The 66,399-nt window shown below is 43.7% G+C and overlaps 2 protein-coding genes across 2 annotated transcripts; both read left to right on the top strand.

Annotated features, from left to right (window-relative positions):
• The first annotated feature begins 18,896 nt into the window (after positions 1-18,896).
• Positions 18,897-23,769, top strand: LOC136512903 (uncharacterized). The gene is made up of 4 exons (XM_066506914.1): positions 18,897-19,071; positions 19,232-19,296; positions 19,974-20,087; positions 23,308-23,769. The coding sequence occupies exons 2-4, from the start codon at positions 19,252-19,254 to the stop codon at positions 23,425-23,427; spliced, it is 279 nt and encodes a 92-aa protein (XP_066363011.1). The 5' UTR covers positions 18,897-19,071; positions 19,232-19,251; the 3' UTR covers positions 23,428-23,769.
• A 2,406-nt stretch (positions 23,770-26,175) lies between these two features.
• Positions 26,176-26,982, top strand: LOC136510722 (uncharacterized). Its single transcript, XM_066505079.1, has one exon. It carries the CDS (start codon positions 26,176-26,178, stop codon positions 26,980-26,982), a length of 807 nt encoding a protein of 268 aa, XP_066361176.1.
• Positions 26,983-66,399: the final 39,417 nt, after the last annotated feature.

Genomic DNA, 66,399 nt, shown 5'->3' with positions numbered 1-66,399 from the left:
TGTCGGGCGAGGCAGAACCGAACTCCTATCACTCGAACAAGGGATGACATGGAGCCCTTACCCGTCCAGAAGTTTTTCACATTCGGTGGTTATCGGTTCCACCTTCTAGGGTACCCTGGTATTAGGTCCCCGACAGTAGTCCACCTGGGACTATCATGATGGTAGGACGACGTCTTCCCATTGTGGATCCTCAGCCTCAGGGGGAGTCACAACAAGAGCCACAGCAGCAGCCCCCGCTAGCAGAGCCGACAGAGTAGACTTAGGAGGGCCAGCAGGCTGGGGAGACAGAGCAGGCACCCCAGCCACAGCCTCACCGCTCTAGTCGTACCCGTGCCCCAGTCACGCCAAGGGCTAACACATAGCGAAGGGGTTCTCATCCACCGCCTAGACCACAGGTGTAACACCCCAAGTGTTTATCACCAGTTAAGCAATGGGTTTGAGTTCAAACATGACATGTCAGGTGGTAATCAAGGTGTCAAGATCAAATCTACATAATGGAGCTCCAACTTAAACTTGGTCCACGCACAATTGCTTGCATATGGACCCTTGTTAAGTTTATGCATGAGTAATGCTAAACATGCTTATTCCATGTACATTACATCCACATGCATCCATCTAGAACCGTGGAAAAGTTTCATGAAGTTTGGAATCAAGAAGTCACATGAAATGACAAGTTATGTCCTTGCTTGAATTGTTTTATAAAGTGAAAGTTTGGCTTATGTACCAGTTATGAGGTTTGACCTTTAACAAAAGTTGTAGTTCATCTTGTGTAGAACAAACTTTGTTTAATGGTCAAGAGTTAGTTTGGCCTCTAACCTAGTCAAATGGAACTCACAAGATTCAATACCGTGTTGTTTTGGAGCCCAGGAATTTGGCTAAGTCCTAACTGAGGTTGAACTGCGGGTACCCTACTTTGGAGCTTTATATCTTGCAAACCGAGCTGATCTAGACCTTGATCTTTTAATAAAAGTTGTTCTTTGTTTTGAGTACAACATAGTTTGTTTTTGGAGTATGCCCTAGTTCAGTTTGTAGATGATGCAAACAGAGGTTACAAGATCGAAACTGCTGCTGTTTGTAGACCTAAGTCTGAAATCTTGGGCATCGACGATGACATTCCGCGTTCTCCAAAATTTTGTAAGAAACATGTTTGGGTTGCAAAATAAAATATGGAGATATGTATTTGGAGAAGAGGATACCCAAAGATGGGATCAATTGGACCAAGTTTGACTTCCCAAAATGAACAAAAACCGAGCTTTACTTTGATCGACATTAATTCATTGACAGTGTCAAATTAGGGCCTAATTATCTCTTAATCCTTTGCTCTAATGGCTTTGAACCTTTAACGAAATTTGTAGAGCATCGGATGGAGATCAAACTTCGTTAAAGGCCCACCATCAAATTCCCAACCAAACCAGCCCAAAAACGGCTTCCAAGACGCACTGGATCGCGCTCGCCACCTGCTCGTCAAAATGCCGATGTGTGGCCAGGGCGTGGCAGCCATACGAGCCGAGCGCCCCCACCTCCTGCTGCGTGCCTTGCCTCCTCCTCGTGTTTTGTGGACGCTGAGCCGCTCCCAGACGCTCCGCGCCCCCACTGCTCGCTCTCCTTGCCTCTCTCCTCGCCCTCGCTCGCGTCCGCCATTGATGGCCGAGCAGAGCTCGCCGCCGCAGCCGTTCTCGCCGCTCCCAGCTTTCTCACTCCCCACGAGCACCACCCTCAGCTTCGCCGCCATCTCCTTCACGCCATGCTCATGCTCGCCGTTGCAACCCGCCACCCTAGCCATGGAAGCTCTGGCCGCTGCCGCCGTAGCCAGCGCCCGCGCGTGGCCAAGCCGCCGTGGGCCACCTTGGGCTAAGCCAAGCAGCCCCGCGGGTGCGCAAGGGCCCCCTGGTGCTCCCCTGCCCCTCAGCCGCCGATGGCATGGCCTTCTCCGGCCGGAGCAGCGAGACCCCGGCGACCTCCCTGTGCAAATCTATGTCGAGGACCTCGCACGACAATTCGACGAAAGTCAAGGGCCTAGCTGCAATGTCATTGACTCAAGTGAATAGTGCCTCAAGGGACCTATTTGTTTTAAATCGGCTGAAAGTTTGGAAAATCATAGTAAATCATAGGAAATTCGTAAAATAGTAAATGTGGACTTTTTGGAATCCTTGTGAAATTCTCTATGCATTAGATCTATAATATGGCATGTTTTAGTTTCAATATTTTGCGGTAAAAATAGATTTGTGCAGTAAGGTTGTAATGCTAGTAGAATTTGTTATTTTCCATAACTGCAGATCTAGGGCTCCAAATGAAGTGAAATTTTTGTGGCATGCTAATCATGTGATAGTTGATGTGTGGTAAAAATTTCAGGAGTATTGGATGAAGTATGGGTGAGTTATTGGTTTATCTTGCTCTCACATGATTTCTTGCTTTAGCAACTTGTCTTTTTCATAGAGGTTGCTATACATATTCAAATGGAGTGAAATTTGTACAGTACACTATTGAGAGGATATGTGAGCTGCTGTAATTTTTGTAGAATTTATGGTATACTTTTGGTATAGGTTCATTAAGTCACCTTGTTATCTAAAATAAATTAAGAAAGGCATTAAAAGAATTTATTTGGTCATGGGCACTAGGTTTTCTGGTGTTCTTTAGTCATGTGTGACATGTTGGTAAAGTTGGTTTTTCCTAATTATGTGTTTGCAACATAAGTTAATATTTATTTTCTTGCCGATGTGGTTTATGGACAGATCTGGGAACTTAGCAAAGTTCTTCATGGCAATGTGCTTTGTTGTGAAACTTGTTTATACAAAAGTTGTAGATAATTTATGTATCTAGCTGCTGTTAAAATTTGGTATCATTTGGCCGAGTAGTGTTTGAGTTACAACTGTTTAAAGTTAGAATACAGGAATTGTTGCTCTCTGTTTTGTATGAACCAGTTTCTGTAAAGGTATAATTTTGACCTACTTAACTTGGGAATCATGCTATGATGGTTATAGATGAAATGTAGATAATTTCATAAGATTTCCAAAATGTCTTCTTGCAAGTCATTTGGATTTGTGTAACTCCAGTTATAGCTAAATCTTGTAGCTGTTGTTTGCATGTCCGGAAATTGGCAGATTCCAATTATAGTGTTTGCCTGTATATTGTTAAGTGTGACTTATGCCTTGAATGATGACTGAGTTAGAGCACCTGAGATCTTGGGAAACTTGTGTCATGCGTGGTGTTGTTGTCTTCTTTGCCATCTTAGCATGATAGATTGTGTGATGTTTAAGTTAAGCATCACAAAGTACTTAAGTGTGTTAGTGTAAACTATGCTTGTCTTGCTTGCTATTTTGTGATGCGTCTCATGGTACTATTCTTCATATTTATGCACTTGTATATTGCATCTCATCTAGGTACGCTAGATGCACCATGTGAAGGATGCGATGTTGGAGCCAAACCCGAAGTTTTGGTTTGATGGATCTATCCCAAAGATGGAAGGACTAAGCAAGTGCTAGGACCTGAGATGTCACCAGGATGGTGCAACCTAACTGAACTGACTTGTGTCGGATCCCAGGCAAGCCCCAGAGCATTCTAAGCCTCCAATGTTTTTACAAATATCTTGAGTCTCTTTTATTGTTGATGATGCATTAAGTATAGGAACTGGTTGGAACCAATTGTTGCATTATATCCTTACCTTGTCCAGATAAAATCCTATGAACCCTAATTAAGTGTAGGATCGAATGATGCTTAGCTATGCTTAGACCGGTAGAAGTCGGGTGATTTCCTGTCACCTACGAGATGTAGGATGAGCTCCGGTCACGGTTGGCTATAATTGCTATCATGGAAAAGAACCATGTGTTAATAATGAAAAGAGACCGGATGGGATGATGGTAGTGCAGCAACAAGGCATGGAGGTCTTGGGTGTGAATCTATCCCCATCTATGTCATTTAAGGATCGATTCGCTGTACGTCCTCATGTCATGTTGAACGCATGCCTATCACTTAGTTGGCCGGATAACTCGTTTTGACCGCGAAGTTGAGTAGCTCAACTCAGGTCGGAAGACTGAGAAGTGAAAGTGCGCACCCTGGCGGTAGTAAGGATGTGTGGGGAGCTATTGGTGTAAGTCCAAGGTGAGATTGACCACCTGGCAGAGTGGACTCCCTGAGGGTGCGGCGCTGCTCGGAGCCGCGATTCCTGAGATGTACCAAAGGTGACCCAAGGAAACCCTTGATCAGGTGGATTGTGTGAGTGTTAGGAATACCCCTCTAGCTAGATAGGAATCGATTCGAATCGCCGTCTCTCCCGGATAGTGAGAACTTGACTGAGCAGCGGCAACGTAGACTCACTAAATTTAATGATATGGTTAAATGATGATGATGATGACTATGATAATGAGCCATGAATTACCTGATATGGTTATTATTGTTTGTAACTTAATTAAGTGATTGATTAGTATAGGTGCTAATATAGATGGTAGGTAATGGCTAAAAGTCGCTGCTAGTATAAGCGGATAAGGCTAATGATTACTCAAGCTTTTATGCAAAAAGGTTGTCAGCTCAGCTCCATCAAATAAAGCCTTGCATAATCCTTGGTGTCACTTTATTTCTGGTTTACGACGGGTAAGTCTGGTTGAGTACCTTCTCGTACTCAGGGTTTATCCCACCTTGTTGCAGGTGAAGTTCTCGGCCTGTTGAAGTTGGTGGATAACCGCCGGTGGGCTCAGTGATTCTATACTTACTTCTCATCTCCATGCTTTTGTCGGATGATGTCACTTATGCTAGCAATATATTTGGAACTTATATTAATGTAATCATTTGAAAGCTATGTTGTTTTCACTAAACGGTTTTGAAACCCAAACTTGTACTATTATTTGTGAATCCATTTATAATATTATTTTCCGCTGCAACCCTGTGTATGTGATGTGTATTTGCTTAATCACGCGATCTTGGTTGTGATGTTGATTTACCGAGGTCTTTCGGGACACTCGGCGAACTACCGGGTTTATATGAGTGAAAGTATGTGTGTGTCAACGTGTTAGCGGGGATAGCCGTACTTGATCTTGTATAAATTGGGGTGGTTCTATTACAACAGGGTCCGCCTCTAGTGACCCATCTTGACTTGAGGGCTGCCATGGCCAAGCAGGTTCAACAGCTGAGATTTGTTGATTTTGAGATATGGTTTCCGCCGAGGAGGGATGAGAGAGCTTCAGAGAGCTTCTACACTCCACTGCAGGAGGATTTCTACAATGCCTATCTCAATAGTGGGGCAGTTTTCAGATCTCAAAGGGTGTGCCACATTGACTCTATAGTTGCAGTAGCAGGAGAGCACATTCATCCCTATCTCACATTTTTGCCGAGACTATCAGGTTTGATTGGACGGTTTGGACTATATGTTCCATCTTGGGTTCGACAGTTCTATGCTTTCCTCTGGATTGACCCGTAGCATAGATATATTCACTTTGCATTCGAAGGAAGAGACTACCGCCTGATGAGTCAGAGGGTCAAGGAGATATTGAGACTTCAGGAGCAGCCAGTCAGACTTCACAAGGTGTGCTATGGCCAGACAGCACCCCCTAGATGTCCTCATGGTGGCAATGTGCCCCCTACTGACTTGGTTCACCACTGCTTCACTGAGCCCTTTGGAGAGGGATCACGCAGGAACCCTAGTGACCTAAATCCCACTGCTCACATAATTGAGGCTATTATGAGGAGGACACTACTTCCCAGGATGGGATACAGAGAGGGCTTGACACGTATACAGTTGTGGCTGATCAACTCTCTAATGCAGCAGACAGTTTTTGACATATGGGATCTTCTTCTATCTAAGATGGAGGATACTATTGCTGAGGGCTTCAGAGGTCATAGGCAGTTGCCCTATGCTCACTGGATCACCTGGCTTATCCACAGAGCAGTCACAGTGAGGCCACCAGAGATGCTTGCAGAGTACAGTGGTGCCACCATAGAGTTTCCTGCCTATAACATGACACAGATGATCAGGCACAGTACACCTACAGCACCGAGTCAGCCACGTCGATGTCTTGAGGTGCCAGAGTCTACAGCCCAGCAGGATGATATCATCAGAGACATTGCAGCTACAGAGGAGGAGGAGCTTGCTCTATAGAAGGGGATGGTCGTGAGTGACCCTAGTGACAGTCCTGATGATGACTATCAGCCCATCCCTTAGATGGCTCCTTAGCAACATGACCATGAGGCCGGTAGCTCCAGCTCAGCACCACCTGCCCCGCAGACCGATCCCGCTCTCCTTGCTATACTTGAGCGGATGCGGCAGGACCAAGCACGATAGGCTTAGGAGATAGCTGCTACATTTGCTTAGTTCAAGACTTGGCAGGATGAGTTCCAGTGCCAGCAGCAGCAGATCCAGCAGTAGACGTAGGCTCTACAACAGCAGCAGGCCATGCATCAGTTGCAGATCCTCATGCAGCAGCAGCTCCTTAGATTTATGCAACATGTTGTGACTGCCATTGGGGCTCCACCGCCACAGCCTTCGCCCCAGCTTGGTTAGGTAGCCACTACTTCGATGACTCCAGCATTACAGCCCAATGGGCTTCAGAGTCAGGGATAGCCGCCAGCACAGTATGCTTCTCCTACAGAGCAGGTGTCTCAGTGGTTCGCTTCGCCAGTGGTAGCCCCACAGTTCACTCCATTACAGACGGGCTTCACACTGGCACAGACATCATCACTGTTTGAGCTAGATACTTCAGTCTCTAGGAGTCTTGGAGCCTCCTTAAGTGAGTTGACAGGGTAGCCCACACCGCCACATTTGTATGCCCTAGGTCCTTCTACAGCAGCTCCCGTCACCGTGACTACACAGAGGCTTCCTTCCTCAGTTGCATCTTCAGATCCTACTACAGGCATACCAGCAGAGTCACAGGCAGCACCTATCTCAGCTCAGACCCAGATGCTTCAGCGACACTGCCAGCTATAGAGGGTCAGATAGCCTAGAGTTTTGGATCAGCCGATGATGGCACCTAGTTCCACCTTGCCCCTCGTACCTCAGTGCCCGGCTCATCCGCTGTAGCCCCACCGACCGACCCATAGGTTTTGGTGTTTGATGCCAAAGGGGGAGAGGGTTCAAGTATGTTAGGCTTAGGGGGAGCTACTTATCTATGGGGAGCTTAGTTATCTTATTAGCTTATATATTACATTTGGAGTTTTTATGTGTGATACACTATTATGCATTCATCATGTGTTTACTTTCATGCATTGAACTATATATATATGTGATAGTGATATCTACATGATCGTGGTATATGACATGTGTGCTCTCTACTTTGAATTATTTATATGTCATATCACTTGTGTTATGCTCATTTGCCTTTGCTTCCGCGCTTCACTCTGATGCAAATGAGCTTTATTACTTGTATTCATGCTTAATTCATATCTTTTGAGTACATCATGTTGGCTTGGTTCATATAAGCTTGACTAACTCCTTTGTTCTTATTGACAAAAGCTTATATGATCCAAGCATGTTAAAAACCTCAACTCTTTCACATACTCGAGGTGGTATTGTCATCAATCACCAAAAAGGGGGAGATTGAAAGCATCTAGGCCCCTAGTTGGGTTTCGGTGATTAATGACAATACAAGATTACTATGACTAACATGTGTTTTGTAGAGGCAATTGAGTTAGGTCATGGTAATAGAGATCAATTGGACAATCGAGGTGGTCATGCCCCTATGATAGAAATCGTTTCGGTTTCTAAGGATGGACGACAAGGTTAAGGATGACTAGTTCTAAGTGTCGATTGGAGTTGAAGAGACACTTAGAGTAGTTTAGGACTTTGTTTTTTCCTTTGGCCATACTATTAAGGGGGGTATGGATGGGTAGCTTGACCTTGGTGAGTCTAGTGAGTTAGGTGTGGTGCACACTTGTTAAAACTAGCGCTAGGTAGCTCCTACATATGCCTAAGATCAAATGAAGCAAACTTCATTCATGTATGATCGAGAGTTGGAAGTGAATGGAGGGTCAAATACTGACCGGATGCTGGCGCAGAGTCCGGTCAATTCATTTGACTGAGGTGAAATTGTTCGGTGTGACCGGATGCTAGAAGGTCAAGTGACCGGACGCTGAGAGCCAGCATCCGGTCGTTTCTAGTAAGGTTCTAGAGAGGATAAATCGTGACTGGACACGTCCGGTCACACTGTAAACCCTAGAGTTCGGGGTATACTGATCGGAGCGTCCAGTCAACATGACCGGAGCGTCCGGTCACTCCATAGAGGCACATAACGGTTCGTTTTCAGCCGCTGTTATAAATACCACCTCCACTCGTGTGTGGGGGTACTTTTGCTCATTCCAACAGCCGAGAAACACCTTAGAGAGTGCCAAGAAGAGCAAGGTCCTAATGAGGTGATTGAGATTTGAGAATCCAAAGAGAGACCTCATTAGTGAAGATCAAGAGTAGCAAAGTGTGCATCCACCTTCTCATTAGGCTTGTCGTGGTCAAGTGAGAGTTTGTGCTTGTTACTCTTGGTGATCGCCATCACCTAGACGGCTTGGTGGTGATTGGGAGTTTAGTGATCACCCGGCAGAGCTTGTGGGTGACCCAACTCACGTTGTGAGCTATTGTGGGTGATTCACCATGACGGAGTGTCGAAGAATCAACCCGTAGAGAGTACTTGATCCTTGCACAGATCAAGGGGGAGCTACACCCTTGCGCGGGTGCTCCAACAAGAACTAGTGGGGAGTGGCGACTCTCCAATACCTCGACAAAACATCGCCGTGTTCCTTCCTCTCTATTTACTTTGAGCATTTACTTTAAGCATTTACTTTGAGCAATTCAATTCATGTCATTACATTCTTAGAATTGCCATGCTAGAGTAGGATTGGAACTTAGGTTGCAAGTCTTTTGTGTGGTAGAACAATTAGGAACACTTTCTAGGCACAAGGGATTAATTGGGCTATCCATAGGATTTATTTATTGCAAAGAAATTTAGAATTAGCCCAATTCACCCCCCTCTTGGGCATCTTGATCCTTTCAAAAAGGACATAGATCAAAAGGTATATCGCTCTATGATTGGATCCCTCCTTTACCATTATGCATCTAGGCCCAATATTATGCTTAGTGTGTGCATGTGTGTAAGATTTCAAGCTAATCCGAAAGAATGTCATTTGATGGCCGTTAAGAGAATTTTTCGATATTTAGTGCACACTCATAATCTTGGCTTGTGGTATCCTAAATGTTCCACTTTTGAGTTACTTGGCTATTCCAATTCGGATTATACCAGTTGTAAAGTAAACCAAAAGAGCACCACCAGGACTTGTCAATTTATTGGTAGGTCTTTGGTGTCTTGGAGCTTTAAGAAGCAAAACTCCGTTGCATTGTCCACCATTGAAGTTGAGTATGTGGCGGTCGGTGCATGCTGTGCCCAACTACTTTGGATGAAGCAAACTCTCAAAGACTTCAGTTGTGAGCTAACCAAGATTCCCCTTTTGTGTGACAACGAGAGTGCCATTAAGTTGGCAAACAATCCCATAAACCACTCTCGAACAAAGCACATAGACATCCGGCATCACTTTTTGAGGGACCGCGAAGCCAACAGAGATATCGCAATTCATCATGTGAGCATCGAAAAGCAACTAGCCAATATCTTCACAAAGCCCCTAGATGAGTCAAGATTTTGTGCTTTGAGGAGTGAGCTAAATATCATTGATTCTCATAACGTGGCTTGATGTCTTCCACATGCTTTGTTTGAACTAGCTAGGAGAAAAGAATTGTGAAAATATTGTGTGACACTTTCAAAATCTAATTTATAGTTTTCATATGTGACTATTGCTTTGTGGAATGTTTGAAACCTAGTCACATGTGAAAATGATGTGTCCATCATAGTTTTGCCCCATATGGCATGGTGAGCTTGAGGTAGGACGTTTCTAAAGTTTCTTGCATTGGAAGTCCAAGCTTCTACTCTTACATAAAGCTCTTGCTTTGATAATTCAAAATTGGGCGAAGTTTTTTTACCAAGAAATCGATATTCAAAATCATTCCATTCAGGATTCTTTGCTTTCTTAAAGCGTCGGGCTTCTAAATTCTAATAAGGTCCTCCAGGAATTTTCTCTACAGCCTCCGAAAGTCTTGACCCCTAGGTTGGAACTTTCGACGGCCGGAAGTTCTGGCTCAGGCTAGAACTCTCGATGCAGATCTGAGTGGATAGCTCTTTAACCACGCCCGTTTGACCTAGGGTTCATTATTTAACCACACTCTATCCCCCACCCCATGCCGCTCTTGTCATGCAGCTGGTGGTCGTGGGGCTTGTGCTCATGCTGCTCGTGCTCAAGCCTAGGCTCCAGCTCTACCCGCTGGTGCTGCTGCCGGGAGTTAGTTCCCGGCATTGGCGATGTGCCCGTTGTTGATCCTGCTGAGGAAGCCCTTGATCAAGAAGGAAGGACCATTGCTAAAGATGTCTGCACCATGACTCCCTCTGCTCCAGACTATTTTAGGGTAAGTCGGTTGGTTCCATTCGCCGGTCCTACAACTACCATCCAGGAACCGCAGCGCACTCCAAATCTAGCTAGAGATTACACACCTCATTTGATGGTTGATTATCGTCGCCATGTGGCTAAGATTCGTCGACAGCGTGCCCAACCTCTCTATGATGAGACCAAGGATTTGAGAATTGAGTATAGGTTTTGGCAACCATTTCATATTGACTTTTATCATCATTTGGTCTATCTTCGCTACATCAACAAGAGCGAGGCCCCTATGATTCAGATGAAGGCCATTGACACTTTTGAGCTTAGCAAGCTACCTGGCTTGGACATGACGTAGCTGCTTCATGACTTGAGGAGGATGAGGTTGCAGCCACTGATGGAGTTTCGCAAGCCATGGAACAATGAGATTATCTATCAGTTCTATGCCTCCTATCACTTGGACACTTGAGAGGATACACATGTCATTCATTGGACCACCGAAGGCAAGCACTACAAGATTGATTTCATTACCTTTTCTCGCCTTCTTGGCTTGGACCGTAGGGATTGCACCTCCACTGCCATTACTGAGATTTTAGCTCTTGCCATGGATGAGTATCAGTACATGTATTTGGATGGTCATCGTGCTGATGGGAAGATCGTTTAGCTGAAGCCCTATCACTATGTGCTCAACAACATTTTTCGTCAGATCTTATATCCCAAGATAGGTGACTCTACCAATCTTTGTGAGGATTCCCAGGTTGTACTTGATTGCTTTAGAGATGAGTTCACCAAGTTCTCCATTAGTCGTTATATTTGGGACAAGATCTTCATGGCTAGTGAGGATGTGGTGAAGCACTACCCCTATGCTCCATTCATCATGCATACCATTGAGCATGTGTCCGGCATTCACTTCCCTTTAGATGCCCCTCACAAAGTTCTCAAGTTGTCCAACAAGACGTCGCTTTAGGCAAAGCGGGAGTTAGAAGAGGCCGCTAAGGGAAAAGGAAAAAGGCAAAGACTAAGGTGCCTCGGGCTCCTCCTCACGTGCTTTTCCACCGCGTGCTTCGCGCTCTCACCATGCTCATAGTGAGGAGCCTCAGTCCTCCTCCTCCTCTAGTAGTAAGCCCCCAGCAAGTTCAAGTTCTTCATGAAGTATATGTTTGGAGCTTGTTGTGCTAGTGCTGAGCGTGAGCAAGAGATGCTAGTAAGGATGCATCGCATTGAGTAGAAGCTTGACATTCCCTCCGCTCCGGCTCGGGCTTTGGAGCCACTTCGTGATCCTTTCAAGCTTTATGATGAGGCTTGCAAGGAATACTATAGAGAGTCGTCTGATCAGCCTCATCCCCATGGAAAGTCGCAAATGGATGTCGATGATGAGGAGTACCAAGAGGAAGATGATGATGACGACGACGACGACGATGATGGCGGTGACCGTGACGATGATGAGGCCTGTGATGATGAGTAGTTGTTTCTCTCACGTGGCCTACCCCTTTTGGCACTTATTGACAAAGGGGGGTGTTAGGCTTTGATCTTATTGTAATAAGTTAGTTGGTTGCTTGGAGCTTGTGAGACTTTAAAACTTTTAGCTTCTATGAACTATGTCATGTGGTGGCACTATGTGATGGACAACTATATTTGTGTGATAGATGATTGTAGGACAAGCAATGTTTATCTACATATCTATTAGCCTTTACATGTGAATGGTGGATGTTATTTTGGATGGCCATGTGTTGTTTCAAGTTGTTACTTTGAGATCTTGGCCATCATATTTTCTTTTACTTGTTAAGTGATAAAACATGTCATATTGCATTCTCTTTTTCACGGATATGCACTTGTTCACATACACTTGTTGCACCCCACGGATTGCAAAATTTAGGGGGAGTTTCTACCTTAATCTAAGCAAGTGATGTGTTGATGATCATCATTGAAATTCAAATTCATTGCACATATTAAGGGGAAGCTCTCTATAAATTTTAGAGTTCAAAAGCTTTAAACTCTTATATTTTTATGAAAGCCTAAGTTGGTTGTCATCAATTACCAAAAATGGGGAGATTGAAAGTGTATTTGCCCCCTGTGGGTTTTGGTGTATTGATGACATCCAAATTAAGGACTAATGAGATCATAATGAGATATATTGCAGCTTTAGTCCCTTAAAAGTTTTAAAAGAGTTGATCTAAGATGAAATGGTATCCCTCAATTCTTCAAGTGCAAAAAGCAGACGAACCCAAAGTGCTCTCCAAAGCTTTTTTATTTTATTTTGGGTTTAGATATGTCGTACTATAAAGAGGGATGCAAATTTAGGTGGTCTGAGCAAGATAGAGTGCTCAAGCATAAAAGTAAAATCAAAAGAGAGACATAAAATCACCTCATGAACAATTGGACATAGTTTTATGGACTTTTGGTAGTCAGAAGTTCCGACATGAGCCGGGAGTTCCGGCTGTCGGAAGTCCTGACGTTTGGTGCCAGAAGTCCCAATGCTTATTGACTTAGCCGCAACCCGTCTACGCATCTTCTCCCATCGGAAGTCCCAACGAGAGTCGGGAGTTTCGGGTGCTAGAAGTTTTGGCTCCCTCCGAAAGTCCCAACACTTCACGACTTAGACGCCTGCGTATCTTTGCCCGTCAAAAGTCCCAGCTCCCGCCAGAAGTCCTAACGCCTTGGGACTTAGTCACCTAGCTCGTCAAGTCTGTCGAGAGTTCCAACGGAAGCCAGAAGTCTCGGCTGCCGGAAGTCCTAGCTACCAAAAGTCCCACCTACCGCTGGGAGTTCCGATGATATGTGAGCAAGCCCAGTGGACTGTATGCATGAACAGTGTTTTTACGTTAAGCTAGAAGTTCCAGAGATCTTTGTCGGAATGTCCAACTCAGATTTGAACGGTTGGATTTGCCTTTTAAGTATAAATAGCTCTCTCCTCTCTTCTAACTGATAACTCATTCATTATTCACCAACCTTCATCCAAAACAGCTCCCAAGCATTCAGGGCACCCCTCTCCTCTCCTCTTTGCTCCAATCTTCGATTCCCTTAGGGTTTTGATTAAAAGGAGAGTGGATTGAGTGAGAGAATCACTTTGGCTAGCTTGAGCACTTAATTTCTTTGTCAAGCTGGTTGGATTTATGTCTATTACTCTTGGGTTCTTGGAACCCTAGCTGGCTAGGCGTCGCCCAAGAGCTTCCATCTTGTGAAAGTGCCTTGGAAAGTTTGTATTACCCTTGATTTCTTAGTGGAAAGCTCAAGTAACCTTTGTGGTTGCTTTGAGAGAGGCAAGGAGGTGGAAGAGACTCCGACCTTTGTGGTCACCTCAACAACGAGGACATGGGAGCTCCTTTGTGGGGTTATCGAACCTTGAAATAAATTCTTGTGTCCCACGTGCATGTTGTTGTTGTGATTTTTGCTGTCATATTTGTTCTTGTCAAAACTTCTGGCTACCGGAAGTTTTGGCGCAAACTGTTAGGACTTCTGACTGTCACTGACATTTGACTTTGAGATTACGTAGAAATTTTTAGATATGCCTATTCACCCTCCTCTAGGCTTTGTTTGGATCCTTTCACAAATATAGCCAACCGTGTCATAGTAGCCACCTAAATCTCGCAGATGATAGGAATCACCTGACTTCTACCGATCTAAGCATAGCTAAGCATAGAGCGAGTTACACATACTAGTAAGGTTACAGGTATATATATTGTAGACAAGGTAAGACATGCAACAACGGGTTTCAATTCAACTCCTATACTTAATGCACAATACAAAATATAAACTCAATTGTATTTTAAAAGAGAGGTAGGAGGCTTAGAATGCTCCAGGGCTTGCCTGGGGTTCAACACTAGGTCAATGTTTGGTAGATGATATTCGCTTAGCGAGCATCTCTTGTCCGACATGTATTCCCGGGGTCCTTCCATCTTCTGGATCCATCCACCAACATCGTCTTTTGGTTGGTTACAACACCACGTTCTTCACCTTTTCGTCATACATCTAGCGTTCCTATATAATATATGCAAAGATGCAATGCATGCATATGAGAAAGAGCAAAACCAAAACATCACGTGATTGCAACACAAGGACAAGTATAAGGTCATAACAAAACTGACCTAGGCACATGAATGAATAGGGTGCCGACTAAACATCACACAAATTTATCATGCTAAGATAGCAATAAGACAACACTGTAACATTTATCTATCGAGAACTAATTAAGTTTAGTATCAAACAAAAGCACTAGGTTGATGTGGGTTACACCAAACCTAGCCATGTCAATCATGATCAAGGTTCTACTACTAAACATACAACATGGAAATGGCAAGATGGTATTCAACTTTTAATTCTTTTTATCGAGTAGGTATATATCTCTTCTTCGGTAGGGAAGGCAAAGATCTCATTTCACCTAAAACATACTAGTTCTAGGTAGGTTTAGCACATCAACAAGGTTTCACAAAACACCACAACATGATCACATATCCATTCACCATGAAAGGGTAAAAGCTAGACAAGCAACAAGTAGCATATATAGACAAGTTAAGATTGCATTCTATTCTATTATTAGCATGCTCATCATTGTATATAGATAACAAACAAGATGCAAAAAGAAAAGGCCACCTGCTGTACAAATCTGGTACTCAGAAAAATACAGCAGCACATACATGCTATAACTAGTATACTATATAAATTTCATACCAACGAAATACAAGGAATACAAATTAAACATGTAATTTCCCATGAAAAACAATATTGCACATGGAAATTGGCCAAACAGTAGGTTTTGTATTTTTCATAGCTAGCACATGTCAAAACAAAGCTAACAAAACTAGAATCACATTTTTAGGACATTCCTAGCTTCATTTTTTACATTTTATAAGTTTAAGGAGCAATTAACTTGGATAAATAGTACTGCATACAAAAAGTTATGAAACAGAAAACTTTATACTTCTAACAGGTAGAGAACTTCAAGACAAAACTAACAAAACAAGTTTCACATTTTTAGCATTTTTCTACAATTATTTATGAATTTTACAAGATTCAACCTATTTATGGAATTTAGCAAAGCATGAAAAAAAAGAAAAAGAGCTTCGGGCCCAAAGTGGCCCAGCTCGGGCCACGCTGGGCGGCGAAGTGGCCCAGGTGCACACGGGCCCAGCCAGCCAGGCCGACCCACGTGGCCCAACCAGAGGGGCGCGTATCTTTGCAAAGAGTGCCCTGCACTTTTTCTAATTTAATATGAGATAAACAACACTGTGCTCTACTATTCATATGAGTCATGAGATTTACATTTGGAACCCTAGAGAAGTTTCTATTTCTACCTTCTCCTTCCTCTCGCTGTACGAAATAGAGGTCGGCGGGGTTCGACCGGCCGACGGCCGATTTGGCCCCGCGGGTGGCCTGCGACTCCGACGGAGGCTCGTAGGGGCAGAAGTGGTCTCGGCCGTGCTCGCGGGTGGCCGAGGAATGCCCTGCCGTGGCCCGCAGGGACGCGGCCACATGTATCGGCGGGCACGGCGGCTGGCGGTAGCAGCGCTGCGGGTCGCGTTGGTAGAGGTAGACCGGCGCAAGGGCAGCGGCGATCCTGGTTGCGTGCGAGAGCGGCCTCGGGTACGGTGGAGGAGAAATGGGGAGACGGCTCACCGAGCGCTTTGCGGCCGGCGGAAGCAGAGGAGACGATGGCGGCGGTGCATTGGGCGGTTCCAGGCTCAGGGAAGGCTAGCGAGCGCGTGCGGGGCATAGAGGGGAGCGGGGTGGAGGTGGTTGTGGTGCTGGTTAGGCACAGGGGCACGTTTTGGTGCCCACCACGTTGAGCGAGGGCACGCGTCCAGCCATGGTGGGGGCGCCCTGCTGTATGACGGCCACGTCTTCATTTTCTCGAACACCTAGCGAGCGCGGTTGTGGACACGTTCGAGACCCCTTTTCGGCATATTCGAAGCATCTTCGGTCCTGGGTGCCTAAACTAAGTTTGTTGCACTCCTTTCACTCTACCACTTTGCTTAAGGACTCCAGGGCATTAAAGTTCCGGTTTAGGAGGTAACTAAGCTCCCAAGCGGCAGTGTCAATGCGTTGACAGCGATAAAGAAAGTCCACACTTGATGATCGAAATGAAATCCAACTGATCCCAAACTTTGCCTGACCATTCTCCTCGGCCTTAGTTCCAACTCTTATTTTTAGATCAAACTAAGCTGTTTAACGAAAACTCGAGAATGCGGCATGCCAACATATCAACATCATTGCCACCATAATCCTAGACTTGGAATTATATTGGGGCTGAAAAGAGTAGCAGATTCAATCTTTGAGCAATTAATTAGTAGCCAAACATTGATCAAACAATCCAACCAATAGCCTAATATCAAAGTACAAACATCACATCAATTCATAGAATCATAGTTGCACAAATTTTATTTATCAAAAATTGATTTAATTATTCACCAAACTTTGAACTTAATAACTGATATTCAGGGATTTAGAAAGATTTTTGGAAAGGCAAAATAGCACTGCATTCTAACTTGTGGTCACTATTTCGTTAGGTTAGAGGCTAATTTAGGCTTGGGTCCAAAAACAAAGTTCGTTGCACACAAACTAAACTACAATTTTTATTAAAGGTCACACTTCAGAACTAGAACAGAAACCAAAGTTCTATATTGATCAAAGCAGCAACATGATAAGGTTTAAACTAGAGTTTTAGCTATTTTAAGCATTTTCTTCACATTTTTTCAAATATAAAACCTAACTAACTTTTGTTCAAGAGTTAAATTAGAGCTGTTTGAACATGAATGCAAGGTTTAGTTGACATCACATGTTTCTACTCAATTAACAAAAGTGTTTTTAAGCAAAGTGGAAGTTATCATTTCATATAACTTTTTATCCAAAACAACATGCAACTTTTCATGTGACCAGAATCTGCTCATGATTAGGTGATGCACATGAAAAGACATGATTAAAACTACTCATGCACATTTTGAAATAAAATTTACTTTTGAACAAAAGAGTTTTGTCTTTGCCTTTGAAAAGCTTCAAGTTAGGTCATATTTGAAAGAATTTGACTCCACCTCTGTCACCACTTGTCAGGTGTTAAACTAAAGCTCACAATCATCCTTTGACTTGTTTAGAATAGACTTAATTCACTGCTTAACTCGAAATTGACACATGGGGTGTCACAACGACGACGCTCTAGAGTGGTCTGGCCGGCTAGAGCAGCCCATAGCCACCGCACGCCCCGACGAGGGTCCCTCCCGGGCGTGTGGGGTTTCGGGTCTCAAGAGACCTTGCCGGCGTGTCTTCCGTATCGCGCTCCCGGCAAGGCTCCTCCGGCGACGTGTCTTGCGTATCGCGCTCATCGCTGGAGGCACAAGGTCCAAGTGTGGACATTCCCTAGGCGTTGGCCGATCCCAAAATCTGCTAGGCCCTACATCGAGCGATCTAGCTCCTTAACGAATGTGTGATCTAATTAAGCGTCAACAATACCATTCTCTATTTGTTGTTTATTTGGCCCCATCGGCTAAGCTTTCGATTTTCTAATATGATTTGACATAATTATAAGTTTCCAATATCAAATATCATCGGTAGATCAAGAACCACAAACTTTTCACATAGGTTTACTAATTATAATAATTGTTATATATAGTAGTAGAACGTAAAACTAGCTAATTATTTTCACATTTTATTAAAAGGATTAGACAATTCCAAAGTGTATGGTTTAGATAGACTTGTAGTGATGAAATTTGGTCTGGCATCTGATAAGAAATTAGTAAGAATGTAGCAATACCTTTAAATGTTCAAAAGAAACCTTACCTTTTACCTAGGAACCTTACTTTAAAGTTTTTACCTATATATACAAAGATCACTAAGAATCAGCTACTCCACAACTGGAATATCGGTGGACTATGAAGCAAACCACAGGAGTGGCAACACTCCTCTATCCTTTTTGCCCCCCAGGTACTCTTCTTCCTTCTGGCACCATCACTCTTGTTTCCGCTGCTCTTCAGGAATTTATGTGAACTATTTAGCACTGTGAGAGTATACTCTTCATGGTCTGATAATGCAATGTTGAGCGTCTAGATAGAACAAAATTAATAGCCAACTGTTGCACGAAGTTAACAAAATCGAACCCCCCCTTCTTTTCTCTGTCATGCCACACATATATAACTTCGTTTGAGACTAATTTCTCATATAATAGTGATGATGATTGGCTTCAAACAAAATGTTACAAACATTGCGCTTAAAGTATCATTTTTCTGCTAATAGTACAATATAGACTTGCACTCTATTAATTTTAAATTATGAGATGTTTTGATTTTTTCTAAATATAATGTTTTTACTATATAGATATATATATAGATATAGACCTAATATATATTTAAATACATAGCCAAAGTTACGTATTTAGAAAAAACAAAACGTATTAAAATTGCAAATGGAATTTTTTTTCATGTCAAGGCAGGCCGCAGGCACACGAGAGATCCAGCGACCGTTCGATCACCGCTTTGTCCCAAGCCGGTCATATGCACTCGTTTCCATCGATTTTTTCCCCCTCACCACATCCCTGGCCCTGGCCCCTGCCTCTTCCGGTCACCCCGCGCGCGCTCTCTCTTCGACTTTCTTTCTGGCCAGTGGCGGCGACGACTGGCCGTGCGCCGCCGCTCCGTCCTACGCCAGGTGCCAAGGTCTTCATCGTACCTTTCGCCGGCGACGAGTACCCACCAGGTATGCCACCGCCACCTTGTCTTCCCTTCTTGTGCGAAACAGAACACCCAAACCCTGATGTAAGCTATTTGTATTCGGATCTGATCTAATTAGCTGAATCCCCGTGCTCCCGCATCAACCAGACTCTGCCTAACCCGCTTTCATGTCCTCCTCTTGACAGAGTAAGGAGACAGATTAAGAATGGCTGCGCGGAGCAGTTCTATGGCCGCCGAGGATGACTACGAGGTACGTTCCAGTTCTTTGCTCTCTTCCTGGCTGTTGCTCTGTTGCCCCACTTACTATTACGATAGAATTGCACTAGTTTTGTAGACACGTGTGGAGTTACGGCCTTATTGATCAATTGACAGTTAGATGGTGGATGAACAAGTGACATATCTAACTACTATATTTAGGGCAAGATATTTAGGTAGGTAGAACTGGAGTATCTTTTGCTTTTGGATGAGTTCACCTTTAGTTTTTACTTGTACTTGGGTAGATTTCTCGATTGATGACTTCATGTATACAAATTCTAGGGATATAATGGTTCTGAGAAAGTTTAGTAGCTTTGTACTGTTTTTGGGTGTGATTAGATTGAATGGAAACAAAAAATCAATTGTCAACATATTTTTGGGTGATAGTGCAAACTTTAATGCCTAGGGTATTAGAGCTGGATATATATAATTGTATATTTTGCAAAGAGGAAGAAATATTTATAGCACTATAAATACATATTTGTTTTGAGTTACATTGGACTCTGACTAGATCATGATGTTTAATCATGTGGCATTAGAATAATGGGGTTTTGTAGAGGATGCAAACATCATCCACAATAACATAGCATTTTTTTTTGTCACGTCCATATAGGTCTAAATTTACTCTGAATTGTGATTGCATGTGCTCTTATAGTGAGTGATGTGATGCAGACTGAACAAAAGAAGCAAGCTGCTGCAGATGTTCTTTTTCACTATTCGCAATTTGTTATGGTCTGCATTGGTGAGGATGTTCGCCCGACTGATCTCAGGTTGCATCTTATGAAGGTATATTTATATTTATTATAATCAAGGTTGACTTTGTGGTTCCTCTATCTTAGGAATTTATCATGTGCTTTTCTTTTGTGACGAAGTGTTCCCCTTGTAGATAAAAGCTTTGTTCTTGTTAGTTTCCTTCTTATTTATTGTTTGCATGACTACTTGCTGGCACCAATGTATTTTATTGTGTCTAGATACTAGAGAGGTGCCTCTACATATTTAGTGGGAAAGGGTAAGCGATAATAATGGTTGCTCGGCTAGTCCAAGCAAAGGTTAAAAGTATCCCCAAAACCAGTCATCTATGTTCTATAAAACCCTCTGTATTTTTTGGTTGTTCATAGATGGGTCTCATAATTTGTACAAAAAAGTGTACTACCAATCAGTTGAACAGATGAAAAGTTTTTAGTATTCCCATTGTTCCCACCATCTCCATCCTAAGCAATGGCAAATATAACCATTGTTTTAAAGTACTTGTTGCAACCAATAGTAATTTCATAAAATCAACTGGCTATTCTAAGTCGGGTCAACCTATATACAGATAGCATGAGCACAGGAAAGGAGCAAATTCTCTAATCATTTTGATCGCGTGGTTGCTATGGAAGCACCATAATGCCTGTGTCTTTGTGGAGACTCCCCTTCTGTTAGTGAGCTTTTGCGATAGTTTAGAGATGAGTTTAAGCTTTGGTGCCTAGCTGGAGCTAAGAAACTTCATGCTCTCAGTCTGCATAGGATAGGAGATTTTGGATGAGTCTTTGCCTTGCTGTTTGGTCATTAAAAGTATTTTTCGAGTAATTGTGTTGTAAAATGTTTCCAACCTTCTCATGTATGGTACTGGCATGAGTTGGCAATGTATACGGGCCATTTTTTTTCCTCTCTATAATACAAAGATGCGATTTGAAAAAATATACAGAGAGCATCCACTTAATCTTGTTTGGTGAGCTATAAAGAGGGGTTTGAGGAGTTGGATTTATTTTGATCATGACAAGCTTGGTGAGTGTAAGAGCCCGGCAGGAGGAGGAGGTGGCGGCTATGGGGGAGAGGGCGGCACAGGGAGAGGAGGCGGCAAGCGCAGGGGAAGGAGAGGAGAGAGGGATAGGAAGGAGCAATCGCTCTTCTATTACTTGGTTCAATTGATTACATCCCCCTAATATTTATAGTCCCTGTTGGACTTGTGTTCCAAGCAACTTACGAGAGATCTTATAGATTGGATTCTCCCTTCCATAACTAACCAAACTCTAATATGGTAAACTAACCAAACTCTGATATGGTAACTCCTTCTGGAAACGACGGCGGCGTCCCTCCTGGCGCGCGCGCAACCCTTCTATGGCGCGCTGGAGGTGTCTGGCGCCCCTCCTTGGGCCTTCCTCGGCCCGTTTGCTCTAGGTTGGGGGGCCTCCATTAGACGTATGGCACCCCCCTTCTCCACTCGCCGCATCCTCGTGCCGAAGTAGTGTCCAATCGTTGACACCATTGAGCGGGAACGCTTGTCCGGGTAGGATGGCCTCGATGCGGGAGAACATGGAGCCGTAGACGGGGTCGGAGATGATGATGTTCTCCCTCGTGCTTGTTGGTGTGAACTCGAAGTAGTAGAGGAGGTTCCCGATGTAGCCGTAGAAGAAGTAGTTGTGCGCTCCCGTGTCCGTGCTAGCTCGTGTCGCCTGGCGGGCAGCGACAAGCAGGGGGCGTAGAATTGCTGCCCCGAAGGTGAAGTGCAGCATCTCCCTTGCTGGTGCGACAAAATCGTGGGTGCAGTTGTTGGCGTCGGGGGCGAGGTAGGCAGGGACGTGGCGCCAAATTGTGGCGCTTGAGCGTGTCGGCAGGAGGAGGAGGTGGCGGCTATGGGGGAGAGGGCGGTGCTGGGAGAGGAGGCGGCAGGTGCAGGGGAAGGAGAGGAGAGAGGGATAGGAAGGAGCAATCGCTCTTCTATTACTTGGTTCGATTGATTACATCCCCCTAGTATTTATAGTCCCTATTGGACTTGTGTTCCAAGCAACTTACGAGAGATCCTTATAGATTGGATTCTCCCTTCCATAACTAACCAAACTCTAATATGGTAAACTAACCAAACTCTGATATGGTAACTCCTTCCGGAAACGACGGCGGCGGGAGCGGCGGCGCCCCTCCTGGTGCGCGCGCAGCCCCTCTAGGGCGCGCTGGAGGTGCTCGGCGCCCCTCCTTGGGCCTTCCTCGGCCCGTTTGCTCTAGGTTGGGGGGCCTCCATTAGACGTATGATAGTGAGCCTTAATTTATTTTGTTTTTTAATCATACAGATTCTTGCCTGATTCAGTTTTTTCTATGGAGCATTTTGCTAATTGCTGAGGTCACAGGTTCAAGTCCTGGAAACAGCCTCTTGCAGAAATGCAGGAAAAGGCTGCGTACAAAAGACCCAAGTGGTCGGACCCTTCCCCGGACCCTGCGCAAGTGGGAGCTTCGTGCACTGGGGCTGCCCTTTGAGTTGTTGGGATCATATCAGTTGCTTTTATGTTGTTTCACTATCAGCAAATGATTTACCTCTTGTCAGATCCCTTCCATTCTTGTCTGTTGGTTGTGTTGCTTGTTTGGGGACCTGAGGCAGTTAGCTGATTTGTCTGTTGATCTAACTTTTCCAAACTCAAGTTATGATTTATTATAATTGTTAGCTGTAAGCCAGTAACTCAACATATACAAGATTGAGTCTCAAAAAGGATTGAAAAAAGGAACTATTTGCTAGAAAAACTCTGAGATGATGATCTGGTTCATGTCACACTGTGGAAAAGGTGAGGTGCATGTCATTAGGGTCAGCACATCAGTGATGAACATGCTTGTGGCACACTGTTTAGTAATTTAAGCTTCCAGTGCATTTAAACATAATTGGGATGACTCAGAAATTAAAATGGTGTGGTTCTATTGTCAAATTTGTGTGCCTTCGTATTCAGGCTGTGATAAAGTTCCTCAGCTTGTAGTGCATAAGGTGAGGTGCATGTCACTAGGGTCAGCACACCAGTGACTAACTCATTGTGTAAACTGCACGATTGGTTTGGGGTTCCAAGTTGCATGTGTTTTAGTTGGTGTAATGACTATAAATTAATATGCAATTTGTTTGGGTAAACAATAAGATTCGACTATGAGTTGTTTCTCCTTGTCTCTCTTTTTTCCTATTCTATAGTGCAGTTTTGTTCTTGATGTTTGCTGTGATCCATAAAGGCTCATATAATGATAACATACATCATTTGCTTTCTCTTTTCCCCAGGAAGTTTCAGGAATGCCCACTTCTCTGAAGGAGCCTCAACAGGCTGCTGCCTCACCGGCTTCCAGTGGCGAACCGTCTTCCTCTGGAACGATGAAAAGCGACAAGAACGAAATCTCCTAAGCTTCATAAATTATCCAGCTCCGTGAGAAGATTGTATCGTTCAGAACTCCAGATGATGAGTCCTACTTGCATTATAGGAATGTAAATCTGTTAGGAACAATGTTCATAGCTGTCTACTGTTCTGCTGCTTTAGCTTCTTCCGTGACAGCCTGCCTGCTTCATGTTTGAATCCTTTTTTATTCAGGGGGGCAGTAACGTAAATGCTGTTGTATTTTTCTTCAAAAAAATGCAAATGCTGTCTATATAAACATAAAGATCGCAGGTGAATAGTCATGTTTGCCTGAACTATTTCTTCAAAAAAAAAATGTTGTATATAAAGATAAAGATCCCAGGTGAATACTGTGTTTTGAATAGTCATGTTTGCCTGAACTGTTGCTATGGCTCTGATTGGATGGCTAGGGCTAGTTGTTAGCTGCAGCTAAAATTTGATGGGCCTATTTGGATCTTTGGCTAATCGTTGTGTAGGTACCTTAGCAACTGACCACAATTACCCTTGTCTTTATCCTCTCACCTAGGACCATCCTCTCTACCCCTCATTTCTCTGTTCTCTTTCTCACCACACATGGAGTAGCCTTGAAGTTGAGGCAGCTAACACTTGCTTAGTCGAAGGCTATGGTGGTTGGCGCTCGCAGGGCCCATGGATCTAGCACCGCGGTGGGGTGGACTCTAGCCGACTAGCCCCGCGACCACTACTTGAAATAGGAGCCACTCCTATAAATTGGTATCCATGAAAGCTTGAAAGGAGGGACCAGAGAAAGATGGTAATGGAAGAAGTGACTCCTAACTTTGTCTTAGATCTGCCATTGGTTGGGCTGGAGGTGGTGTGGTGCCGGAGGTGGCTGTGGCGGTTGACCCTCGCTGGGCTGGAGGTGGTGCAGCGTCAAGGCTGGATATGTTTGGAGTAGGCAGTGACGTGGCGCTAGAGGCAGAGGCAGTGTGGTCGGTGGAGATGAAGCCAACGGGGTGGGCAGTGAGAGATGTTGATGTTCTGGTGTCTCGCATCCACACCATCATTGATGCCTATGTCTTTGGCCTCTGGTGCCCAAGGGCTTCGAGTTGCTTCTAGCCATTGCCCTGGCATAGCTAGATTGATAGCTTGGGCAGCCGGATCCAGTACCACGGTAATCGGATGGAAGGATGTGGCGATCGGATCTACAGCGAGGCAGAGCGGACACGACACTGTGTTTGAGGTCAACCAGGTTGATCTTCAACTTTAGCCCCTTTTAGCCTCTCCATCGACTAATGGCTTCATTTATAGTTGCCCATTTGGATTCAAGGTGGCTAGAAATTAGCCAACGAGGTCTCTCTAGCTAGGGAGGAAACAAAGAAGATGATGCTTGTTTTGGAAACAACCACCGTGAGCTCATTCGTACTTAGGTGGTGTTGGGCAGGCCACTAAGGTAGCGTTTGGTTGGGAGTAAGGTAGGGTGGGACGGTCCCGTCTCTTATTTCTGGGATGGGACGGGGACAGGATGACTCCATTTTCTATTTGGTCAACAAGGTACGGGATCGACCCATTGTGTTTGGTTGAAGGGATACATAGGAATGGGATGGAGGGTGATTTTAACGCCATTAGCTACTATTTAGTGGGACCCACTTGTCATACTTTCTTTATTTTTTTTCTTATTCTGCCTTATCTTCTTCCTAGGTGTGATGCCTTATCTTCTTCCTAGGCGTGATAGTCTCCCGACGCTCGCACGCAAGCGCCACAGCCGCCGCTCTACGGGCCTCTACACGCTCGCCTAGGCCATGGCCTCCCCCACGGTCGCACATGCCATGGCTGCTGCTGCTCGTCGGACTCCCGCACGCTCGCACGCACCGTGGCTGCTGTTCGTCGGACTCCCCCACGCTCACACGTGCCATGGCTGCTGCTCGTCGTACATGCCCACGTGTTGGAGCTCCACGGGTTGAGGCCGCACCGGTGCTGGGGCCACACCGGAGCTCCACAAACTAGGGCCGCGCCGGAGGCCAGAGGTGGCACCGCGGACGCCCGACCAGAGCTCGCCCACGCCGAAAGAGGCCGCGCGCCCGACGCCCCGTCCACCATCATCCGGAGATGCTCACGCCATCCCACGCCTTCGCAAGGGGACATCCACATCCACGCTTTTTTCTAGGACTGGCTCACTCCTGATTTCACCAAATATTCCACGGATATGCTCTAGGTGGGATATCCCAGTTTCTGATAACTCCCAACCAAACACCCAAAAAAGTGGATCCATTCCATCCCCTTCCACTCCATCCCTCAAACCAAACACTACTTAGGGGCCGTTCGGTTATTCCGGAATGGAGGTAGGAACCAATCCAGCTAATGAATTGTTATACAAAATACACAATCATTCCAGCCAGGAATAATTCCAGGCCATGAATCCAAAACAACCGAACAAGCCCTTAAGAGAGACTTGTTTGAATGTTTATATCTATCTCAATTCACGTGTGCTAAAGTGGATTAGGACAGAAATTAAACTAAGTTTCATCTTAATCAATGCCAACACACGATTGAGGTGGATATGAGTACATCCAAGGCCTTATAGCCTAGCTAGTTAACCCCCTATGAGGGTGTGAGGTGTTTCCCTATCTCTCTACATTTATCTCTCTACATGGCATCTTTCGCAATTAGATCTTGATTTCCCACTTCCGCTCTCTCCTTCTCGATCGCAAGTCTCTTGCTCCCTCTCCTGATCCCGATCGAGACTAATTGGTCTTTCCCGCAGCCGCCACCCACCTCCCTGCGTGTGATCTTCTCACATCATGTACACCTGCCTCGGCGGCTTCCCCTCCCTCCCTTCCTTCCCGATGTCCACCATGCCGGCGACTGTCAGCGGCTCCATGCAGGCCACCGGGAACGGCACCCTGCCGACCACTGGTACTGGCACCATGGGTGCCCTCAGCGCCGAACTTGCCCTAGCACCGATCGTGGCCCATTCCTATGCCATGATGAACATCAAGTCCCATGTCCCGATCACATTGGAATTGAACTCCAACTACTCGAAGTGGGCGTTCTTCTTCAAGTCGTTGTGTGGCAAATTCAGGCTACATAAGCACATCGATGGCTCTGCTCCTCCTCAACCCACTGACCCTGAGTGGGATGCCGTAGAGTGCTGCGTCTGTGGCTGGATCCTCGACTTCATCGATGACTCCGTCCTTGATCTCACCATGGATGAGCCTAATTCGAACGCCCACGACCTCTGGGTGACGATTGAGGAAATCTTCCACGTCAACAAGGAGCCGCGTGCCATCTTCCTCCTCAACGAGTTTCATTCCATGGTGCAGGGTGACTCCACAATCTTAGCACACTACCAGCGCCTGAAGACCAAGGCCACCGCCCTCCGTGATGTTGGTCATCCTATGGAGGACTCACAGCTCATCCTCACCCTCTTGCGCGGCTTGAACCCTCGCTTCTCAAACACCGTAGACAACATCGCCAACTCCACCGTCCTTCCCTCGTTTGGCAGGGCCCATGACATGCTAGTCCTCAAGGAGATCTGCCTGGCCAACGACAAGAAGACCATCGTCAACACCGCCTCACCATGGCCAGCTCTGGCTGCACCAGTCTAGGCGGGTGTTGCTTCAGCAACGCTAGGGCCTCTAGCTCTGCTACGGCCACACCACCGGCTACGGCAGTGGCACCAGTGGTGGCCACAAGGGTGGCAGTGGTGGTAATGGAAAAGGCAAGAAGGGATGGAATGGTGGCCCTCCATAGCAGCGCGATGGTGCTATTGGTGCTCCCCAGCAAGCCGCACCCATGGGCCCCTAGTTCTGCTACAACCCGTGGGTGCCCTAGGGTTCTCCCCTAGTCTAGCAGGGCCACAACACTTGGCATTCTATGGTCCTCAGCGTGCCTCCTCAGGCTCACATGGCCTTCACGCCGGTGCAGCCTCCCACGTCCTTCGCACCGCTCTAGGTCTCCTAGTTGGCTCCCATGTGGAACTAGGCCGACCTCATCGCCATGCTGAACCAGATGACTCTCCAAGATCAACATCCCTAGGTATTGGACTCTGGTGCTTCCTCTCACATGAGTTCCTCGGATGGTATACTCCTTTCTCACCATCCTTCCTCTCACTCCTTTATTACCGTTGGCAATGGCCAAAATCTTCCTATTACCTATCATGGCGAGTCTATCCTTCACACACCAGTGTCAAATTTCCCTCTTCATAATGTTTTAGTTGTTCCAAAACTAGTGCACAACTTGATCTCGGTTCGTAAGTTCATTAGGGACAACATCTGTTCTATTGAATTTGACGCTCTTTGTTTTTCTATCAAGGATATCCTGACTCGGCGCGTGATGCTTCGCTACAATAGTGCTGGAGACCTTTACACCATCCCCACTGCATCCGCCCCTCCACATGCCAGCCTCTCCATCTCCACCAACCTTTGGCATCACCGTCTTGGTCATCCTAGCTAATGGAGACGGGGATCCCAATCTTCCGTTAGGTGATGGTAACTATCGTTGTGGCGGAGAATGACACACCGATCCGGCTTCAGATCGAAAGATCGAACCCTGCAATCTTAGCACCACAGCTCCTCTGATTATCAACCAAGTCATGGACCAGGCTGACCTCGCCAAGAAGGCTAATCCCTGCCTGCACAACAAAGAACACAAGCAAGAACAAGAAAAAACGCAACCAAATTGCAGATGAATGATTATCTCACGAAGTTGGGGTCTCACAAACCGATGAACGGTGAAACTGTTCTTGACAGAATAATCTAAGCAAAACCTAAACCCTAATGGAGGAGTGATGGCTGTTTATGAAGACTCTAGGGTCGTGCAAGACCCCTGGACGCTCCCCTAATGGGCCCAAACACGATACATGGTCCAACGGACCAAAAGACGGTGTCGCAGCACCATGGCAGATTCTGGACGCTGTTTTGTGACCACGATTCCCGTTGATTCCGAACTGGTTTTGATGTGAGACCACCTGGATTGGCTTCCTTATAAAATTAGCTTTCCATCCATATGTGGATCATCGAAAACGGAGTCCGGATGCGTCCTGGGTGACCAGTTTAAGGCAGACTGGTCCTGGAGGCCGAGGCAGACTCGAATTCTTGTTGGACTGGGCCTCCGGCTTGTGTTGGACGTCCTTGCTGGTCATCATCACCTCCACCACTTCCTCTAAGTCCTTCATGACCCTCTCCAATGTTCCTAAGCAAGATAACATCATTAGGTAGTAGTCTATTCTCAAAAGTATGAAAAGTATCACTTAAGAACGAGCTCACCTCTAAATTGAGTTGTCGCTTTCGAGCCCGAGTCATTGGACCTTGCATGACGGTTGGAGGATCAGCGGGTACCTCTGAAGAAGTGATGTCCTCATCATCCTCTCCCTCTTGAATTGGAGTCATCCTTGACTCAAGCTCATCTTCTTCTCCCAAATAAGGTTTCAAATCTGCAATGTTAAATGTGGGACTAACCCCGAGCTCGGGTGGTAATTCAAGTTTGTAGGCATTATCATTTATTTTCTCAATGATCTTATAAGGACCAGCTGCTCTTGGCATTAATTTAGACTTACGCAGCTTAGGAAATCTATCTTTTCTTAAATGTAACCAAACCAAATCACCCGGTTCAAGTTTAATCTCTTTTCTACCTTTACTACCAGCAATTCTATACTTTTCATTCATTCTTTCAATATTTGCTTTAGTTGTTTCGTGCAACTTATGAATAAAATCAGCACGCTCTCTAGCATCACTATGTATTCTCTCAGTGGTAGGTAAAGGCAAAAGATCAATAGGAGCACGGGGGTTAAAACCATACACTACCTGAAAAGGACTTACCTTGGTGGTGGAATGTTCCGCCCTGTTATATGCAAACTCCACATGTGGCAAACACTCTTCCCACATCTTCAAATTGCACTTCAAAATGGCTCTCAACATGGTGGATAATGTTCGATTCACAACCTCAGTTTGCCCCTCAGTTTGGGGATGATATGTTGTAGAAAAATAGCAGCTTGGTCCCCAATTTATTCCACAACGTGCGCCAAAAATGACTCAAGAATTTTGCATCGCGATCTAAAACAATAGAAGGCATACCATGCAAGCGAACGATTTCTTGAAAGAAAAAGATCAGCAATATGAACAACATCGTCGCTCTTATGACAAGGAATAAAATGTGCCATATTAGAAAAATGATCAACTACCACAAAAATACTATCCCTCCCCCTCTTAGTCCTTGGTAAGCCCAACACAAAATCCATAGATATATCTGCCCAAGGAGTAGAAGGAATAGGAAGAGGCATATACAAACCATGTGGGTTCAACCGTGACTTAGCTTTTTGACATGTGGCACACCGAGCCACGTACCGCTCTACATCTCGCCTCATCCTTGGCCAAAAGAAGTGTGTGGATAGCACTTCCTCCGTCTTCTTGGCACCAAAATGTCCCATCAATCCGCCTCCATGTGCCTCCTGCAACAACAAAAGACGAACGGAACCAACTGGAATGCATAGGCGGTTAGCTCTAAATAAAAACCCATCGCTGATCATAAACTTATTCCATGTGCGTCCCTCTCTACAATTAAGCAACACATCCTTAAAATCAGGATCAAGCGCATATTGTTCTTTAATGGATTGAAGACCAAAAATCCGGCAATCAAGTTGGGACTGCAATGTATATCTTCTAGACAAAGCATCAGCAATCACATTATCCTTCCCTTTCTTGTGTTTGATAATATAAGGAAAAGATTCAGTAAATTCAACCCATTTAGCATGCCTATAATTCAGATTATTTTGAGAGCGAAGATACTTAAGCGATTCATGATCAGAATGAATAACAAATTCTTGAGGCCACAAATAATGATGCCATGTCTCTAAAGAACGAACAAGTGCATACAATTCTTTATTATACGTGGAATAATTAAGAACAGGACCATGCATTTTTTCACTAAAGTAAGCAACTGGTTTACCATCTTGCATCAAAACACCACCAATGCCAACTCCACTAGCATCACATTCTAGCTCAAAAGTCTTACCAAAATTTGGAAGTTCCAACAATGGTGCGTGTGTGAGCTTGTCCTTCAAAGTGTCAAAGGACTCCTCTTGTGCCTCTCCCCAATGAAACACCACTCCTTTCTTCGTCAACTCATGCAATGGGGCAGCAATGGTGCTGAAATCTTTGATGAAGTGGCGGTAGAATCCTGCAAGACCAAGAAAACTCCTCACCTGTGTGACGGTTTGGGGAATTGGCCAGCTCTTTATGGCTTCAATTTTCATCTTGTCCACCTCAATTCCCTGTGGAGTTACAACATAGCCAAGAAAAGAAACTCGATCCGTGCAAAAGATGCACTTCTCAAGGTTACCAAATAAACGTGCATCACGTAAAGCATTAAAAACAGCATGTAAGTGATCCATATGTTCATCAAAAGACTTGCTGTAAATCAATATATCATCAAAGTAAACTACCACAAAATGTCCAATAAAAGCTCTTAAAACCTCATTCATTAAGCGCATGAAAGTGCTAGGTGCATTTGTCAAACCAAAAGGCATTACTAACCACTCATACAACCCGAATTTGGTTTTAAACGCAGTTTTCCATTAATCTCCAAGTTTTATTCTAATTTGGTGGTAGCCACTTCGCAAGTCAATCTTAGTGAAAATTATAGAACCACACAACTCATCTAGCATGTCGTCTAGCCTAGGAATAGGATGACGATACCGAATAGTAATATTATTGATGGCTCTACAATCAACACACATATGCCAAGTTCCATCTTTCTTAGGAACCAAAAGTACAGGAACGACACAAGGACTAAGGCTTTCACGTACATACCCGTGGTCCAAAAGATCTTGGACTTGCTGCTGAATTTCCTTAGTCTCCTCAGGATTGGTTCGATAGGCAACTCGGTTGGGCAAGGTTGCTCCCGAAATCAAATCGATTTGATGCTCTATCCCTCTCATAGATGGCAGCCCCGAGGGTATCTTAGCTGGGAAAATGTCCTCATACTCCTGCAAAAGGTTAGTGACAGCAGGAGATACCGAGCTAACAATATCATCAAGCAAAAACATAGCTCGTTTGCATACTAAAGCATAGCAAATATCATCATCAGAAATTTTAGCAAAGTCACATTTTGTTGCAAGCATAACACCACCCTTCAATTTAATCCCCTCAGCCTTAGAAATAGATGTAGACTTATCCTTTTTAGGTGGGAAAATAGAATTAGCAACTTGCTGATTTTCAGATTGAACATCATTCAAACTAGCAGCACGTTCTCTATCAGCTTGTACAATTTGAGCAGGGGTCAAAGGTACCAAAGTAATTTTCTTTCCTTTATGCACAAAAGTGTATTTATTACTTCTACCATGGTGTGTAGCATCATTATCATGTTCCTAAGGACGACCCAATAAGAGTGAACAAGCTTGCATAGGTACCACATCACAATCAACAGAATCAACATAAGAACCAATGGAAAATGAAACTCTGCAAGTTTGTGTTACCTTTGCTTTACCAGAATCATTTAGCCACTGAATATGGTATAGACGTGGGTGTGGGCATGAGGTCAAGCCAAGCTTCTTGACCAAATCAGAACTCACCAAATTGTGGCAGCTACCTCCATCAATAATGACACATGCTCGACGGTCGCTGATGATGAAGAAAATCTAGAACAAGTTATGGCGTTGTAGCTTCTCAGGTTGCTGGAATTGTGAGCTGAGCACCCGCTGTATAATGATGCTCCTATAGGACGCCGTGGCCTCATCACCAAGGACTTCACCATCGTCCTCATCTGCATCTTGGTCTTCTTCATCCTCAATGTTAGAGGTGCTGATGTAACCATCTTCTATAGCAATATATGCCCGCTGACTTGGGCAGTCCTTTTGCACATGGCCAATGCCATGGCAGCGGTGGCACTGAGTACCCGAAGTGCGTCCCATCGATGCAACAGATGAGGAACTCTTGGTAGGCACCTGCAAAGAATTTTTACCTAAATCTAAAGGTCATGCGGGAGGTGCCTTAGGTGTAGCAGAAACTCTAGAGGCTACTGGTCGCTTGCTCGCTGGTGGAGGTGCCCGAAAAGTGGTTGGCTTGGTCAGCCCCAAAGATGGTGCCGAGCATGGCGTGTATGTGCTGGTGCTGACCTTGCTCTTGCCCTGCTATTCATGCCCCTGCAATTCCTTTTCTGCAAGCATAGCAAACTAAAACAACTGGTTGATAGTGTTAAATTCTTTATAATAATCAATGTCCTGAATCTCATGCCTCAAACCCGAATAAAAACGACAAATGGCATCTTCGTTTCCCTCCACAACACTACAGCGCATCAATCCCTTTTGGAGCTCACCATAGTAATCCTATACAGATTTATCTCCTTGTTCTAAACGCATCAATTTCTTACGCAAGTCTCTATGATAAGAAGGAGGAACAAAATGATCACGCATAACTACCTTAAGTTCTTCTCATGTACCAGGTAAAGCATTCTGTGTAGCTAGCCCATTCCACCAAATAATGGCAAAATCCTTAAACTCACTAATAGCTTGTCTAACTCTATGCTGCTCAGGTACAAGGTGGGCACTAAACTTTTGTTCTATCGTCATCTCCCAATCAAGATATCCCTCAGCATCATAATGACCCAAAAAAGATGGTATTGTGAACTTAATTTTAGCATAAGGATCATCGGGCACACGGTGATTATTACCTTGACGGTGGTGGTGGACACCACGCATACCTATCGTGTTGCGGCAAAGATGTTGTCGTAATCTCTCTTGTCGGAAAGCTGCTCGACCTATGTTCCCGTGGGCATCATACACCATGTCTTGACCATCGGTGTTGCTACCAGAGACGTCGTTGTTGTCCGCCACAAAGGTTTCCAACTCAGTAACCTTGTCGGTTAGCGTGGAAATTCGCTTGTCCAATCTCTCCATGCTATTGCCAATGTTGAGTTCAATGAGTGCGTCAGTGATGGCCTTCCTGACAGCCTCATTCATCCTTTTTTGGGCATCCTCTACAATAGCTTGTAGTTGCTCTTGACTGACACAATCGTTGAAACCCTTAGGATTGTTATCTCTAGTCTGTTCACCTCCTGCCATTGAAAACACAAAAACAGGAACAAACAGGTGAAAGTTATCCCTACCAAATGACTACGTGGTTGCAGTGGTGTCACTTTTCACAGCAAGTGGAAGCGTCTTACCAAGCTCTTACAAAGTTCTTACCAACACAAGCAGTGGATGGTACAACCGGTGGCTGGTTCGTGATACCTATGAGGCAGTGGTACCGAGATTGCAAGGCTCTTTGTCTGTACTGATCTAAAGAGTTTGTGGAGCTTGGAAGGCACACAAAGAGTAATATGTATATCTGGCACACAAGTTAGTAACAGAAAGTAATGCTGAATTATAGTCCAAAGTACTTGTTCTCGTTGCTGGTCTAAAATGTTCCAAGTACCAGGTGTGTGACAGGTGTATGAACAACAAGTATGGTGGATAGAAACATCAACACAAATAAGGAACCAGACATCACACGCTAACACAGCTCACTTTGGTCTTCTCTATGTGCTCCTCTAAATATTGTTCCTCTTTTGCCCCTCTTTTTTTTTCTATTTTTTGGGCTATCGTTGTTTTTTGGGAAATTTCGACTTTTTATTTTATTTTTTGATATTTTTCTTTACTTAGGAGCACAAAAGAAGTAACCACAGAAAATATGAGCTAAAACAAGTGAAAGACGTGGCCTGTGGAATTTTCAGAAAACTTACTCAAAATTGACAAAAACCTTATGACCACGAAAAGAGGATATTGTGACCACTTTTTGACCAATTTAAAAATTTCGAACCCCGACACAATAGGGATGGACGGATCCAATTTTTTTTTCTAATCAATTTTGATATATAGAATGTCAAAATCGGAGTTCATATGCGAAAACTAGACCAGTTTTAAGAATTGACTCCGAATTAGAGGACAAAACGGAAACAATGTGTGCAAAACTGGCCTCAACAGCAAAGATTTGATTGAAACGATGGGGGAAAACACACGAACTAGACTCTAACACAACCTAACTAGCAGCAAGACCTCGACCAGGACACAAACTCAACACGACGGACTCTGAAACTAAAATATGCAAAGGCTATGGCGCGGAAGGTTCTAGGACAGAAAAAATGAGTATGGCACTGGACTATGGGACGAATGCGAAATACTCAAACTAGGGAATAAATGTGAACCTGATGGTATACCTTAGCTCTGATTACCACTTAATGGAGACGGAGATCCCGATCTTCCATCAAGTGATGGTAACTATCGTTGTGGTGGAGAATGACACACCAATCCGGCTTTAGATCGAAAGATCAAACCCTGCAATCTTAGCACCACAACTCCTCTAGTTATCAACCAAGTCATAGACCAGGTTGACCTCGCCAAGAAGGCTAATCCCTGCCTGCGAAACAAAGAACACAAGCAAGACCAAGAAAAAACACAACCAAACTGCAGATGAATGATTATCTCACTAAGTTGGGGTCTCATAAACCGATGAACGGCGAAACTGTTCTTGATAGAATAATCTAAGCAAAACCCAAACCCTAATGGAGGAGTGGCGGCTGTTTATGAATACTCTAGGGTCATGCAAGACCCCTAGATGCGCCCCTAATGGGCCCAAACATGATACATGGTCCAACAGACCAAAAGACGGTATCGCAGCACCCTGGTAGATTCTGGACGTTGTCTTGTGACAACAATTACTGTTGATTCCGAACTTCTTTTGATGTGAGACCACTTGGATTGGCTTTCTTATCAAATTAGCTTTCCATCCATATGTGGATTGTCAAAAACGGAGTCCGGATGCGTCCTGGGTGACTAGTTTAAGGCAGACTGGTCCTGGAGGCCGAGGCAGACTCGAATTCTTGTTGGACTCGGCCTCCGGCTTGTGTTGGACGTCCTTGCTGGTCATCATCACCTCCACCACTTCCTCTAAGTCCTTCATGACCCTCTCCAATGTTCCTAAGCAAGATAACATCATTAGGTAGTAGTCTATTCTCAAAAGTATGAAAAGTATCGCTTAAGAACGAGCTCACCTCTAAATTGAGTTGTCGCTTTCGAGCCCGGGTCATTGGACCTTGCATGACGGTTGGAGGATCAGCGGGTACCTCTGAAGAAGTGATGTCCTCATCACTAGCTCTGCCAGCCTCGACATTCTTCTCCATAGTGCCTCCATCAGTTGTAATAAATTAGAGCATACTCTATGTCATTCGTGTTAGCTTAGAAAACAAGTGTGGCTTCCTTTTTCAAACTCCAGTTCCTTTAGCTCTATGTCTTTTGAACTTGTTCATTGCGACGTGTGGACATCTCTTATTGGTAGCATCTTAGGTTATCAATACTACCTCATTTTGCTCGATGATTTTACGTATTTTTGCTAGACTTTTCCCCTTGTTCACAAATCTACGGTAGCTGCCCACATCACCAATTTTTGCACCTATGTCTCTACATAGTTCAACCTCGCCATCAAAGCCTTCTAGGCCAATAATGGCACCGAGTTAATAAACAATACCTTCTAGACTTTATTTGCCTCCCGTGGTATTCACTTACGCCTCTTGTGTCCCTACACTTCCCTAAAACGGCAAGGCCGAATGAATTCTTCGCACATTGAACAACATCAGCTGCACTATGCTCATCCATGCACACCTATCTACACCCTATTGGGCTGACGCGCTTGCCACGGTGACATACCTGCTGAACCGGCAGCCATGCTCTGCTGTTCGCAATGCCATTCCATATGCTGTACTTTACAACAAGACACCTGATTACTCCCACCTTCATGTTTTTGGGTGTCTCTGCTACCCCAACTTGACAGCCATGGCTCACCATAAGCTCATCCTTGTTCTATAGCTTGTGTCTTCCTCAGATATCCCTCATCACATAAGGGGTACCATTGTCTCAATCTATCGACCCGGTGCATCATCATCTCGTGCCATGTTGTTTTTGACGAGACATGTTTTCCCTTTGGGCTTCACACTTCTAGGTCCTCACCCAGTGACATGGATTTCTTGCTTGTAGGTACTTTGTCAACACGCACCCCTATGGCTGCTCCATTGCCTGCCGACGCTGAGCGACCATGACCATCTCAGGTGGTCCTAGAGGAGCTGGCGGATGACCCCACAATTCTTCTTCATGGGCCTATGGTGTCACCGCTCCTGCTCCTATACTAGCGGTTGCCCATGCTCCACCGGCCTAGGACTTCCACTTGACATGCAGTCACCATCCCCGGGCACCTGGCTGGCACCAGCATCGGAGCAGCTAGCGCCATCGCCAGTAGCCGAGTAGCCTGCACCCCCACCGCCCGTGCAGCCTGCTCTAGCATTAGTCATGTTGGCTCCAGCACCAGCACCTACACCGCCAGTCTCCCAAATGGTCACCTGGTTCTCAAACCAGAACTCTTTGTTTGGGTCCAGCGCTATGGCTTATCCGCCATGCACTTCATCATCTCACTAGTGCCGACAAACTATCGGAGCACCTTGGCTAATGAGTACAAGGTGCTCGTCGACAACGGGACCTGGCGCCTCGTTCATCGTCCTCCCGGTGCCAATGTTGTGATAGGCAAGTGGATTTTCAAACACAAATTCCACTCGGACGGTTCCCTTGCCCGCCATAAGGCACATTGGGTGGTTCACGGCTTCTCTCAGCGCCACAGTGTCGACTATGATGAGACTTTCAGCCCCATCATCAAGCCGACAATGATCTGTGTCATCCTCAACCTTGCTGCTTTGTGCTCCTGGCCAATCCACTAGCTTGATGTGAAGAATGGTTTCCTCCATGGTCATCTAGTGGAGACCATGTATTGCCAGTAGCCCTCGATGTGGTAGAACCACCCAAAATAACACACTTTTGGAGGCGCTAATCTTCCACTAGACACTATGCACCCTGAAAGTTAGCTACATCGGATAGTTCAATCGAGCCTACTCCAAGGGAGAACTCGAAACAATCCATGTTTTACCACCAGGATCCAATAACGAGTACGAGTTGACAATACTTAGTCTATTTCATACAACAAAGAGTTCTTAGAAATTATTTATTACAATACCAGAGTTTAGAGTGCGATAATTAAGTAGCAGAATTAAAATGAACATCTAGCTGAATCGATACAAGGATCCATCTATGCCCACCAAAAGAATCCTCCACACAAGAGCTACTCCTCAAGCTGCACCTGCAATAGGGGTAAAATAAACCCTGAGTACACAATGTACTCGCAAGACTTACCCGACTAGAGGGAATAGTTTCCCGACTCCAAGGGGTATGATAGGCAATATGGGTTTGTTGTTTTCTTTTTGTTTGCAAAAAACATTACTAGAAGTATGTCCTTAAGATCAAGTTTAATTAGCAATCATGATTACTTCATTAACTAACCATTCTAGGTAAGCACCTGTTCTACTTTCAAGCAAGGGTTGAGCAATTAGAACCATTTCACCATCTTTCATCTTCCAGTTCTTACTACGGTGCTAGACCAAAGCCAAGTCATACCATTTTGCGAAAATGGTGATTCATGAACCAATGTATCCTAGCTAGGTACCCCAAAACACACGCCTCGCTTGTACCCTAGGTACAAACGAGACCAACCCATTCCACTCCTATCGAGAGGTCCAAGTCCCTGTCCAAACTTGGACTCCAAGCCCCCACTCTCGAGACTCGGTCTTAACGTGGTGCTTAGACCTCCACCTTCCCCACCTCTAATCAGTCGGTCTAGAAAGAGCCGAAACCCACGACAAGAGCGTAACAAGCCTTCTCGCTCCCATAAGCAAGTATGTGCTCAGGATAATAAGTCTGTGACCTGACTACCATCCACAGCAACGGACGGTCCTCAATCGAGATGAACAGGGAAACCAATGTAACCAAGTTAAGCCCCTTTGGCCATGGGACACAACTTGTTACACCCACCAATATCCCATGCCATATCCTTGCCCAGTCTTCATTTTCTTTTCATCATTTTATTATGAGAGTAATAATAATAATCACCTATTGTGAGCAATGGTAGGTTACTCACACTACCGATAACCTAAGCATAGCAGCTACTCGAATCTGTACTAGTAGGACTCATAGATAGTTATATCTATGCAGGTGGTTTTCATAAGATTCATGTAATGTAAATGCACATAACATATATATACAGTAATTATAAAAAATAAGGGGTTATGCACCGGGGCTTGCCTTAGGAAGGCACGGTGTCAGCTAAGTCTGTCGGTGGTGGCTCCGGGACCTCCTCCTACATGAGAATCTCCTCCTCATACCCCTCGACGATCTCCTTGAACTCATGATCATTTGTGGTCACTATCTCCACCAACTTGTTCTCTACATGTATGCGATAATGATGCAACACTTAGCATTTAGGCAACAACAACTCTTAAAATAAGAATACACATACTAAGCTACTAAGCTAGCTCTAATGACTAAGGTACTAAGCTAACTATCATCTTTACCAAGCAAAGTATTAGGTTCAACTAACAAACACCTAGCTTTACAAATTAAGGATATATCTTTATTTCTACTAATGATTAATGTATATTGAAACAAAGAGCATTTAACTACTCTAATACTTGGTCTATTCTAAGGCTACAAAAATTACAGTGAGCACATAATAATACAATGAAACTACCATAAAAATTTTAGGACTAAAGCTATCACTAATTTACCACAAAAATTCCCAAAATATTTAACCTAATAATATTAAGCACTCTCAAATGATTTAATATCCCCTAGTATCAATATGTATATGTATACATTAATTACACCAACAGATAGATCACAATTTTAGGAACCTAACAAAATTTGTTTCACAATTTTTGGGCATCTACAAGATTTTATATTAATTAAACAAAACAGGCTCTCGAATAAAAATATAAAGCTATTTCTAATTCTTTATGAAAAAGAGAACTGAACTGGCCCAGCGTAGCCCACGACGGATAACCCGCGCGCGTGATGGCGTTTTAGTAGAAAAGCCCCCGCGCTTCCTGCTATTAACACAACCACTATGTGCCCTATTCTTTTAGTCAGTGATTATGCTTGAAGGCCCCTGAAAAGAGTCATCTTTGCATCGAGGAGGTCCTCGAAGCCCTCGTGCTCACCGACGCGGTGTTGGCTGGCACGGAGCCGCTACGCCGACCAACTGGGACCCGCGCAGACCTAGCTTGTAACACCCTAGTGTTAAACATTGCACTTGGCACTTGCATTTCATGAGCACAAGCATCATCCAAGCATTCATGAGCATGAGCATATGGAATTTCATCTTATTCTTTACATATTATCACATGTGATGTTGATTATATGCATGCATATGCTTGTGATCATGTGTGACCAATGCAAGAGATGGTTGTGAGGTCACAAGAACACCTTAGACATGTCTAGGATGGTAAATGGAACAATGTTTGTATTCATGACATGGGCCAATTTTGCTTCTAAGTCCTAGTTTATTCAAAATGTCATTTTTCATGATCCTACTTTGACCAAAGTTGAACTATAGCATAGATTGTTTGCATGGCAGTGCACCCTCAATAAAAGTTGTAGCTTATCTTATGTGGAACAAACTTTCTTTAAGGGCCATGAGCTAATTCAGTGCCTAACATAGTCGAATAGGGCTAACAAGAATCAACAAAATGCTATTTCTAGACTTAGAAATTTTGCTAAGTCCAAAATGCTGATTTCAGTTTCAAGTGCACCACTTTGGAGCTTTGTAACTTGCTAACCATGATGAATTAGATGTTACTCCCTAAAGCAAGGTTGAGATCTTACATAGCTGTACAACTTTCACTAATACAGTTTCCACTGATTCACCACGGATTAGGAGTTATGGTGGAGAGATAATCGAGTTTTAGGCGGTTTCATCCAAACTGAAAACCGGCCTTGCCATGCGCGTCGTGGCCGACCAGCGTAGGCCGCGTGCACCACATGGTGGTCGTACACTGGCATTGGCCCACCCTGCCGTGCCACAAAGGTGAGCACTCAGTCGCCCTTGCTATCACATGCTCATTCACTCTCTCGCCCTCTCCATCCCGCTCACGCGTGGCTCTAGTGCAAAGCAAAGCGCAGCAACGCCGCCGTCGCATCATCACCGGCCAAGCGCGTCACCACTACCGCACAGTCACCCAATACACCTTGCATGTAGCTCCACTATGAGCTGCTCCACCATCCCAAAAGCTAGCACCACTAGACGAGCATCGGTAAGGCCACATTATCGCGCTGCCGTCGCTGCCATGGCTGCGGTGCGCTGCTGAGCATGAGCTCGCCCATGGCCAGCCACAACATGTGCATCTCCACTCTATCTCTCCCTCATTCGGTCTTCGTCATAGGTCCTAGAAGCTAGAGCCACCATCCATTTAACCGCTACTGCTTTGTCGGTGATGGAACACACATCCACACCATGCGCGCCTACCATGGCCGCTAGCACGCACTCGCCGTGGCCAACCACAACCGGTCATCCTTAGTTCCCTCTGGTGCCTGTTACCAAGTTGCCTTGATCTCTAGATCCATAGCCTATGATGGAGGCAGGTCACCGATAGCCCCCCTACCAGAATGGTAAGCGCCGCCGCCGTGCATTGGGCATCGCCTAGCTCTGTGCACATGGCCGGACCTCACCGCTGCTTCGCCGTGGCTTAGACCTAATCCGAGAGCTCCGCTAGTGTCCGTGGAAGCCGTAGCCATGCTTACCTGGCCATGTCATCATTAGAGATGGCGAGTCCACCACCACACACCGCCGCTGAGCCACCATGCTCGCTGGTGAGATAGCTTCGGTGAACCACTTAGCCAACCAAGGGCACCGGTCGACGCAGGATGTCGAGTAGGTGACGATGGTGAAGACGCTACCGTCGGCGAGCTCGTCGTCGACAAGCTCCGACCAGTCAGCGTCGTCCTCTGCTCCTGTGTTGCTGACAGGTGGGACCCGTTGACCTATGGGCCCCCATAGTTAGTCGTAGTGGGTGCACTGGACCGGGTGCACCTAGCAGCTGAGCTCGATTTGAAATTCGATTTTCTTTATTTATTATTCTAGATTTTGTAGCAAACTTCAAAAATTCATATCTTGAGCTAGGAGTGTCCAAATTGAGTGATCCAAATTTTGTTGGATTCTTTATAAAGTGTACTATTTGATTAAAATATGAAACCTACTGTTTGGGATAATTTTTTGGGGAATTAAATTGAGCTAGATAAGTGCTTTTAAATTTGTTTCCATCTTGTAAAATGCATATCTTGAGCTAGGGAAGTGCAAAAATTATCATTCCAATTTTACTGGTCTTGTATTGACATGCTCTAGCTAGGAAAATGCTAAACCTATAGTAGGTATACTTGGAATATGGTCCTCCTATTTAACCTTAATTAATTGCTAGTTTCTAGTGAAAATAAATGGGGTAAAAATACATAACTTATGATCATGCAAATTTTTATATAGTGTTATGGTGCTAGAATGAATGTAAAAAAAATATAAAATCTATTCTTTGACACTTTTCACTAGGCTAAACTATTTTTGTTAAAGTAAGCCTATGCAACTTGTCATTTTTGTAGAGATGGCTATACTTATCCAAATGGCATGAAATTTGTAGAGTAGACGTTTGGGGTCATATGTAGGCTACTGTAATTTTCTTAGAATTTATTGTGTAGTTTTGTATATGTTCCTTATTTTACCTTAGTGTCCAAATAGATTAATAAAGACATTTAAATAATTTATTTGGGCTTGACCATTATGATTTCTAGAATGTATATAATGTCTATGAACTGTTGGTACCATTTGTTGTACCCAGATTTGATTACTTGTATGCAGTGAAATATTAATTGCTCTATAATTCAATTATAGTGACTGTTTTGGATAGTTTTTGTTGTTAAGTAAATTGCATGGGTAAAATGATATTTGCTGTGAATCTTGTCAATAACAAAGTTGTAGATAACTTACTTAACTTACTTGTGTAAAATTTTCATGGCAATAGGCTAAATGGTTTGAGAGTTATAGCTGTTAGAAGTTGGTCTCCAGAAATGCTTATTCTCTAGAATTTTTGAACAGATCTGGGAAATTGCTTTATTTGACCTTGATAGCCGTTGAATCATCTTGAGTCCTTTTATGTTGATGCATTAAGTACTAAGGGTTGATTAGAACTACTTGCTACATATACTTTCCTTGTCCAGACAAATATATCTTGAATCCTATGTAGGTCTAGGATCGAATATATGCTTAGCCATGCTTAGTCCGGTAGAAGTCGGGTGATTTCCCGTTACCTACAAGATATAGGTAAATATCTAGTCACAGTTAGCTATAATTGCTATCATGGAAATAACCATGTGTTGATGAATAAAAGGAGACTGGGAGGGATTGTGATAGAGAAGCAATAAGGCATGAAGGTCTTGGTGCCTATTTATCCCTATTTGTGTCGGTTAAGGACCGATTTGCTGTACGTCCTCATGTCATGTTGAACGCATGCCTAGCACTTAGTTGGCCAGATAAGCCGTTCTGACCACGAAGGTGAGTAGCCTAACTCAGGCTGAGACCTGGTAAGTGAAAGTGCGCACACTAGAGGAAGTATGGATGTGTGGGGAGCCAATGGCGTGAGTCCAAGAGCAGGCCAGGCCTGAACTTCCAGTCAGACTGGTAGTATCCCTGAGGATGCAGCGCTGTTCGGACCCATGACTATAGCTGAGTTGTACCAAAGGTGACCCAACGTGACCCTGATGGGGAAGTATGGGTTTGTGTTAGGAATAAGTCCCCAGCTAATTGGAATCGATTTGAGTCGCCATCTCTCTTGGATAGTGAGAACTTGATTGAGCAGCCGCAACATAGCATTAATTGATGGAACTTGATGGTCATGATGATGCTCAAATTAATACACTGAATATGGTTACTAATGCTTGTGAGCTTAATCATGTGATTGCTCTAGTACAGGTGCTAATCTTGAGATGCTTAATTGAATATGTATTCAATTTGATGCTAAAGATATTAAATCTCCAAGTTATGTTACTTAAGCTTTTATGCAAAATGTTGTCAAGCTAACTCCACCGATAAAGCCTTGCTTACTCCTTGGTGTCATATTATTTTTGATTTATGACGGGTAAGTCTAGCTAAGTACATTGTCGTACTTAGGGTTTATTCCCTCTTGTTGCAGATGATATGATATATCATAGGTACTGTAAGAACTGCCTTCATCCTGCCATAGATGAGGACTAAACCATGGGGCATGGTACTCCTATGTTATCCTCTTTGTTATGCTTTTGCTAGAAATGACCGTGGTACTGGCATGTATTTGAACTAAGTGTGATGTTGATGTCAAACTACTTTGCTTTCGCTATTTGAACTTGGTTTGTAATAACTATGTGAACTCCGATGTACGTGAGATACCTGTGAACCATTTGTGAACTATGATGTAATATGTGACTTGTTATGTTAAATCATGTACGATCTTGGTTTCTATGTTGGTTGGTTTGAGATCCATCATGATTTCATTGGACTACCGGGTTTATATGGGCTCAAGTATGATAGTTTGATTGCTTCCGTGATTGCTATTGTACTTGTGCTCTTATAAATTGGATGGTTCTGTTACATAGCTAGGGGTCGATGCTCACCTACGGACCGATGCACAACGCTGGGCATCGGTTAGAAGACCGAAGACAAAGTAGGGTGACTTCTCCATGTCGGTGGGCAACCTATGATGGCGACGACAATGTTCTGGTGAGCCACGGTGCTAAGGGAGCAGTAGAGGTAGCGGGTGAGTATCAGCGACCCACCAAGGACCTAGCCGAGGTGATGGTTCGACTAGAGACGCCCCAGGTAAGGCTGGCCACGTACGCATGGCGAGCTCAGCGATGAGCCATGACGGACATGACCGTGTCAGCAGTGTTGGGACAGTGGTAGGGGCATTGCTCAGGCATGCATGGCCAGGGGGGTTCAAGGCGAGTCTAGCGGTGTAGCCAATTTGGCCGGAGGTGGTTAGATGGGAGCTGCCCTAGGTGATGGGCGGACTTGGCCTTATCGGCACTGTGGTAGGGAAAAGCTCCAAAATTGAAGCTCGATCGGGCACCATTCAAGGTAGGGTGGGGAACGGTAGGCTAGGTAGCTTGATGGTGGTGCTAGAGACGCAACAAAATGACTAGAGGTGACGTCTTCCTTCTGTATTTAGTTTCATGGCTTAGTTGGCCATGGTGGGAGAGAGAAGAGGGGGAAACTGGAGCTCTACGCGACCTCATCTTGGCGGGATGTGGCCAACGTGACTAGGGCGACACGCGCGCTAACGCTACGGACAACACACATGCGTCTTCGGTCAAGCACTGCCTGTGTGGCCGTAGCACCATAAATGACAAGGCGACGGTACATGCAGCAGGGGAGGGCAAGCCCTCATGCGCACAGTGAGGAGACAAGCAACATCATAGTGTAGTACCAGCAGCAGTGGCATTGTAGCAGAGCAGTAGGGCAGCAGCGGGGTGGCCCACAGCATAGCACGGCGAGCGGTGGCTAGGGCGTAGGGCCCGCGGTGGCAGCGGCACCACACGTCCAAGGTAGGTGGCCAACCGTGGACGGCCACACGCAGCCATGGCCAAGCTAGGAGTAGGCCCAACCAACATGGCCTCGGCAACACGCACAATGACGAGCTATGGAAGAGGCGATGATCATAGCCCCCGGCCAGATGGCACGAGGCCGTTCACGTGCATGAATTTTAAAGCACCAACCATGACTAAACCAACTCGATTGAGTCACAACCACCTAGACGATAGCAAAGAGGGTACATTGGACTACCATTAGGAGCAATAACATAGCACTGGCCTTTAGCTACATTTTTCAGAATTAATTCCCCAACATGGGACTGCCATTCTGTTTTCAGACTTAGGAAATTTGCTAAGTCTAGGGCTGATTTTTATTTCAACTTTAATTTCCAAGCTACTAAAAATACTAGCCAACAATTTTATTTTTCTACAACAAGATTTTGATGAGATGCTCAATATAAGAAAGATCAGGTTGGAGAGAGAGTCCTTCAATTTCCACCACTTCATTGGAAACTCGCAAACACTTCTTTAACTGAGAAACATGGAAGACATTATGGACTGCTAACAGAATATCTGAGAGTTGGAGATGGTAAGCAGTCAAACCACACCGTTCCAAAATTTTACAAGGTCCAACATAACGAGGAGCTAGCTTTCCATGAACTCCAAACCAATGCACACCTCTCATAGGAGATACCTTTAGGTACACATGGTTAGCAACTTCAAACTACAAAGGTATTCTCCTCTGGTCCACATAAGCTTTCTGATGATTCTGAGCTGCTTTCAAATGACTCTGAATAACACTGACCTGTTCTCTTGCTTCTTTGATAAAATCAAGTCCAAAGTAACCACGGTCACCCACTTCCTCCCAGTTAAGAGGTGTTCTACATTTCTTGCCATACAAAGCCTCGAAAGGTGCCATTAAAATGCTCTCTTGATGGCTATTGTTATAGGAAAACTTAGCTAAAGTCAAGCATTTATCCCACTTTTCTGGAAAAGAAATGGCACAAGCTCTCAACATATCCTCAAGTACTTGGTTAACTCTTTCTGTCTAACCATCAGTTTGTGGATGATAAGCTGAACTTCTAAGGAGGCGAGTACCAAGGCACTTCTGGAGTTGCTCATAGAAGCGAGAGACAAAAACTGACCCTCTGTCAGAAATAATGGTAAGAGGAACTCCATGTAGGGTCACAACCCGATCAAAATACAACTTGGCATACTTTTTTGGCTGAATACCTTGTATCCACCAGGAGGAAATGTGTAGACTTGGTAAGGCGATCCACAATGACCCAAATAGAGTCATACCCCTTTGTCGTGTGGGGAAAACCCACAACAAAGTCCATGGAAATATCCTCCCATTTCCTAATAGGGATAGGCAACGGCTATAGAAATCTAGGCATATGCATATGGTCTACCTTAACCTTTCCACAAATGTCACATTCTGAGATGTATTTGGTAATATTTTGTTTCATATTTGGCCACCAATACAAGTGACGCAAATCATGATACATCTTATTACTTTCTGGATGAATAGATAATTTGGAGTTGTGGGCTTCATCCAAAAATTTTCTCCTAAGCTCATCAATTGAGGGAACCACCAATCGGTTCTTGAACTTCACCACATCTTGATCATCAATACTAAAATGAGGACCTCACCCTTCGGCAATTAACTTCTTGATATGGGGGATTTCTGAAGCATCTTGCCTTTGCTCTATAATAATTTGCTCAAGTAAATCCAAGACTAGAGCAATATGGGCTAACACTTCAGAATGGGTGAGGGGCAAAGATTCTTCATCAACCTGATACGACTTCTGACTTAAGGCATCAGCTACTACATTAGCTTTTCCTGGATGATAATAAACTTCTAAATTGTAATCCTTGATTAACTCGAGCCACCTCCGTTGCCTCATATTCAACTTGGATTGAGTGAAAATATATTTGAGGCTCTTGTAATCCATAAAAATGTGTACTTTATTTCCCAACAGGTAATGCCTCCAAATTTTTAGAGCGTGCACCACTGTAGCCAGCTCTAAATCATGGGTGGGATAATTCAACTCATGCTTTTTTAGCTGATGTGAAGCATAAGCGATCACATGTCCATCTTGCATAAGCACACAACCCAATCCAGTCCTAGAGGCATCACAATACACATCAAATGGTGTTTCAATATCTAATTGAGCAAGAACAGGAGCAGAGGTAAGAAACTTCTTCAGGGCTTGTAAAGCTTCTTCACAAGCCAGACTCCATACAAACTTGACATCCTTCTAGAGCAACTTGGTCATTGGTTGAGCTATTTTGGAAAACTCAGGGATGAAGCACTGATAATAACCAGCGAGACCAAGGAAATGACAAATCTGATGCACTAATTTTAGAGATTTCCAATTTAACACATCCTGCACCTTGCTAGGATCCACATAGACGCCTTTAGGTGTTAGGACATGTCCCAAAAACTGCACTCGATCCAACCAAAACTCACACTTGCTGAATTTGGCATACAACTTGTGTTCCCACAATCGAGTCAGGACTATGCAAAGGTGTTGTGCATGCTCTTCATTGTTCTTAAAACATATCAATATGTCATCAATGAACACCAGCACAAACTTGTCTAACTTTAGCATGAAGACTGAATTCATGAGATACATGAAGAATGTAGGAGCATTAGTGAGAACAAAAGACATGACTAGGTATTCATAGAGGCCATACCTAGTTGAGAAAGCTGTCTTTGGTATATCTTGTGGCCGAATCTTAATTTGGTGATATCAATCTTTGAAAACACCTTGGAACTAGCCAACTGATCGAACAAAGCATCAATATGAGGTAAAGTATACTTGTTCTTAATGGTTACCACATTGAGAGGGCGATAATCCACATACATCGAAAGAGTGCCGTCCTTCTTATTCATGAAAATAGCTGGACAACCCCATGGTGAAGAACTTGGATGGATGAATCCCTTCTCCAACAATTCCTCTAACTGTTTCTTCATCTCAGCCAATTCCTTTGGAGCCATGCGGTAAGGACGCTATGAAATAGGAGCAGTACAAGGTTCTAACTCAATGGCACACTCCACATCCCTATTTGGTGGTAACCTAGGTAGATCCTCAGGGAAGACATCTAGAAACTCATAGACCATAGGAATAGAAGCAAGATTAGGAGAAGCTTCAGCATGAGCCACAACTGGCAAGGTGGAGACTGAAGGCATAAGGAGAGAGATTCTATCCTCAGAAGAAGGAAGCTTTAACTCAACAATTGTCTATCTAAGGTTCAGGACTACCTCATAATTTTTCAAATAGTTCATTCCCAGAATTGCATCTATGCCTTGCCTAGGCAGCACCATGAACTAGAGATGATAAGAGTGAGTTGCTAGCACTAGTCTCACTGTGTTCATCCAAGTTTTAATGCACAACTGCACACCCGAGGTTTTGATTCTATAGGCAATAGGAATAGCCATAGTAGATATATTGTGCCTTTATGCAAACCCCATACTCATGATTGAATGTGATGCACCAAAATCAAATAATACATATGCTAGGTGGGAATCAATGGTGAACATACCAGCCATCATAGGCTATCCCTATGGGATCTCCTTAGCCCCAGTGAAGTTAACCTGTCCTGAGTGGCTCACGGGCACCTTCTTCCTGATGATAGTCCTCTTGACCAAATGAGAGATGGCTGAAGGTTGAGAAGACTGAGTAAGCTGGTTCTTGGGGCACTCACGAGCATAGTGGCCTTCCTTGCCACACTTGAAACAAGCACCCGACTTGTTCCCTTGTCCCTGACAGGGTGGAACCTGCTGTCCCTGAGGCTGCTACACCTGCTGAGTAGGTGCATGGTACTAAGTAGAAGGTGCCTAGTAAGTCTACTGAGTCTAGCGAGACGGCTGTCCACCCGGAGAGTGATAAGACATGCTCCTCACAACTTGTACCTTCTATGACTATGGGTGACTAGAAGACCCAGTGATCACCCTCTTGTGCTTCCACTCAGCCTAAGAGTCACATTGAAGTCCCTCTATAGCAATGGCAACATTCATCAAAGCACCAAAAGTCTGATAGCCCCCTGTATATAGCTTCTCTTGGAAGATGCAAGAGAGACCGTGATTGAAACGGTCCATCTTCTTCTCATCAGTATACACATGAGTCTCAGCATACTGTGCAAGGTGGTTGAACTTGGTCACATATTCCATCATAGTCATGTTTCCTTGCTTCTGCTCTAGAAACTCGGACAACCTCATGTTCAGCAAACCAACAGGAATATAGTATTGACGGAAAGTAGTGGTAAACTCTCGCCAAGTTACATGGTGGTCCACAAGCTACATCGCATTGAAAGTGTCCCACCAAGCACTGGCAGATCCTAGAAGCTGCTGTGTAGCAAAGCGCACCTTCTGCTCATCAGTCACATTGAGCAGCCTAAATTTCTGCTCTAGAATACGAAGCCAATGCTCCACGTCTAGAGGCTCCATAGTCGGTGTGAACGTGGGTGGGTGTGTGCCCAATAAGTCCTAATAGGAATAGGGCCTCTTGGGACCTCGGGCCCCACCCCCATTCCCATCGTTGCCACTAGGGCCTCCATGGGCGAAGCCACCAATAGACTATGCTAGCATCTCTAGGGCATGGGCTGACTCGCGATGAGTAGCCAACATCTTGGCCATCATCTCTGCATGAGTCATCGGAGGCAATGGTGGTGGCAGAGGAGGAGGACCAAGAAGTGGGTCCACATGCCCATTTTTGCCTTGGTCTTCACCAAGACCACGACCCGTCCTAGCACTGGTGCTCCTGGGACCAGACCTCATGTTCATCTGTAAATAGATAGGAACCCACCATTATGGACTAGACCTCCATACTTAGAAACAAACGGCTAGAGAGATGACAAGGCCCAATAAATGGTTACAAGCAAGAACTTTTCCTTAAGAGTTAAAGCATTTCTCTTATTTATTAACCTATCATATTAACTACCCAAAAATTATACGTGAAGGGGAGTTTAGCTTAAATAAGATTCTCTTTTCATGATGCATGGATTGACCTATTCATTCCTTCAAGCCGGAATATAGCGGCATTCACATATAATTTTTGGAACAGCGCACACTCACTTCCCATACGCTGAACGATTCTTAAGCAGCGTAAGTTAGTGTACCTACAAAAGACTGATTAGATAAAACTAGTGCCACTATCCTAGATGGACCATATTACTAGGGCTTATACTTATTTACGTAATTTATCACATCATACTTTTCGCAAAGTTTTGTTGGTCAAATTTTAGGTTTTAAAAAGAGTTTTTAAACTCGTAGACTCATTATTGGCTCTGATACCACCTGTGGTAGAACCACCCAAAATAACATGCTTTCAGAGGCGCTCGTCTTCCACTAGACACTAAGCACCCCGAAAGTTAGCTACATCAGACAGTTTCGTCGAGCCCACCCTAAGGGAGAACTCGAAACAATCCATGTTTTACCACTAGGATCCAATAATGCGTATGAGTTGACAATACTTTGTCCATTTCATACAACAAAGAGTTCTTGGAAATTATTTATTATAGTACCAAAGTTTAGAGTGCGATAATTAAATAGCAGATTTAAAATGAACATCTAGCGGAATCGAAACAAGGACCCATCTATGTCCAGCAAAAGAAACCTCCACACAAGAGCTACTCCTCAAGCTACACCTGCAACAGGGGTAAAATAAACCCTAAGTACACAATATACTCATAAGACTTTCTCAACTAGAGGGAATAGTTTCCCGACTCCAAGAGGTATGATAGGCAATATGGGTTTGTTGTTTTCTTTTTATTTGTGAAAAGCATTACTAGAAGTACGTTCTTGAGATCAAGTTTAATTAGTAGTCATGATTACTTCATTAACTAACAATTCTAGGTAAGCACCTATTCTACTTTCGAGCAAGGGTTGAGCAATCGGAACCATTTCACCATCTTTCATCTTCCAGTTCTTACTATGGTGCTAGACCATAGCCAAGTCGTTTCGTCTCACAAAAATGGTGATTCATGAACCAATGTATCCCAACTGGGTACCCCAAAACACAGGCCTCATTGTACCCTCGGCACAAATGAGACCAACCCATTCCACTCGTATCAAGAGGTTCAGGTCCCTGTCCAAACTTAGAATCTAAGCCCCCACTCTTGAGACCCGGTCTCAACATGGTGCTTACACCTCCACCTTTCCCCACCTCCAATCAGTCGGTTCAAAAAGAGCCAAAACCCACGACAAGAGCGTAACGAGCCTTCCCGCTCCCATAAGCAAGCATGTGCTCAGGGTAATAAGTCTGTGACCTGACTACCATCCACAACAATAGACGATCCTCAATCGATAGGAACAGGGAAAGCAGTGTAACCAAGTTAAGCCCTGTTGGCTGTAGGACATAACTTGTTACACCCACCAATATCCCATGCCATATCCTTGCCTGGTCTCCATTTTCTTTTCATCATTTTATTATGAGAGTAATAATAATAATCACCTATTGTGAGCATCGGCAGGTTACTCACGCTACCGATAACCTAAGCATAGCAGCTACTCGAACCTATACTAGTAGGACTCATAGGATAGTTATATCTATGTAGGTGGTTTTCATAAGATTCTTGTAACGTAAATGCACATTACATATATATACAATGATTATAAAAAATAAGGGGTTATACACCAGGGCTTGCCTTGGGCAGGCACGGTGTCAGCTGAGTCGGTAAATGGTGGCTCCGGGACCTCCTCTTGCATGAGAATCTCCTCCTTGTACTCCTCGATGATCTCCTTGAACTCACGATCGTCTGTGGTCACTATCTCCACCAACTCATTCTCTACATGCATGCGATGTTGATGCAACACTTAGCATTTAGGCAACTTCAACTCTTAAAATAAGAATACACATACTAAGGTACTAAGCTAGCTCTAATGACTAAGGTACTAAGCCAACTATCACCTTTACCGAGCAAAGTATTGGGTTCAACTAACAAACATCTAGCTTTACAAATTAAGGATATATCTTTATTTCTACTAATAATTAATGTATATTGAAACAAAGAGCATTTAACTACCCTAGTGCTTGGTCTACTCTAAGGCTACAAAAGTTATAGCGAGCACATAATAATACAATGAAGCTACCATAAAAATTTCAGGACTAAAGCTATCACCAATTTACCACAAAAATTCCTAAAATATTTAACCTAATGATATTGAGCACTCTCAAATGATTTAATAGCCCCTAGTATCAACATGTATATGTATACATTAATTACACCAATAGATAGATCATAATTTGAGGAACCTAACAAAATTTGTTTCATAATTTTTGGGCATCTACAAGATTTTATATTAATTAAACAAAAACAGCCTCTCAAATAAAAATATAAAGCTATTTCTAATTCTTTATGAAAAAGAGAAACCGAACTGGCCCTGAGCGGGGAACGCGGCCCACGGTGGGGAACCGCCCACGCGCACTAGCGTTTTAGCAGAAAATCCCCTGTGCTTCTTGTATTAACATGACCACTATGCGCCCTATTCCTTTAGTCAGCGATTATGCACAAAGGCCCCCGAAAAGACTTATCTTCGCATCGGGGAGGTCCCCAAAGCCCACGCGCTCACCGATGTGGTGTTGGCCGATATAGAGCCGCTACGCCTACCAACTGGGACCCACGCAGACCTAGCTAGGGGGTTGATGCTCACCTACAGACCGATGCGCAACGCTAGGCATCGGTTAGAAGATCGGAGATGAAGTAGGGTGACTTCTCCATGTCAGTGGGCAACCTACGGTGGCGATGACAATGTTTTGGTGAGCCATGGTGCTAAGGGAGTAGTAGAGGTAGCGGGTGTGCATTAGTGACTCACCAAGGACCTAGCCGAGGCGATGGTTTAGCTGAAGACCCCCCGAGCAAGGCTGGCCGCATACACGTGGCGAGCTCGGTGACGAGCCACGGTGGATACGACCGCGTTAGTAGCTTTGGGACAACAGTAGGGGTATGTCTTTGGTGCACATGGTGAGGAGGGGTTCGAGGTGAGTCTAGCAGTGCAGCCAATTTAGCCTAAGGTGGTCAGATGGGAGCTGCCCTCAGTGATGGGTGGACTCGGCCTTATCGGCACAGTGGCGGGGAAAAGCTCCAAAATTGAAGCTCGACCAGGCACCATTCAAGATTGGGTGGGGAATAGTCAGCTAGGCGGCTTGATGGCATCGCTAAAGACACAACAAAATGACCCAAGGTGACCTCTCCCTGTAGTATTTACTTTCATAGCTCAGTCGGCCATGGTGGGAGAGAGAAGAGAGGGAAACTAGAGCTAGACGCGACCTCATCTTGGCGGGATGTGGCCGATGCGACTAGGGCAACACATGCACTGACACTAGAAAAAACACACATGCATCTTCTACCAAGCACTGCCTGCGTGGCCATAGCGCCATAAATGGCAAGGCAACGGTGTGGGCAGCAGGGGAGGGGGATGCTCTCGTGTGCATAGCAAGGAGATGAGCACCAACACGGCGCAAGTACCAGCAGTAGTGGCATCATAGCAGAGCGGCAGGGACAACAGAGTAGCGGTGGGGTGCCCTGTAACAGAACCGCCCAATTTATACAAGATCAAGTACGGCTGTCCCTGCTAACACGTTGACACGTGCATACTTTCACTCATATAAACCCGGTAGTCCGCCGAGTGTCCCGAAAGACCTCGGTAAATCAACATCACAACCAAGATCGCGTGATTAAGCAAATACACATCACATACGCAGGGTTGCAGCGGAAAATAATATTACAAATGGATTTACAAACAATAGTACAAGTTTGAGTTTCAAAACCGATTAGTGAAAACAACATAGCTTTCAAAAGATTACATTAATATATGTTCCAAATACATTGCTAGCATAAGTGACATCGTCTGACAAAAGCATATAGATGAGAAGTAAGTATAGAATCACCAAGCCCACCGGCGGTTAGCCACCATCATCAATAGGCCGAGAACTTCACCTACAACATGGTGGGATAAACCCTGAGTACGAGAAGGTACTCAGCTAGACTTACCCATCAAAACCAAAAATAAAGGACACCAAGGGTCATGCAAGGCTTATGAGGTGGGCTAGCTTGACACAGTTGCATAAAAGAGCTTATGAATATAGTGACCAATTTAAACTTAGCATCAAGTTTATCATCATTTACCTGTCCACTAGATTTGCACCTATACTAGAGCACTCACTTATTAGGAGCAAACAATATTAACCATAGCAGGTATAATAAGGCTGTCATCATCATATCATCATTTCTGAACCATTATGTTATTTAGTGTATCTACTTTGGAGATAAGCCCATCAAGTTCTCACTATCCGGGAGAGACGGCGACTTGAATCGAATTACAACTCAACTGAGGGGGTATTCCTAACTCTCACCCTGGCATACTTTGCAAGGGTAGCCGTGGGTCACCTTTGGGACAACTCAGGAACCAACTTCGCGGGTTCGATCAGTGCCAGCACTCTCAGGGATTACCCTTCTGCCAGGACGATTAGGACTTTTAAATCACCTGCCCTTGGACTCACGCCCATGGCTCCCTTCCGAGGCGCACTTTATACTTATCGACTCCTGGCCTGAGGTGAGCTACTCGGCTTCGTGGTCGGTCTTCGGACATGGCCAACTAAGAGAGAGACATGCGTTCAACATGAATAGGAAAGGCTCCAAGATTCAGTCCTTAATCGACACAGACGGAGTCACTGCAAACCGGCAAGCCTCCGTCCGGTCATAATTTCAAATTAAGACTGGTTCTTTTCCACGATAGCAAATATAGCCAACTGTGCCATATGTATCTTCCTATATCTCGCAGGTGACAGGAAATCACCTGACTTCTACCGTGTTAAAGCAGGGCTAAGCACTACACGAGCCTGAGCTACATAGGATTCAGGGTATCAATATCTGGACATGGATTGGATAACTAATGCAGCAAGTGTTTGCATCCAACACCTAAACTTAATGCAACAATATATATATATATGTAACAATAATACTTTAACTGCATTTCAGAAATTAGGAGGCTTAATATGCTCCGAGGCTTGCCTGGGATCCGACACAAGTCAGTTCAGTTAGCTTGCACCGTCATGGTGACATCTCCGGTCCTAGCACTTGCTTAGTCCTTCCATCTTCGGGATAGATCCATCAAACGCTGTCTTCGGGTTTGGATCCAACATCACATCCTTCACGTGGTTCATCTAGCGCACCTAGATGAGATGCAAGATGCAAGTGTATGAATACATGGAAGTGCAATAGACGATGCATCGCATGCAGTAAGTAAGACAAGCACAAGGTTACATTAACATGCACAAGCACTTCGCATTGCCTACTTTAAATATCGCACAATTTATCATCCCACGATAGCAAAGAAGATGACAACACCAAGCATGACACAAATTTCCCAAGATCTCAGGTGCTCTAACTCAGTCATCATTCAAGGCATAAGTCACACTTAACAATATACAAGCAAACACTATAATTGGAATCTGCCAATTTCTGGACATGCAAACAGCAGCTACAAGATTTAGCTATAACTGGAGTTACACAAATCCAAATGACTTGCAAGAAGACATTCTGAACATCTTATGAAATTATCTACATTTCATCTATAACCATCAGAGCATGATTCACAAGTTAAGTAGGTCGAAATTATACATTTACAGAAACTGGTCCACAATTGACAGAGAGCAGCAATTTCTGAAACACAACTTTAAACAGGAATAACTCACAAACCACAAGACCAAATACCACCAAGTTTTAACAGAAGCGAGATACATGAATTACCTACAACTTTGTTATTATCACCAAAAGCTCATTCAAATCCTAACTAGATCAAACACTAGCATATTTCAGATCTGCTCAGAATACAATCAAAACCTGACAGGAGACTTAAAAGTCATGTGACTCCTACACTATCAGGCCTATGGCCTTACAATTTGAACACAAGCAAGATCTTGAAATTTTCTACAACTTTTGTATTCACTACAACCATAGCAAACATAATTTACACCCCGAAAATAATTGCACAAGCAAAACTACAAATGCAACCCAACAGCAGTGGTATAGAAAACTGATAGGAACTTCAGAGAAGCATAACTGGAGTTCTAGACCTCCAACAAGCATGAACCATAACTTTTTGAAAATCTTAGGGAGTTACCTACAACTTTCCTATTCTCATATTAAGATGATTCTACAGTTAGAAGGGTCAATTAATTCAATAATTGCATCTCTGTCCAAAACATAGACAGAAACTGACATGCCACTTTAAACAGCTATAAATGGAGTTATACATGTCCAATAAATGTGGTTCTAGACTTTTTAGAAAGCTTATCAAATTATAAACCACTTTATTGTAAACACATAAAGCTAATTCTACTATTAAGAAGGCCCCACCATACCAACAAGGTAACCCTGTCAGAGTTTGGGCAGAAACAGCCACTGATATTTAAGCAAGTATAACTCAAGATCTACTTAACCAAAAATCATGATATTTAGCTTTTTAAAAAGCATAATAAAAGTACTATAACTCATGTATTATCATAAAGTCATGATTCATAACTTAACTAAGCCAATTAATTTAATCTTGCAGACCTATTCAGAATAGGGGTAAGGCAATACAGGTAATTTGTTATTTTTATAGATCTTAAAATATCAAGCCTAAAATACTGAAATTCTTACCAGACCTCACTAATCACATCAGTAACACTCCATAAAAATGTCACATTTATTTGAGTAAAATAACTGCAGTTATCAAAAAAGACAAGACATGACTAGCATTAAAAACCTAACTGCCTAAATATATTTTTACAGCTAAACCTTTAAACTAAAACATGTAATATTATAGATCTAGTACATATAGAATTTCACAAGAATTCCAAAAAGTCCACATTTGTTATTTTACAATTTTTCTACTAATTATTATGATTTTCCAAAGTTCAGCACAGAAATCTGCAAAAGAAAGATTAAACCGAAAAAGAAAATACTTTTGCATTAGTAACCCTAGAAATCTTAGAAACCAACAAAGCCCATATATGTAAATACATGTGTCTGGCATTTATGCAAAGTGAACACATGAAAGAGCTTCTATTTATGATTCACCCCTTCTTCTTCAACCTTACGCATGAAGCAAGGAAGGGACAGTGGCTTCGGGTCGGCCAGCAGGAGGGGGCGTCGGCCGGCGGCGGTGGCCAGCCAGGACAGGACCGACCTAGCCGCACTAACGCTTGGCCCTCGCCCAGCCACAGCTGGCCTCGGCCTGACCATTGCTGCTGGCGGCGGTCTGACGGCGGCGGCGACTGTCGGCCGGCTCCGGCGACTACGATGGCTGGGGAAGCGGCTAGAGGGCACAGCGTGGCTTGCGGTGGTGACTGGAGCGACTTTGCTACATACTGCAGAGGAGGGGGAGAGGGAGAGAAGTGCCAGTAGCAGCGGCATCTCGCCCATCTCTGCCATGGCGCTGACAGGGAGGAGGCAGAGAAGAGAGGGAGAGCGAGAATGAAGAGGGTAGGGGCAGGCTCGGGCTCGGCTTCTCAAAAACAACTAGCGAGGGCAAGGAGGCGCCTAAGCAGCAAGCACGCCAGACTAAGCGGCGCTTGGCTCCTGCACACGGTGGGCATGAAGGCCATGCAACAAAGATTCAAAATTTCTAATTCTACCCCAAAAATACCACTGAGACCCATACTTCGTGCCTCTGTAACTCCTAAACCACGACGAGTTAGCAAAAACTCTATTAATAAAAGTTGTAGATCTACATACCACCTCCAACTTTTATTAAAGCTTCAAAGTCTAATTAGGCCTGGTTTGGGAGATACAAGGTTCCAAAGTGGGGTACACGAAAACTGAAATCATACATTCAGTCATCATGACTTAACCAAATTTCAAGTGCTGAAAACAGCTGCTGATTCAAAGTTTGAGCCTCGGTTTGACTTGCTTACAAGCTGATCTAGCTCTTGGTCTAAACATAAAGTTTGTTGTACATAACATGGACTCCAACTTTTATTTAGGTTCCACTACCATGCAAACACTCTAAGCTGCATTTCAAACCAAGTCAATGTAGCATCACTATAAAGCTTAAATCACCCTTTTTGATCTATTGGAGCATTTTCTGGCCACCTGCTCAACATGAACCCTTCATAACTTTTGTTCATGAGTGCAAGTAGAGTTGTTTGAGCAAGGTACCAAGGTTTGGTTGACATCTCATGTTCTCATTCACTTAATAGTGCAATTCAAGCACTTAGTAAAATCATTCCAATAAGGATATAAATTATCATTTCATGTGATTTTTTGATTCCAAACTTCATGAAACTTTTCCAGTGATCCATATAGATGGGTATTGATGTGAGACTCATGAAGATATTTCAATAACACCAGCCAAGCATATATCTTGAAAAGGGCCTATATGTAAAGCAAGGGTGCAATATCCGAGTTTAGGTTGGGGCTTATTTCCATAGGTTTGACCTTGACATCTCTAACACCACTTAACATGTCATGGTTGAGCTTAAACCCATTGCTTAACTGGCGACAAACACCTGGGGTGTTACAGCCCTCCCCCCTTAAAGGAATCGCGTCTCGAGATTCGGTGCGAAAGACTTTTAAGGGAAGAGAAACTTGTCATCCAGTTTCCAACATCAGTGATAGCATTAGGCTACTTAACTTTGAAGTATCAGAGAGGCTAATTTGGTCACAACACTTTCTGATACTTGCTCTTCGCCGTAAGCTATTGTCTAAAGAATTTCCTTCGTTGGCGTCCATAAAGCATTATTACATTGGAAGGAATCCAAGATAGCACTGTCCTATGTACTTCGTCCTTGATGTACGAAGAACGATACAAATGTAGACTAAATACTTGCAGCATCTACTTCCCAAGTGGATATAGCATAGAACTTATGGACTCTGCACTAGATCGTAGTCGGTTGACGGCTATTCCTTGCAACGATGCTATATTTGTTCCTAAGGTCTGAAAAGCAGTTCTCTACTCAAGTGGCTTGAGCACAACTTCTCGTAAAGGATGTGATCATAGACGGGGTAACATCCTTTGAGGGTATGAGAAGCTAGTTAACCAATATCCAAACTGGTTGTAGTGGTGCAATCACTCATATGTCAATTGATGGAAAGCTACATAATGTTCCATGTGTGCAGTGCTCTTTCTCTGATAACAATACTGTATTACCTGAGTCTATTGAGTGAGCGGTGAACGTGATAGCTGACTCTGTTGACTCAGCGTTTACGACTACCATTATTTAAGGGAATTCTCTGAGTTGTATCTGAGGCAACCCCTTGAGTAAAACACATGGAAGACACCTTAGGCATGTCAGCATTGGAGAACCATTGATGCAGAAGGATGTTAGCGAGGCTTGGAGGGCAACATAAGTTGCAAGTAATCACAAAACTAGGGACTAGTTCACTACCAAGCAGGTTAAGTACAATTTGCCTTCGTGGTGCAGTTGCACAGCAAGTTGGGTTGACTTGCATTATAGCAAAACCAGCTTTCTTAAACTATATTTGACGTCGTGGCTTCCATTCTTAGGCCAATCAATATCTCAAAAACCATAATCCAAAAATCTATGGTTTGACACCTTTCCAATTACTTTCGAATTGCAAGGGCACAATTTGACTTCTAGAACACCTTGACTGCTCACGCATTGCTGATCTAAGCGGGCAAAACCAAGGCACATAGGGGTGCAATTAGTCTTCTCGAGGGTATGGAGGGTTGTCTAACAGCAAGACATCTACAAGTTGTAATTTCTTGGCATGAATTACAAACACAACCGTCTAATGCAAAGGATGATCGCAGTCACAGCGAAATTGCAGATTCTGTACCCTTTTGTTTTCTATTCATATCTCACAAACTACTGCTCCAATATGCACAAATTTTTGGTGGGCATGTAGATCCATGGGCCTTCTAACTACTCACCAAAATTCAACTCAACCGGACACCGTTTGACCATCCAAACAATTCATCTACCAAAACTGCTGTGTTCTGAAATGGCAGCAAACCGAGCCGACAAGATATCTCTCAAATCTGATGTTTTACTCAACCAATACTCAAACCAACTTAAGACATTGAAGGGTCCTAAGCAAGGAATGGGATCACCAAGTTTGGGGTCAATCCAACTTCGTTTGAGTCACTAATCGTTGGCTTGAAGATGTTCAGTTTTGTACCCTAAAATGTGGACAGATTTCTCGTTCTTCTCTTTCTTTGCTTCACACGTTGTGGTGTGTGTTCTATACTCTCGATCTCTTTGTATAGTAGCAGCAGCAGCAGCTCCTTTCTCTAAGGATGTAGACTAAGATTTTCCATATATAATTCTCAGGAAACAACTTAAATTGTTTGATTTAGACAGCAACTTGACTATGCACAAGCATTGGACTTGTGACTATGCTTTCAGAACACAAAGCATACTCTTCATGGAGGGACTGTCCTACAGAGATAAGGGAACGTCTCTTATTATCCTTCTGTGCCTCATCCAATAGAATCCGAAACAATCCTTTGATAGCACCATATACATAACGATGCTGACTGAAACTAGGGACGTGCTTTCGCTAGCTCCTACATAGCCGATACAACGTCTTGTACTATCTGTGTGATTGTCCAAGATAGAATTGACTTGCTAGCACAGGTTTTGGAAAACAAAACAGTAGCTGCATTGCTAAACGGCTTGCTAGTACATTGCTTATCATTGATCTACGAGACATAACCTTCATAATTAGCAAAAAGTTGTCACCTAGCTGGAGGTTAAGCTTCTGACTAGTAACTAATCAGTGTCTCTCAACACTCAAAGTTCCAATTTCTTACTCCTGACCACAACAATAATTGCAATCGAGGCACAAACAGACGGTCGCCATCGAAGTTTGCAGATAACGAGTCACACTAGAGATGGTTGATTTCAACTGTATGACCATCATGCACCTACAAATCAAGAACTTGAACGGAGGTTCATGAGCACCCGGTGACCTATTACACCACATGATATCGCCATCCATTATCATTAGATTGATAACTTGTCCAACATTAAGTGTTGGATACCTTTCTGATCCAACATGGATGACATAAGTTGCTCATCAGATGATCGACGTCATTACAGGGACAGTTAGGTAGAGTCGCTTGTTTACCACCTTTTGCAGTCTATTATTGTTTATGTCAGTGACTAGTTCTTCAAAGGATATCCTTTTTGTGACTTCAAAAGGAAGCTCTACTACTTTCGGTCTGATATATGAATCTTCGATAAGATATGGAGAGATAACTAAGGAAGAGCTCACGTGAAAATAACACATCGGTATAGTTCGGCAATGGATCATGACTAGAAACCTCGATACCAGCGCGCACCCAGCAGCACAACCATGCGTCGGCCACCCACAAGGAGGCCCTAGGTTCCGTCGCGGCACCATAGATCGCTAATCGTAGCACCATTACTAATCATACAACCAAAGTGAAATTTCCAGTGACACCAATTAGATTGTAAGAACAAGCATTGTGCAAAAGAGGGATAGCAAACAAGGATAGTCACAAGGTTAGGAATCAACAAGGAGGCAATCAGAAGATCAAAACACAACGCAAAAGAACATAGCCTAATTGCCGAAGGCAACTAAGCAGGAGACTCTTGCTAATTTCCATATACATCTTGTGTCCACCCAAGTGATTACCAGATAAAGATTAACATGAGATTTGGTCTTGTCGAGTAGCATCATAAGATCAAGACTGATAAACATCTAGAGGCTTGAAAGGGTTGGAGGCAAAATAAATGAGATTCGAGGGATAGAGCCATTACACTGACTAGGGATTGAGTTGATAAAGCAATGACATGATCTATGAGGAAAAGGTTCCAAAGCCAGGGTAGATAGCGATTAGCGTTGCACCAGATCATCTGTAGGAGAAGGGGCAATGAAGTCCGATAAGGATTTTTGAGCAAGGTCCTCCCACATAGGAGTGGGACAACCACGACACATGCAAGCATTCAAGGGAACTAAGCTTGGGCCTAAGGTCAAGCAAGGCAAAGATACACAAATGTTCAAGGGCTAGTGACCACGTCTACAGGCTCAGGCTCCCAAGAGAGAACCTAATTGGAGACGACAACCGTGCAATTACGTAACTTGAGCGTTGTTTTAGGATAAAGCTATTTGACACTCATATGCTTACCGAGGACAAGAGGATGACAACTACGGCACTACCTAGATAATGAGTATCCACACCTACATCATGGTCTTAAGCGAGCATTTTGAATATACTCAATCCGATTAGCTTAAGCGACTATTACTAAGCACAAAGCTCATACATAACAAGCAGTCACCTATAGCAACACCAGTACACATATCATGCAACACATGGTGGTAAGGCACTGTTATCTTTTGTTTCCTTTTTACTAAGTAGGTGGATATCTCTACAAAACAAGTTTTACTTATATTTAGCAATTTAGTTTTCAAAGGGGTGAAGTTCTGCTAATTACTAACTTGTCATCTATTTCCTTTGGACGCAGACATACAAGACGAGCTAATCGCACACTATCTTCAAGCATAGCTATTCAAGCAGCATGGGACAAAACATTTTGTCTAGCTTCACACAGGGAAGATAGTAACATCACATGGATCACAAGTTACTTACTATTAGAACAAGGTGAGGGAAGCATATTTATGCACAAGCACAATCATGATGCATGCTCGTCCTATTCGTCCTCACGAAATTGCCAGCCTAAGGTGGCAATCACGTTCTATGTCGGTGGCATAACACGTACTCTCTCGATATATAGCTAGTTGTCAGCTATATTCAATCTACGCATTCATGGTTAGCGTACCTGTAGGCAATTTCATTGCAGCCCATCCCCACAAGAGATAAATAAGCACACAATGAAAGCAGTGAACTAAGATACTCTCCATATATACATCCCCAGATGTATATACTTCGATATCCATAGCTACCCGATAAATATACCCACAATTAAGTACCTTCATATATACATGGGTGTAACATGTAAATATTCCAATAACCATAGCTAACTTTCCCCTAGACCGATAGTTGGATGGTCATGCTCTCACAACTCACACTTACCTGGGCGTAGAGGCAATTGATCCATACATTACCATTCAAACGAATGGCATCCATACAATAGCACGCCGTATGGATGACGAAAGTAAAAACCCCCATGTTAGTACTTAGATAGCCACCTAATAGTCCTTAACTAGGCAAAAAGGAGGATGTCCCTAGCATAGTTTTGCAAATTAGTTTTGACAAATTTGCCTGTAGCTAAAGTTTTAGTTAAAATAGGCTTTTTAAAACCAAAACTTTGTTTTTAAAACAATGAACATGATAGTATTATGCTTAATCTTTCTCTGATACCAGCTGTAAAAGAACCGCCCAATTTATACAAGATCAAGTACGGCTGTCCCCGCTAACACGTTTACATGCGCATACTTTCACTCATATAAACCCGGTAGTCCGCCGAGTGTCCCGAAAGACCTCGGTAAATCAACATCACAACCAAGATCGCGTGATTAAGCAAATACACATCACATACGCAGGGTTGCAGTGGAAAATAATATTACAAATGGATTTACAAACAATAGTACAAGTTTGGGTTTCAAAACCGATTAGTGAAAACAACATAGCTTTCAAAAGATTACATTAATATATGTTCCAAATACATTGCTAGCATAAGTGACATCATCCGACAAAAGCATATAGATGAGAAGTAAGTATAGAATCACCGAGCCCGCCGGCGGTTAGCCACCATCATCAATAGGCCGAGAACTTCACCTGCAACATAGTGGGATAAACTCTGAGTACGAGAAGGTACTCAGCTAGACTTATCCGTCAAAACCAGAAATAAAGGACACCAAGGGTCATGCAAGGCTTATGAGGTGGGCTAGCTTGACATAGTTGCATAAAAGAGCTTATGAATATAGTGACCAATTTAAACTTAGCGTCAAGTTTATCATCATTTACCTGTCCACTAGATTTGCACCTATACTAGAGCACTCACTTATTAGGAGTAAACAATATTAACCATAGCAGGTATAATAAGGCTGTCATCATCATATCATCATTTCTGAACCATTATGTTATTTAGTGTATCTACATTGGAGATAAGCCCGTCAAGTTCTCACTAACCGGGAGAGACGGCGACTCGAATTGAATTACAACTCAGCTGAGGGGGTATTCCTAACTCTCACCCTGGCATACTTTGCAAGGGTAGCCGTGGGTCACCTTTGGGATAACTCAGGAACCAACTTCGCGGGTTTGATCAGCGCCAGCACTCTCAGGGATTACCCTTCTGCCAGGACGATCAGGACTTTTAAATCACCTGCCCTTGGACTCACGCCTACGGCTCCCTTCCGAGGCACACTTTATACTTATCGACTCCCGGCCTGAGGTGAGCTACTCAGCTTCGCAGTCGGTCTTCGGACACGGCCAACTAAGAGAGAGGCATGCGTTCAACATGAATAGGAAAGGCTCCAAGATTCAGTCCTTAATCGACATAGACGGAGTCACTGCAAACCGGCAAGCCTCCGTCCGGTCTTCATTTCAAATTAAGACTGGTTCTTTTCCACGATAGCAAATATAGCCAACCGTGCCATATGTATCTTCCTATATCTCGCAGGTGACAGGAAATCACCTGACTTCTACTATGTTAAAACAGGGCTAAGCACTACACGAGCCTGAGCTATATAGGATTCAGGGTATCAATATCTGGACAAGGATTGGATAACTAATGCAGCAAGTGTTTGCATCCAACATCTAAACTTAATGCAACAATATATATATATGTAACAATAATACTTTAACTGCATTTCGGAAATTAGGAGGCTTAATATGCTCCGGGGCTTGCCTGGGATCCGACACAAATCAGTTCAGTTAGCTTGCACCGTCATGGTGACATCTCCGGTCCTAGCACTTGCTTAGTCCTTCCATCTTCGGGATAGATCCATCAAACACTGTCTTCGGGTTTGGATCCAACATCACATCCTTCACGTGGTTCATCTAGCGCACCTAGATGAGATGCAAGATGCAAGTGTATGAATACATGGAAGTGCAATAGACGATGCATCGCATGCAGTAAGTAAGACAAGCACAAGGTTACATTAACATGCACAAGCACTTCGCATTGCCTACTTTAAATATCGCACAATTTATCATCCCACAATAGCAAAGAAGATGGCAACACCAAGCATGACACAAATTTCCCAAGATCTCAGGTGCTCTAACTCAGTCATCATTCAAGGCATAAGTCACACTTAACAATATACAAGCAAACACTATAATTGGAATCTGCCAATTTCTGGACATGCAAACAGCAGCTAAATGACTTGCAAGAAGACATTCTGAAAATCTTATGAAATTATCTACATTTCATCTATAACCATCAGAGCATGATTCACAAGTTAAGTAGGTCGAAATTATACATTTACAGAAACTGGTCCACAATTGACAGAGAGCAGCAATTTCTGAAACACAACTTTAAACAGGAATAACTCACAAACCACAAGACCAAATACCACCAAATTTTAACAGCAGCTAGATACATGAATTACCTACAACTTTGTTATTATCACCAAAAGCTCATTCAAATCCTAACTAGATCAAACACTAGCATCTTTCAGATCTGCTCAGAATACAATCAAAACCTGACAGGAGACTTAAAAGTCATGTGACTCCTACACTATCAGGCCTATGGCCTTACAATTTGAACACAAGCAAGATCATGAAATTTTCTACAACTTTTGTATTCACTACAACCATAGCAAACATCATTTACACCCCGAAAATAATTGCACAAGCAAAACTACAAATGCAACCCAACAGCAGTGGAACAGAAAACTGATAGGAACTTCAGAGAAGCATAACTGGAGTTTTAGACCTCCAACAAACATGAACCATAACTTTTTGAAAATCTTAGGGAGTTACCTACAACTTTCCTATTCTCATATTAAGATGATTCTACAGTTAGAAGGGTCAATTAATTCAATAATTGCATCTCTGTCCAAAACATAGACAGAAACTGACATGCCACTTTAAACAGCTATAAATGGAGTTATACATGTCCAATAAATGTGGTTCTAGACTTTTTAGAAATCTTATCAAATTCTAAACCACTTTGTTGTAAACACCTAAAGCTAATTCTACTATTAAGAAGGCCCCACCATACCAACAAGGTAACCCTGTCAGAGTTTGGGCAGAAACAGCCACTGATATTTAAGCAAGTATAACTCAAGATCTACTTAACCAAAAATCATGATATTTAGCTTTTTGAAAAGCTTAATAAAAGTACTATAACTAATGTATTATCATATGTCATGTTTCATAACTTAACTAAGCCAATTAATTTAATCTTGCAGACCTATTCAGAATAGGGGTAAGGCAATACAGGTAATTTGTTATTTTTATAGATCTTAAACTATCAAGCCTAAAATACTGAAATTTTTACCAGAAATCTCTAATCACATCAGTAACACTCCATAAAAATGTCACATTTATTTGAGTAAAATAACTGCAGTTATCAAAAAAGACAAGACATGACTAGCATTAAGAACCTAACTGCCTAAATATATTTTTACAGCTAAACCTTTAAACTAAAACTTGTAATATTATAGATCTAGTACATAGATAATTTCACAA

This window comes from Miscanthus floridulus, chromosome 16, assembly GCF_019320115.1.
Source record: "Miscanthus floridulus cultivar M001 chromosome 16, ASM1932011v1, whole genome shotgun sequence".
Taxonomy (NCBI): Eukaryota; Viridiplantae; Streptophyta; class Magnoliopsida; order Poales; family Poaceae; genus Miscanthus; species Miscanthus floridulus.
The sequence above is the reverse complement of the archived record's forward strand: the minus strand, read 5'-3'. Positions and strand labels throughout refer to the sequence as shown.

What these genes read in the sequence shown, in the direction of transcription:
- LOC136510722 (XM_066505079.1), top strand. Translation starts at nt 26,176, where the DNA reads ATGTACACCTGCCTCGGCGGCTTCCCCTCCCTCCCTTCCTTCCCGATG.
- LOC136512903 (XM_066506914.1), top strand. Translation starts at nt 19,252, where the DNA reads ATGGCTGCGCGGAGCAGTTCTATGGCCGCCGAGGATGACTACGAG. An exon ending in CCGCCGAGGATGACTACGAG is followed by an intron (nt 19,297 to 19,973) that starts GTACGTTCCAGT and finishes GATGTGATGCAG; the next exon opens with ACTGAACAAAAGAAGCAAGC. An exon ending in TCAGGTTGCATCTTATGAAG is followed by an intron (nt 20,088 to 23,307) that starts GTATATTTATAT and finishes TCTTTTCCCCAG; the next exon opens with GAAGTTTCAGGAATGCCCAC.